The sequence below is a fragment of the Talpa europaea genome (assembly GCF_964194135.1).
Source record: "Talpa europaea genome assembly, chromosome: 10".
NCBI lineage: Eukaryota > Metazoa > Chordata > Mammalia > Eulipotyphla > Talpidae > Talpa > Talpa europaea.
In genome coordinates this window covers 69,465,805-69,536,752 of record NC_140077.1, presented here as the reverse complement: position 1 = coordinate 69,536,752, position 70,948 = coordinate 69,465,805, and the positions used below count along the sequence as shown (strand labels likewise).

At 51.9% G+C, this 70,948-nt stretch overlaps 2 protein-coding genes across 4 annotated transcripts; both read right to left on the bottom strand.

The window, feature by feature from the left end:
- Nucleotides 1–5,695: 5,695 nt before the first annotated feature.
- Nucleotides 5,696–13,411, bottom strand: NEK2 (NIMA related kinase 2; the record flags this gene model as incomplete). 3 transcript variants are annotated; one of them, XM_084244463.1, is made up of 8 exons in its annotated part: nt 5,696–5,958; nt 7,213–7,383; nt 8,515–8,734; nt 9,503–9,629; nt 10,288–10,370; nt 12,432–12,672; nt 12,938–13,155; nt 13,316–13,411. In XM_084244463.1, 8 exons carry the CDS (start codon nt 13,409–13,411, stop codon nt 5,696–5,698), a joined length of 1,419 nt encoding a protein of 472 aa, XP_084100589.1. The 3 variants fall into 3 exon arrangements, with proteins under 3 accessions (XP_084100589.1, XP_084100590.1, XP_084100591.1); XM_084244464.1 differs by having other exon boundaries at nt 5,696–5,922; nt 7,258–7,383; XM_084244465.1 differs by lacking the exon at nt 7,213–7,383 and having other exon boundaries at nt 5,696–5,922.
- A 17,954-nt stretch (nt 13,412–31,365) lies between these two features.
- Nucleotides 31,366–70,561, bottom strand: LPGAT1 (lysophosphatidylglycerol acyltransferase 1; the record flags this gene model as incomplete). Its single annotated transcript, XM_084245028.1, has 7 exons — nt 31,366–31,517; nt 33,647–33,753; nt 42,203–42,329; nt 46,801–47,074; nt 48,405–48,500; nt 50,533–50,651; nt 70,324–70,561. 7 exons carry the CDS (start codon nt 70,559–70,561, stop codon nt 31,366–31,368), a joined length of 1,113 nt encoding a protein of 370 aa, XP_084101154.1.
- Nucleotides 70,562–70,948: the final 387 nt, after the last annotated feature.

Sequence of the window (70,948 nt, the reverse complement as noted above, 5' to 3'; positions counted from 1 at the left end):
AGGAGTTAGGACACGCACAGCCTTCCCAGCCCTCTGATCACCACTCAGAGTGCACCTCCCAGAAAGCCCAGGCTGCCTCGCGAGCCACACCACTGGGCTTAGGGGGCAGTGTTCTGAGGCTGCCCCCCACAAGGAGCTGCCGGCTTGCCCCACAAGGAGCCAGCTCCTGAGCAGCATTTCAGGGGCTCTTTGTGGTGCCACTGAAAATAAACCTACAGATGAGCCCAGTTGTGGCTTCTCTTTCCCGCCACAATCCGGGTCGGGTAAACATCTCCACCTGATAGGCTGATGTGTGGACAAATTTGGGGTAAATAGTGGGTCAATTTAAAATCCAACTCTGATGAGCCTCCGCGGTCCTGCTGGACTCCCTGGGTGATGGGGCTTCAAGAGGTCAGAGTCCAGGGATTTCTCAGGGAAGTAGTGGGTCCCCTACTGGCCTTACACATCTCTGCTCCAGGTGACCATCTGTCTAGCCCATGAGCTCGCCTGGCCATCTATCCCTGGCATCCAGGGCAGGCTTAACCAGTGGTGGTTCTCTTGGCACAAACAACCCATTGGGTACTGCCTCTATTCCCAAAAGGTCTACTGCCTCAAGAGGACTGGTTGGAACCCTACTGGGCCAAGACCCACATGCAGCCCTCCACTCCTGCATTTTTTTTCAGAATACCCTCAGGGACAGGCAGAAAGTGGGTCGATTTCTGTCCCTTCCATGCCACAAGGCAACAAGGCTGGGGGAAGAGGGAGACTGTCAGATCAGACACCTTGCACCCCCGGTGCCATAGCCCCAACACAGGGTTTTTCCTACCCCTGACCCTATAAAAGAGAACTAAGCATTTTCCCCTTTTTGCTTTAGCTACTAGGAAACTTACAGCCAAGTGTGTGGCCTAGCAATGTTAGGCATGTGATGATGTAAAATCCTCACGTTGGAATCATTCCTAGCTCTGCCCACATGCCTTACTTTTACCATATCCATCTTATTAAAACCCACATATTCTTATAAGCCATTTGAAATCTTTCCTAAAGCCGGGTGGATTAAAATCGTGGACAGGTATGAATCCAAGGCCCTGACTGCAACTTATCCCACTTAATCTCCCTGTATTACTGTCCTTTTTCCAGGTGAGAACTCAAGTCCCTGAGGTTAAACCCACAAGCCAAAGAGGATGGCATCTTGGGTGTCTGTGAGGGCCTCCGAGAGGGCTGTGGAGATTGCATCAGCCCTGCACGGAGCCAGGGCTCCCGGAAATCTTGGGGATGCCAGCAGGCCTCAGGCAGTAGATCTTCCTCTGGAGGCTTCTTTGTGAGTGTCCACTCTCCCCATCTGACTGACAGGAGGCCCTGAGGCAGGCAGAGCTGGACGAGGACACTCACCCTGTCCATTTTGACCACACAAAGGTCCACACAGCCAGTTTTACATGGATGTTATTGCTTCATGGCCTAAAGAAGTTCTGCATTTTTGTAATGTAACCAGTAAAGCTGGTGCCGGGAACATGGCCTGTGGCTAAGGGGAGGCCGGTGTGGTCTCAGAGACAGGAGCAGGAGGGTCTGCCTGTGGTTGGGGCTCCAGGGAGTCAGGGGAGGGTACACCCCTGCCTGGGGGCTCAGCAGCTAGAGCAGTGCTGGGCACCCCATAGCCTGGTGCTGTAGGGTCAACACAGGAGGTGCCTTGGGAGAGTGGCCACCGGCTCCTCCCATCCAGCTTGGGACCCAGCCTGCCAGGCACAGCAGCTCTGTGGGGAAGGAGGAGGGCCCGCTTCAACACACAGCTGGCCAGCAGCTCTCTCAGAAGCTGCAGCCATTAGGCCCTGCCCTGAGGTCCAGCCAACATGGTCCCCACTTCTAGCCAGTGAATCAGTGAGAGGAACTCTTCCCCGTGGGACTGGGGATTTGAATCCTGACCCCACACAAAGGCTGGACTCCTCTTCCCTGCCCCACCCTGCTCAGTACCTGCCTGATTGGCCAGTTTTCTTTCTTTTTTTTCTTTTAAGATTTATTTTTATTTATTTATTCATACAAGAACTGGGATGGGGGTAGGTGGGGTGGGAAGGTTGTGTGTGTGTGTGAAAGGATTCGCCAGACTCAGAGTGGGGAGCAGAACAGGCAGATCTACTGAAATCCACTGCTGAGGGGAGCAGTGGGCGAGACAGGAGAAGTCTGCTGCACTAAGTGGTTATAGTGCTGAGACTTAACCCCTGCACCACCAGGGAGGCCATGATTGGATCACTTTCAAGTCTAAGTGACCATTGGGCTATTTTAGGACCAATCAGCTCATTTGGCACCAAATAATTAAAGAATGAGCCAACAAACATGATTGGCTCATTTAGCCTGAACCTCATTAGTCCATGCTAGGCCAAGGCCCAAATATAAAGCTGAGCCCTTTATGCCCTCCCCCAACCCTGCCAGTTCTGACAGCGCAGCCAGCCTGGGGCTGTAGGCCTGGGGCTCAGTCACTGATGCTGCTCAGGGCTCAGCGCCCAAACCCTGGGGCTCCCAGGAGGCGCTGCCCACACTCAGCCTCTCCTGGCAGGTAAGAAACTCACAGCTGCTTTTCCATACTTCCAGAGCCCAGCGGACCATGGGGGAGCCGGTCCTGCTCTGCAGCCCACACCAGGGCCATTTCAGATTCTCCCCTCCTGTTCCAAACAGCAACCTTGGATCCAAACAGTGACCATTGCAGGTCTTCAATGGGACAGCCTAAAAGGAGTGTCTGAGGGCCCTGCTGGCCCCACGTGTCTGCCTGGACTGTGTGTCAGGAGAGGAAGGCCGGGGTGGCTGAGGGGACAGCCGGGTAGCAGGGGGCGGGTGTCCAGGCAGCCACAGGGAAGTGGAGCCACAAGGAGGACTGGGGCCGGGGGTGGCCAGGCAGGTCCCACGGGGGTCTCTAGAAAACTGCCTCTCAGGCCTCCTGACATGACCCCTGTCGGGAGTGGGCAGGGCAGGAAGGCCAGGGGACCCTGACCCCGCTAGCTCAGCATCCGCCCTCCCCCGCCATTCAAATGTCCCGGGTGAAGCCAGAGTGGTCGTCCTTAGCCTGCCCCCAGGACTCTAGGGGATGTGGGGGACAAAGCTCCCTCCTGTGGCGTCACTCTGATGGGAGGTCAAGACTTTGGGTTTCACAGGCTCAGCCGTGCCTCCTCCTGGTTCCCATCTGGGCCTATGTCCCCTGGAAGAGGGGACACGATTCACATTCCCTTCCCCGGGGTGCTGTGAGGACAGGATGGAGTGTGGGCTTATGGCCCCGACTCCCACCTGAGGTGGAGGTTACTGAGGTGACCCTCAGTAAGGGATAGCAATCAGAGCTGTGGCGCCACCTAGTGGCAGCTGGCCTCAGCACCGCGTGAACCCCTCAAATCCAGGGTCCTTTCTTCAATGCTGCATGGGTGATGGTGGAGACATGATGATTAGGATGGTGTTGGTGGTGTGGGGTCAGCCCCCCAAAATGGTCAGACCGATTTCTCAATAGCCCCAGAATGGCCTCTTGTCTCCTGGGAGTGGGTGCCAGAGGTTGACGGAGTCTGGAAAGTCCATTCCCGCTGGGAATCAGGATGTTTTGTGCGAGAGCAGGGAGGGCGCAGAGGGCTGAGGAGAACCCGCCCTTGCCCAGGCCCCTCGCCCTTCCTGATCAAAGATGAGATCAGTGTGTCCTCAGTCTGGCCTTCTTGTAACTGATGAAGCAGCCCCTGCTCCCGTTCTGTGATCTGGAAGAATGTCCTTCAGAGAGGGCCTCACCTAGCTCTGGGCTCGCCCGCGAACATGTCCTTGCTGCAAGAATCTCCTCTGTGCCCTCTCTACTCAGTGTTACCTGTGTCTTTGCATCTGTCTCATGAGCCGAGTCCAATGGGAGGTTGGCACTTGGCGGGGAAGGAGGCCTTCAAGCCCCTGGTCACAGCTGCCACCCACCCCCCCCCCCCCAGCCACACTCCGCTCCAGCAGGGCCTGGGCACAGGCAAGGGCAAGGTCAGGACTGGTGCCTGTGCCCCCAAGCATCTTGGAGCAGTGCAGGGTATGCAGCTTTCCCCCACTGGGCCTGGAGGCCCAGGGAATAGCTGGTGACCACCTGCTGGAGGCCCCTGCCAAGCAGGGCACCCTGATCCTGGTACAAGGTCTGGTTCAGGGGTGTGGTATTTGAGGGTGACCTTTCTGCCACAGGTAAGGGCAGTGAGCCTTTGAAAGGAGATGCTGGGCTCCACTCTCCCAGCCTGGCCATGCAGCATCTGTGGATGGAGGGTGGGGAGCTGAGCCGGCCCGAGCCCCGGGTCTGTCTCTCCTGCCTCCCAAGGCTCAGGAGCCACAGACCAGCAATGAGTGTCGGTGACTCTGCACACGAGCTAAAGCTGTTTGCTCTTACAAGTGGCATTGCACAAAACTAAAGATGAAGAGTCAAATTGTAATTTTCTTTCCAGACAACATGACGTGGCTAACACAATGAGCAGACTGGGTCGCCAGCTGAGGCTTCGCATGCCCCATATGGGTCGGGGCCTGGCGGAGAAACAGAGCCCACTTCCATCTTGTGTGGGACTCTGTGAATGGCACAGTGGGCAAAAGGCAGGCTCACGCTAGAGCATGGGGTCCTGAGCACCTGCCGGGGGCCCAGAGGCAGGCCGGGGAGGGGGCAGCTCCAGACCATGTTTCTAGAGCACCTCGGTCTGGGGACTACATCAGTGTGACAGCCCTGTGATTACACAGCGAGTGAAGGCGCTGAGCCTTCTTCTTCGATGCCCTTCCTAATGTGGCCTAATTTCATTCAACTCAAAGGATGAGCGTTAGCAAGAACACATGAGCAGTGGGTGCCAGGGGAGCCAGTGGGTGCCAGGGGTGCTGTCAAAGTACAAGCCAGGAGCAGCCAGAGTCTAACAAAGCCAACAGGGCTCCTTCAGGGTGGGGCTCACGCCTATGATGTCACTACCGGCGCTGGTGGCAGGGCATCCCGTGTGCTGTAGGAGGCTCAGTGGCATTCCTGGCCTCCCCCCTCGATGCTGGCAATTTAAAATGTCTCCCCATTATGAGGATGCCCCAGCGTCCCAGTTGGGCCGGCGGCTTAGCTGACGGTGTGATGGGGGCACCTTCCGCCCAAGCCCGAGGCCCATATAAACTCTCCCGAGAGACAGAGAGGGAGAAACTGAAGACTTTTTTATTTAGTGAGAAAAAGGCGGGTGACTGACCACTCACATACACAGAATAAGAAACAATAAAAGAATCAGACGTCGCAGTGGTGAATTTCCACAAAAGCTGAGGATTTGCACCCAGAGCGATGGGGTCTCCAGGAGCGAGGTGTCGCTGTATTAGGGACCTACCTGCATTCAATCAGGTTCCCTAAAGGTCAAGAACATTCAAAACCTCAGACTGACACTTTGCACCCACCCAGTGAGCACACGCACTCACTCACAGCGTCCAACCTGCAGGTCAGGGCGCCACAGTAAGTCCTCTTTTCCTCACGTTGTCCGCACACACATACACACACCTAAATGTAACATTTCACGGCATAGGAGTAAACGCACACAGGATTAAAAGCTCAACCAAACAAGAAAATGTCATTTTTTTTCCTATAAAGTGTTCTTTAAAAAAAGATGGAAAAAACTGGAGGCATCATGGACATTCTGTACAAGTGACGCCGAAGATCAGCAAAAGCGATTCCAGAAAATCCTTGTGACTATCCAAAAGGCCCTGGGAGCCCAGAGGAGGCTCGGGCCCACCAGGCCTAGCGCATGCCCAGGATCTGCCTGCTCTTGAGCTGGTAATTCGTCTCCATGTCCGACAGGGCCTGAGCCCGCAGCTGTGCTGCGTGCAGCCTCTTCTTCAGGTCTCTGCACTTGGACTTGGAGCTCAGCGGGCTCTCCGCACTCTCAGTCCTCAGGACGTTCTCTTTGCTCTCCCCACTGAAATGAACTTTTTTCTTAATTATGGAGGACGGGAGGTCAAAAAGTTCTTTAGGGAGAAACAAAGAAAAAGAGTTCAGGGTTACTGACTCCACCTTTCACAGACTCTCCCCAAAACACCTCCTGTTTCAGGGCATGCCTGCAGCTGGCCACCTGTCTCTGCTGGAGGCAGGCAGGGGCACGAGGCGGACAGAAATCAGTCTTTTGATCCCAAGCGCTGAAAAACAGGTTGAGGCACATAGATGTCATGCTCTGAATCAACTTTGAAGCATTAAGGGCTACAAAAGAGACTTCTGGAAATCAACCCTTATTCTCTATTCTAAAAGCACTGCCATTCTGCCGAGAACACATGACTTCCAGAAGCTTTCTTGCAGAGAGCACCTACAGTGTGGTTAAATCTTCAAGAACACTTACTTCAAAAGCAGCTCAATGGATCAGAAACTTGTTTCAGAAAGAACCTGAGCAAATTCTGTGTGGAGAAGGTAAATCAAGTGACAGTGCAGCAAAAGACGTGAACTATGCGTTTTCTATGGAAAAGGAAAAGTGGCAACACTAAGAGCTGCTGACAGAGCCATCTGGGGCTGGGCCTTGCAGGGCTGAACTCCTCTGTGCACTACAGGACATGGGCTCGCACATCCCGCTCTCCCTGGACAGACAAAGGCTCTCTCCCAGTCAGCACGCCTTCATAGCCCACGGGGAGCAGGGCAGGGGGTGGGAGGGGCTGGGTGCTCTGGGAGTAACTCCCGGGAGAGAGAGCGGGTCTGGCATGTCCCAATAAGGCACGTGAGGAGCAAGTAGAACCGCCCAGGCCAAAGACAAGGGCAGGTCCTACCGTGGCAGAGGTGGCAGGGGCCCGCACCGTGGCTTCAGCAGCTTCTCACGCTGCTTCGGTTTCAAGGCAACCTGATCACTTCTAGACCTCAACTCTGCCATCTCAGACCCCTTATTACTATAAACCCCTGAGCATGTGTAAACCCCAGTGTGAACTGTGCGTCTTGCTGAGCTAGTTTTCTAACAAAGTGTTTAGAGAAGGAGCCAGTGGTTCAGTAAGTTGAAGAAAAATAGTAGTTCATTAAATAGACTAGGAATAGATTTTATAAAGTGCTGCTGCTGAGATATACGACGTCTTCCTCATACCTGGGGGTGACCACTGAGACACATAGCATTTTTTTAAACACCTAATATTTCAAAATAAATATTGAATACTGACCACAAAGCACTCCATAAGGTCAATAAAATCGATGTGAAATCATCACGAACATAGTAAGGAAGGCTTTGCTATGACAAAATCCTTATAAATCTTCCTTAAAAGTCAAGGCTTTGTAAATGAAAGGGTCACCAAATACACCTGCAGGGCTTGGGGGCCTGGGATCGAGTCTCATACCTGGACAGTTGGTCAGAGACAGGAGCCTCTGCTCCTTCAGGAGGCTGTAATTCTTCAGCAGGCTGTCTGCCCGCGCCATCTTGTCCTCTGCCAGCCTCTCCCGAACGCAAAGTTCACGTTCCTTCTCTTTATAAAGACATGAAAAAGGAAACTCAAGTGACTTTGGTGTAAAACAACGTGCATGTAGTGATCTCACCTCAGCATTGCCAAGGCTCAGCCTGGCCTGCCCGCCCCCAGGTGATGATGAGGCTTTGGAGGTCGACCCGGTCATTCCCACACTTTAATTCCATGTCTCAGGATGTGGCGTGCTCTTAGGCTTTCTCAAAAGGACAGGTTTAAGCACAAGTACAGTGTTAGCCTCAACCTTTGCCTGTCGCGAAAGAAGTCATTTGACAGCCCCTAAATGAGGGAAAGGCAACTCGGTGAGGGGGCCTCCTTCAGACCAATAACAAAGGTCATTGTTACTTTGTGGCCCAGAATCCAGGAAATACAGCTGAAGTCACAAAACACTGGGGTAAGTTTTAATAAAAAGTTTGGGGATTTAAAAAAATTTTTTTACATAATTCTTTTAACAGAAAAGTAAAAAAAAAAAAAAAAAACACACAAAATGCTTCAGATGGGCGTAGCTGTGCCACCTCTACAGAAAGCACCACCCATCTCTCGGGGGAGAGACGTTAATGCACACACACAGGCTGCTCCTGGGGCACCTCGGGTAAGTCAGGGGTGGCAGGAGGCTCATGTCCTCATCTGTCTCTTCCTGTCAGCACGAGAGCCTCCCCAAGGTTGCGTTGGCACAGGACACGCTTCTGAATTCCTGACAGTACCTCTCACCTTGGTGGCATAGGAGCTTGCCACATCAATTGGGGAATTGGCGCCCAGTCAGTAATGCCCATCAGCGTGTTTCTAAGCCTCACTGGCGCTACCACACTCCACCGAGCCGCTGGCCTGGGCAGCCGCCGGCTGGAGCAGCCATGGCAGTGGTTGAAGTGCTAGTTTAGCATGAGGGAAGGAATGCCGCTTAACTGACACCAGAAAAACTTGAAGGCATCTACCTATGGGCTTCATACAGACATGAAGACAGAGACAAGGTCCACTGTGCTGGGAGCCACCCACGTATTGACCACAAGTCACCTCAGAGGGCTCAACGTGCAGGCCGGGGGCAACCTGCACCACAGTAGCTTGCTTTCTCAAGCACGCATAAGAAAATTTGACAGAACACAAGTGAGATAAGGCCCAGCCCCTGGCCCCCGAACTCACGCTCCAGCCTCGCCTCCCGCTCCTGCAGGGCTCGCTCTCGCTCCTGGAGCTGCATCTCCTTCAGCCTCAGCTCGCTCCAGCCCAGGCTGGACTCAGGGGGCTTGTCGGCATCTCCAGCTCGCCGCCCCCTTCTCTCAGGATTTCGCCTTTGCTCTTCTGCCACCAAGTCTGCAATCAACGGGCTCTCGAGAATTTCTTCAACGGAAGGTCGGTGATAATCCTGGAAGAAAGATTCAGTGGTCCAGTCAGATTCCCTAACAGAATCAGCATCCAGAGAGTGGGTTCACTTCCTCAGGGACGTGTCTCCAGGGCAAAGGGAAGTCTCCTCAGAAAGGCCTGACACACCTGTACAGTCAGCCGCGTGGGGCCTTCAGGCAGGAGGTTCTGTCTCCACTGGGTCGCAGATGTTAACTTACATTTGATCCCCTGGAAGTTTCCTAGGAAGCCCCGGACCTGAGCTGGTGTGGGGCATCACCACGCTCTATCTAGGACAGGCCGCCCTGGTATCTCTCAGCTCCATTCAGCAGGATGCTCTTCCCCCTTTAAGCGCTGCTTTGCTGGAGTCCTCTGTCCCCAGTTTCTCTTCCACCCTCACATCAGCTTGGCCCACCCTGTGGCCCACCCCACAGCCAGCTCTTCCCACATAAGCTCTTTGTTCACGTGAGGCGCCCTCCTCTCCTTTAGTCACCCTCCCCTCACCCCAACAACCCCCCTCTGCTGGGTCTCTAAATCTCCCACAGGAGCTAGGAGCCAAAGAAATGAAGTCTCACCTCGGGCCCCTTTCCTTACCACCTGCCACTGAGTTGGCAAGAACAAAGGGGCCGGGATGGAGGTCCTCCTTGCCATCTGTTAATGAGACTTAGTAAAGGAAACACTTCAAATGCTTCCTCAGTCTCACTGTACGGGGGGGGGGGGGGGATGGGGATGACACTAACTGCACAATTTCACCGCCAGGCAGAACTAGACAAAATGTAAAAGCTTTCTTTACCTTCAAATTTAACATCCTCGTAATAATGTCATTCAGCTCATCAGAGTAACGATAGGGAATTCGCCTGAATTTGCCTTCTCTGATCTTCCCAGCAAGCTCTTTCTGGTTGAAAGCTGTGAATGGAGGCCTTTGGAGAAAAAAATTTTATTTCCATTAGTCAAAAAACAAAAACAGATAATAGGAACCAAATCACAAGCACAGCTTACTCCAGTTTGTATGTATGTTTCTAGTTCTCTTCTGCAGTTTTGTTTCCTACCCTTGGCACCTGGGGTCACAAAATTCTTCGTTGTGGGTGTCCCCACTGCTGTGGCATGTTCTGCAGCACCCTGGCCTCTGTCCTCTAGCTCTCCTCAGTGTGACATCCCAAAAGGTCCCTTGTCCTTGTCAAATGGTGCCTGGGGACAAAGATCACTTCCCCCTCACCGGGTGAAAACCACAGCACTATAGAAAGGTGCAGAAGGAAACAGGGAAAGAGTTGGAGCATTTCCTGGTCCCAAGCCCCTGTGTCCTCCCTAGATCTGGGTTCAGCTATTCCACACCCTCAGGGACCGAGCTGTGCATCCACCTACAGGGAAGTGCCTCAGCAGCGGACACTGCGACGAGTAAGATCCAGTGTCACGGGCTGTGCTGTGACTCTGGATCATTCTGTGTCCTGTCTACAAGTTTCACCCAAGGTAGGATATAATTCTTTGACCTGATGTGCCTGAGAGCTGAAAGGCAACTCAGCAAGAAGGAACAGAGCCCCGAGTGAGGCCCTCAGTCCAGAAACAGCCGCTCACACTTACATTAAGGCGCAGAGTTCGTACAGCAAACACCCCAGCGACCAGATGTCCGATTTCTCATTATAGGACATGCGGCTCATTTGCTCCTTAAGGGGAGAAATGGTGAAGAAAGTAGGATTTAAACTTACTTGTTTTTTATATTTAAATTTAAATGGAATCTTCTAGTTTGTTAATATCCACTCATGAAAAAAAGAGAAAAAATTGATATTACATTTTCATCTGTAACAAAAATTTCAAGCACCGAGGCTGACTGGGCTAATGTCCGCTCTCCCTTCACAACAAGCGCAGGTGGCACCATCTCTACTCCATCTTCGGATTTACAATGGGAGAAAGCAGCAATCTGATCTTAACATGCTTTGTCACACAGTCCACTCACTTATCTTTTATTCACAAATGTTACATGAAGAGCTACCGGAGACAAGGCACTGACAACTCAAACATGGACATGAGACCTCGACTCCATCCTCAAGGAATGCAGAACCTAGAAATTTCATTTTAAAAGTATCAGAGAAAATTCCAGAATAACCAAAATTCCAGAAACACATTTAAATGGATATGGAATAAGTGGCTAATTCAATTATTCGTTTATATATACTTTTCTTAGTACACTGCATAAACCAGAGTAGTAATTAATATTCTCATTTCCTATTTGAATTGTTTACTTTCTTCCACAAATCACACTTCTTATTCTCTACAGAGGGCACAGAGAGCCCCAAAATCTCCAGGAGGCATCTCAGGGCTAAAGTCCAACAGGTGAGTCTGACACCAGCCCCGCCGATCAACACCTTCTGGCAGGCTGGCCAGATCTCATTACAAGGCAGGAGGGGAAAGGAACAAAAGAATCACACAGGTTTCAAGTTTTCCAAGAACCACCTCAGGATAATTTTCCTTTATGTTAAAGAGTTTCTATTAGTAATTTGACCCAATGAGAAAACGATGCTGTTCTCACCATGTCCAATCTTAGTCAAAATAAAATCATTAATTTACAAACTTCTCTATGCCATTGGATCGGTTAACAAAACTGGAGGATTTAGAAAATGCAAATGTGAACTGCTAAAATGAAAAGCCATCTCTGCATGCTTATCTGCTCGGGTTTCATCTACAACACAGGGTGTTCAAGCAAGCCTTTTCAGTCCTTGACAATGCCAGAAACAGTTGGGACCCTTTTACCAGCAACTGTACTTTGAGACCTGGTACCTAGGAAGAGAGGGTAACTCCCACAAAGAGGAGAAAGCTGTGCTCCTTGGGAGGGTAAGAACAGTTGGAAACAAAATATCCAGCAACAGAGGAAACAGAAATAAAGCAGCAGGGGAAGGCAAGAAAACCAGAACAGGGCCTCCCCGGTGGCGCAGCGGTTGAGCGCTGGGTTGCGAAGCTGCGCACGGCCTCTGCGGCGCCAGTTCGATCCCCGGCTGCTCCCCGGCCACCGGAGGAGGGTCCCACATGGCGCGCAGACCTCTCCTGCCGCCCGCTGCTCCCCTCAGCAGTGTACTTCAGTCCTTCTGCCTGCTCTGCTCCCCGCTCTGGCTCTGGTGAATTCTCTCACCCTCCCGCGCTTCTGCCTGTACCCAGTGCATGTATAAACAAAAACAAACAAAAACAAAAACCAGCAAAACAAATAAATAAAGCATGCCTCTATAAAAAAAAAAAAAAAAAAGAAAGAAAACCAGAACAAATACCAAAGTTAACACAGTAAAAAAAAAAACATATTTATGATGGCCAGGGGCAAGAATCACCCAGAGAGGCCATGACAAAGCAAAGTGGGAGTGTGCTGGGGGTGAGAGGAAGGGAGAGCAGAGTCACGGGGTTTGGGGCCCAGGACTCTGCCAACAAGTCCAAGGGGTGTCCATTCTATGGCACTTTGGGAAATGCTGCTCTTGAGGGCAGAGCCCAACCCACTTCATCTTGGAATCCCAGAGCTTAGCACTTGGTGGTGCCGCAACAAAAGCTTGACTTGAACCACTGATATAATGAAGCATAATGGCCCTGTGGTCCACATGGGAAAACATATATTTAAAAGGAAACATTACTATTGCTTCTTGGCTACTGGCTATTACTAGAGAAATAAGCCAAACACTCACTTCCCTGCTTCTGAAGTTTCAGCACTGAGAGGAGTTTAGAAAGTACATCAATGCTGAAATACTTACAGGAGACATGTAGTAAGGTGTGCCAACGAACGTTTTTGCAAAGCTTGTGTCATGGTTTAAGATTCTGGCCAGCCCAAAGTCCCCCAGCTTCACGTTTTGCTTGGCATCCAGGAAAACATTGGCGGGCTTCAGATCCCGATGCAGCACTGTGTGGCCGCCATCGCTCCGCCGGTGACATTCCTTCAGGGCCATGGTCAGCTGCGTCATCACTCGAAGAACAAATTCCTCCTCCAAGTACTGCCTGAAACCAAGCAGGGCCCTTCTGAACAAACACCAGGAGAGCTGGGTGAAGGGGGAATCTCCTTTTCAGAGGGCACCAACAGGAAGTAAGGGATAGTTTTTGGAATACGTGTGGTGATGGCCAGGGATTGTCTAAAGTTCTGTGGGCCCAGCAAACAAATACAAGAAGGTCTTGCACTCACTAACGGGTTCATCGCGGATCCCAAAACAAGACGCTTAACAGACAAAGGAGGCTCCCTTTTGGCTTCCGTGGAGAAGAGACTTACCTTTCCTTGGTCCCCTTTGAAATCACGCTGGCCAGGTCCCCGCCTTCGCAGTACTCCATGACGATGTACAGGGTGGTGTTGGTCCGGTCGATGATCCGATCGTAGTAACGGACGATGTTTGGATGTTTCAGTTCTCGAAGCAAATTCACTTCAGACACGAGCATTTGTTTCTCGGCTTCTGTCATGGAGCCATAGTCCAATTCTTTCCAGACCAGTATCTGAAAGAAGTTCCACGGCCACAGGTCAGCGCAGGGGACAGGACGGCCATTGGGGTGAAGGGACAAGGTGACCCGGCCCGGCTGCCGCGCGCACACCTGGGGGAGGCCGAGGTCCGGGACGCTGCCCTCCCGCCCCGCCAGCCCGGCCTCCCGCGCCCACCCTGCCGTCGCTCTTCCTCCGGATCTTCTGGCAGCGGCCGTAGGAGCCGGTGCCGATGGTGAACAGGACCTCGTAGTCCTCCGCCCGAGCCGGCATGGCCGGGCCGCAGGATCTTGCCCCGCCGCCGGGTTGCAGACGCCCCGCTCCCCGGAAGCCCCACTTTCGGGACGCCCCGCTCTGCGGAAGTCCCGCTCTCCGGAAACCCCACTGTCCCGACGCCCCGAAGTCCCGACGCCCCGCTGTTCCGACGCCCGGACGCCCGCAGCCAGCCGCCTGCGTCTGGTCCCTGTTTAACCGTCGCGGGCCCAGGCCTAGCAGCCGATTGGCTCGCGGTGAGGGCGCTCCGCCTCTCTGATTGGCTAAGAAGAACACAACAGCTAGGCCTCTTGGGAAAAGCGTATCACTAGGCAACCGCGTCGGCGTCCGCGTCAGTTTCAGCCTCAGGGCGGAAACGTCGCGGACGGGCGCCGAGGCCTAAAAGCGTCAGGGTGTCGGCTTCTCGGCCCAGCCGGCTGCGCCCCCAAGGTCTCAAGATCCGCGGACCCGTCCTCAGAGGTCTTCGCGCCCTGCCCTTAGACCCCACCCACCCCTCCTCTCTCCCGTTCCCGCGCTCTCGGCCTGGACTGGGTCCCGACCCGAGTTCCCGCGGGGAGAGCGAGCACAGTTTCTGTCCAACAGCCAGGAAGAGGGGAATCGACGCGAAAACTGGCGCCGTCACGCGGCCAGAGCTCAGCGGCGGAGGGTTCCACTGCAAAGACGGCAAAGTCAGGGGTGATTTCGGGGCACCAAGACCTCGGGGCGCAGCGTTGCAAAGGCCGGAGCAGCGCGGCGGTGCGCACGGAAGACCGCCCTTGGGAGCGCTACTTTGGGAGCACCCTGCAGGGTGTTGCCTCGGATCAACTTGGAGACGCCAACAAGACAAAGCATTACCATTAAAGCATAAGGCATCCGAATAGGGAATCAACAGGACTCTCTGCGAGGGCCTGAGGTCCTCACCCAGGGCTGGGTGCCCAGAGGCTAGTGATAAGCATGGGATTAAAAGGTGCCTGATTTCCTATTAAGTTTTACAAGCCTCTTGATGTTAGAGATGAAATTCCATGCATTGACTAGAACATAATGGGAAGTACAAATCAGGACCTGGCGGTAACATTCAAGGGCACTGTCCTGCCTCGAAGGAATGTTGAGGTTTCAGGGATGGCGGAAGCAGTGACAAGTGGCTGAGCTCGCTGGCATTATATAGCATACATTTTATATATATATAAATATAATATATAATATATTAATATATATTATATATGTCAATATAATATAATGTATATTATATTAATATATAATATATTAATATATATTTCACTAAGATCCACATCCACGGAGTTTTCTGGCTGGCGTGCCAGAAATCCAGGACTGTATCTCATCTTTAAAAGAAACTACTAGGAAGACTATGGGCATCTCCAACGGAACGTGTCCAAAGTCCGTCTCCTCATCTTCTCTCCAAAATGTGTTCTGCTGCCTCCTTGCTTTGGAGTAACAAATGCATATTTTGTTTTGTTCGCTGTTGTGCCTCCAAGCACCTAAAACTGAAAGTTTCCGTTCTCAATCACCGAAGCTTCCTTTTTTGTGTTCCATCCAGGAACCACTAGAGGGCAGCACATCACTTTACAATCAACCAAGGGCGGGGCCAACAGAACCGGCCTGCTTGGAGTAGTCCTTTGAGAAAACCAGACTCCATTTGCATATCGAGGAATTCAAATCTCAGACATTTTGTGTGTCTCCTCACCACAATGACGGGCCATTTCAAACATGGCAATTATGAAAATTCAAGTGCTTAATAAAGACTTCTGGAAAGAAAATGAAAAACCTGGGGCCTCCCTTGTGGCGCAGGGGTTAAGCTTCAGCTCTCAAGCTATCACCAGCCATTTTCGCCTGAATTGGATCGCTGGACATGGAGCTGACCCACAACACATAGCAGACCTCTCCTGTTTCCCCGATGCTCCCCTCAGCAGTGGATTTCGGTAGATCCACCTATTCTGTTCCCCACTCTGTCTCTGGGGAATCCTCTAAACCCCGCAACCCCTGGCCTGCACCCCAGCTCTTGTATGCATAAATAAATAAAAATAAATCTTTGAAAAAGAAAATTAGAAACCTTTGTGCATAACGATCGGAAGCGAAAAAGTGCTAATGAAGGTGCTTGAGGGAGAAAGAATGTGGAGTTGTGGAGACTGGTCCTAATGTCACGCATGGCTTGGCAGAAACAGGACAAGCCGCTCACAGTGAGGCGCTGGCTCTGGGTTTCATGCAGGCGGCAAGGGAGAGTGTGGGCATCTGAGTGCTACCGTCCGTCAGATGGCCCCAGGTGCCCGCCAGAGGCAGCTGCGTCTCTTCCATACATGACACATTTTTAGATAGAGTGGGTCAGTTTTGAACCCCGCCTGGTCCCCTGCTCTCCTGGACATGGCTGCGGCCACAGCGCAGTGGGAGTGTTGACAGATGACCACGGTCAGACTGTGCTCTAGAAAGGTCCCCCTGGCGACGGTGTCGAGAAGGAGAGGGGGGCAGAAAGGTGGCATGGGGGCTCTGGCCACACCCCAGGGGTGTGATATTGCACCACTGAGGCCACGGCCACGAAGGAGATGGTGTGGGAGACAGATTAGTGGGAGTCTGGTTACCTGTGTGGAGGAGAAGGGCAAACCCCTGGCCCAAGTGGCCGGGTGCCCTCCCAGCAGCAGGGAATGTGGGATGGGTGCCCCGTGTTGATGGAGGGCCCTGGCCATGGGGAGTGGCTGCTGGGCAGGTGGATGCAGGCTCAACAATGCCCTGGGGACAGCATTGCGCTGGCATCAGGGTGAGCACGCCCCAAGGTGGTCATGCGGAAGGCTGGGAAGGGACCTTGAGGTTACCCTGGGCAGGAGCAGGAAGAAGAGGCAGCCGTGTAGACAAGGAGATGCTGCGGGGTGTGGGAATGCAGGCACTGCCCCTGTGCTGGGCTCAGGGCCACTAGCAGCCATATCTGGAGCTGGCCTTGGCCCCCAGGAGGAGCTCGCGCCCTTTTCTTTGTCTTCACTGCAGACCCTTTGCCAGGCAGAGGGTGGGGCCCGTGCACCTGCCTTTGCCGGGAGCACACACCAGAGGCAAGGAGCAAAGCCTCAGAGGCCCTTTCTCCCCAGCTGGCCCCTGAGCTCAGCCAGGCCCTGCTGGGGACCTACAGGTTAAATTCCTGACACTGGCAGGGGTGGGGTCCACTGTGACCCCAGGATCTTGGCCATTAGCACATCTTCTTTTGGCGGAGGGCATTAAAATTATCAACAGCAACAACCAAGGTGTAATTCAGGCTGTTGCCATAGCTGCACCAAGGCCTGGTTCCCCTCTGACAAATTCACCCCTCCCGCCTGTGGGGTTGTGGGGGGTCCACGCTCCTCCTGTGGCTGAAGCACACACAAGTGAGGAGACCCCGAGTCCCAGGTACTGCCCCTAAAAAACAGGGGGGCATATGCTTCCTCAGAATTTCATGAGGCTTGAATAAAAATATACAGGCGTGGGGCCTCCTTGGTGATGCAGGGTTTGTCTCAGCACTGTGAAGCTATCCACAGCCACTGTAGAACGAGTCCAATCCCTGGCCAGGGAGCTGACCCACATGGTGTGACAGACCTCTCCTGTCTCTCCACTGCTCCTCTCAGCAGTGGATTTCAGTGGCTCTGCCTGTTCTGTTTCCCACTCTGTCTCTGGTGGGTCCTCTCACATCCCCCCTACACCTCTGGCCTGGCCTGCACCCCAGCTCTTACATGCATGGATAAAACTAATATCCAGGCATGTCTCCGCTGCTGTGGGGGCCTCAGATGCAATAGCTATTATGGTTTTTAGTTAAATCCTCTCTCTGGGTGGAGCCACAGGGGGAAACTAGATACCCCAGACTTGGGGGGGCAGGCTCTGTGGAGGACATTTACATAACCTGGCCACCTGGCCCAGCACCCCTGAGGGCAGCCCCTCCCAAGCCTCCTTCTCATGCCCAGGCGGCACCCTAACCAGGGCCACATCTCAAATCCCATTCAAAGGCATCCCAGCACCCAGTTCTCAGGACCAGGCAGTTTAAATGCACTTCCCCATTGCTGGGCAGTGCAGGCAGCTCCCGAGCGCCCACATCCTCCAAGGCCCTTCCTCCTTCTGGCTGCAGACACCTGCTCAGTGCCTGGAATGCGGCCCAGGTGCAGGCAGCTCAGGTGCAGGCAGCCCAGGTGGAGGTGGCCCTGGCAGACCAGCCCCTCCTCTAGACCTCAGCTCCCAGAACCTGTCTTGTTCAGGTCCAAGACCTCAGGCTTCCTCCTCCTCCTCAGGAAACTTCCAGAACCCCCTCTGGAGCCCTGCCCTAGCCCCTGGTGGCCTCCATGCCCTGAAGACTCTGACGCTGTGATGAGAAACAACTGAGGAGGGCTTGGACCACAGTTGAACGTGCCTCCCCGCTGGGCTAACGGCCAGCGTGGCTCCATTTTGAGCCAGACACAGCCCAGGGCTGCATGGGTGTCTCCTCTGCTTCGTTTCCCTAGAGTGTTTCCGGTGTCTGCCTCTGTCTGGCTTTGCCGCAGGAATCCAGCCTGGTAGAACGTGCAGCCATGAACCGAGGCCTGCGGTGCTATGGGAGAGGCTGCCTGCTCCGCAGCCATCCAAGTTAAGTTTTTGGACAGTCGAATGACACGTGACTTTCACTGTGTGAAACGGGGGTGGTGGCCAGCACCCCTAACCCCCAGGGCTGTTCAAGGGTCAACTGTACGTTTCTCTGGCAAATACACACAACCTGGGCCTCTGCACATTGTCCAGCAGACCCTGCTGTGGGTGGCCCCAGCCCAGGACATTAGGATTCTGCACAGAGGAGTGGGGGTAGGGGGCCCCACACAGGGAGGCAGGGGAAGGGGCCCCACACAGGGTCCCCACACAGAGTCTCTGTCCTGGCACAAACAGCACATGGGACAGGGGTGGGGAGTGGGGGAGTGCAGTGGGCCTCCCTGTGGGAGGCCCCAGCCTCTGGCAGGGCAGCAAGGAACAGCAAGGCCCAGACAGTAGCCACTCGGCCTGGCCAGGAGTTTAGCCTCTGGAGCTGGCCTTCCCTTCTTTAGGCCCATGCTATAAGCACCAGAAAGGGGAGTCAGCACAGTAAGTGGGAGGCCCCGACCTCTGGCCCCCCTTCTGCTCTGGCCTGGGTTGGGTGTGCCAGCCCCCAGCAGCCTTTCCCTGGAGGAGGATGTGACCTGTCCAGGATTCAGCACAATGACAGGGTTGAAGGTCAGGTAGGAGTGGGCCAGGGAGCCAAGGGCGGTAGGCAGCATGGGCTCCACTGGCCCTGAGCCTCAGCACCTGTGTTCTCGATGGGAGGCTGGGCTGGAAAGACCTGGGCACTCTGGAGTCCAGCACTGGCTCCAGCACTGATGTCGCCCAGGCAGGCTGCCATGGGCTGGTCCCCACGGCCTCTCATGAGCCGGTGGAACCACCGTTGCTGCATCTCGGCATCCAAGGACCTGTCTTTCAAGCCCTGTGACTGGAAGCACAATGAGGAGCCACAACTCTGCTCAGGCTGGGGGGGCGCCGGGTGTGGGGGGAACGCTGGGGTTGGGGGGACGCCGGCTATAGGGGGGTGCCAGGGGCAGGGATACGTGGGTGGGGATGGGGGTGACACAGGGGGGAGGTGAGAGGGAGAGACTCCAGGACTGGGGGGACACTGGGGCTGGGGGGACATTGAAGCCCCAAGGCCTGGTGACTTCAAACATGATATTTGGAGATGGGTGGCTGCGATGTCTTTGGTTCGGGCGAGGTCATCTTCAAGGCCGTCACCGGCAGGACTGGGGTCTTCATGAAAGGGGGATTTATAGACACATGGGGCACGCCATGGAAGATGAAGGCAGAGAATGGGGTGAAGCTTCCACAAGCCAAGGGAGCCCCAAGATGGCCAGAAGCCTGAGAGTGCCCTGGGCAGGCCTGAGGAGCCTGGGTTTGGTCACCACGGCTGGGGACAGCAGCTCACAGTGTTCTGGTGCCTCATCTGTGGCGCTGTGCCCCAAGCCCCGGCACACCTGCCACCCACACCTCACACCTGTGGGAGGCAGCTGCTCCCCAGAGGGCAAGCGGAGGCCGTGGCATGTCCCAGCTGGTTTGTCCTGCCACATTATCCCTCCAGCTCCCCCACCTTGCTCGTGTGTTGGTGTCCAGAGGTGAGACGGACAGACAGTCCATCCCCACAACACTTATCACAGCCAGGGCAGGTGTCCACAGATTGATACCATGCAAGTGCCCGGCCCTCCCTCCTGGGGGACATCCCGCCCCTGCCTCCTGGGGGGACAGGGGTACTCAGCTATTTCAGAGCAACAACGTTGTGCATGTGAGCTCAGTGGGGGGACACAGCCCTCTGCTTGGGGAAGATGAGGAGACCTCTGGTGAGCTCACAACAAGGCATTGGGACACCCGAGTGGATGCATTTCCTGGGTGAAGACAGGAGGTGACCACACCAGAGGGGGCAGGAGATGCATGGTCTCCATGGCCCAGGACCACCTGTGGGGCCCGTGAGCTTGGGCATAACCAGGCCCACCCAGACCTAGGCGACCAGTCGTCCAGGGCCCCAGGAGGTGCTGGGAGACCGGGGGCTAAGAGACTCGCGTCAGGGCCCACCTGGCTCTGGGCACACGAGAGTCCTGTCCTGGCCCAGGCCTGTTCCTGGGTCTGTAATGAGGGCGTGGAGATAGCGTGAAGCTTCCAGTTCGGCCATGAAGACGCCGAGTGCCTGCAGCCAGGAGAGTCTGTACCTGGGGCCCTACGGGCTTGTCGCCCCCAGAGCCAGGAAGGCAGCAGCAGCCAGCGGCTGTGTGCTTGGCGTGACATTGCAGCCACAGAACTGGCCGGGCTGGAGTTGAGGCTGGCAGGGTCTGAGTGTTTCCAGGCCTGAGCCAACAATCTGACCTCCACCTGCTCCAGGAAGTGCAGCCCAAGATAAGAAGCTGATGGCAGGGCCTGGCTTGAAAAGCCTGGCTGTGAGGGGTCTAACAGAGCGTGTGCACTGGGGGCAGGAGGGTCAGCAGGAGGACTGCCAGGAGGTGGCGGTGCTGGCCTCCAAGTACTGCCAATTTGACTTAAAGCTCAGCCCCCTAGGGTCCCTCTACCTGTGACCCAGGGAGCAGGAGGCTGTTCAAAGACCTCAGCAAGTTCTGTGCTGGAACCAGCTCTGCGGCCACAGGGATGGGCTGGGAAGGCCCCCAGGCCACACACAGAGCTCCTTCCAGAAAGTGCCTTCCTCCCCGCCCCCCACTGCTCTGCCCAGTTCTTTACCTGGGTGCGGCCTGACGGCCCCTGGCTTCAGACTCCTGGGCCTGGGGCTTGCCTGCCTCCTCCAGCCTCCTGGGACCTGCACACCGCAGCTTTGGAGGACTCCCTGGGGGGCATCCACCCCTGGGCCCTGGGTCCACCATCCTGGACAGGTGCCCCGGTGCAGAATGGGGCCTGGAACTGTGGGAGTCGCCACCTGGGCACACTTGGCATCTGCCTGGTCAGCTCCTGACTCACCCCAGGCTGTGGGGTCCAACCCCTCCCCAGCCCCACAGCCCAGAGCCGCAGGGCTGGTGTGCACTCCAGGCTTCCCCGCTTGGGTTTGCAGAGCAGGACAAGAGCTGACCCCCACTCCAGGCAGAGACAGATCAGAGAGAGGAGAGTGCGTTCCCATCGCCCTGCCCTTCCGGGGTCTTTGCTCTGGTCACCCTGATTTTCGTTTTATTCATACGTCCTTTCATTGTCCACATTCTTGAAATCACCTAAAACTTTATGAAAAAGATGCTTTCAGTGCCCACAAACGCAGCAAATGTGACAACAGGTGTGAAAGGGCAGGGGAGGGAGGAGTCCTGAGCAAACATGGGGGCTGTGGCTGGATTGCAGAAGCCAAAGGAACTGGACCCCAAACCCCACCTTCCTGCCTGGTTCCCCAGAAAGTCACCCGGGACTCACTGCAAGAGGCAAGCCGGACCTGCAGCTCTGCCCCAGAGGAGCCCGTCGTCTGGACGCTCAGAGCAGAGCCAGAGCCACGGGCACCAACCACTCAGGCCTCGGGCACAGCTCCGCCCTGGGGGGGTCCGGGAGCCTTGTCTCTCGTGCCCTCCTCCCTTGGAGCCCTGGGTGGAGGAGCCTGGATGGTGCCCAGCCGCTGTCAGCTACGGTCACGTGTGCCTGCATAGTGTGTGGCTCTCGTCAGTGTAATGTGTGTGCACATGTGTGCACACATTACGCATGCATGCCTGCGTGGTATATGTGTGCAAGTGTGCACATTTGCACATGTGTGCAAGTGTGTATGAGTGTGTGCATGTGCATTCACGCATGTGAGCATTGTGAGCCTACTTGCAGTGTGTTTGCACATGTGTGCACATGTTGCATGGGTGCACGTGCGTGTGTGTGTGTGTGTGTGTGTGCATTCTCGCCCTCTGCCTGAACAGGCTCTCATAGAAGCCATAGTGTCTTCCACAAGGGGTTGAGCATCTCTTAGGGGAGGCTGGGCCTGGCCAGGGCCCCATTCTGCGCCCAGCCAAGGGCCCTGGTGAGAGTGCTTTATGAACTGGGCTTCTACCAGCGGCCAAAGCTCTGTCCCCTACAAATCTTTCAGTATGTGCTGGCAGCACAGCTGGGAGCTTGGGGCCCTGGTGAGTCACCAAAGTTGGGGCGCCGGTCATGGGTAGGCCTGGAGGACAGCTCGATCCCTGAGGCGGCACCCAGGCCCTGCTCTCGGGTTTCTTGGCATCTGACCTGCCGGGAAGTTGTGAACCTGAGGTTTCCTCAATAATTTACATCTGTGTCCTCCCTGGACAGGTTCGCATGGCCGCGGACAAAGCAAACACTCCCCAGGGTACCTGAGCCCAGGGAGAGTATCGCCAAGGCCCTGACCTGGAGGCTGCAGACCAGAGCTTGGCAGCGGCCTGCCGAAAGCACAGGATGACCAAGAGGAAGCTGAGGGCTCTGCGCCCCCCAGGAAGACAATGGGGCTGTGCTGGCTGCCTTCGTGACCTGCGGGCGCCCAATGAGACTGGCCTCTGCCATTGTCTAAGGGGGTGTCTACTAGGTGACGAGTCCCATCCGGCCCCCATGCCCCCACCCAGCCCTCCCATCACGCCAGCCTGGGGACCCGAATGCTTCCCTGAGTCTACACTGTCACACAGGCAGGGGCAAGGCCTTGGGGACACCTGCAGTCCACACCTCCATGTCCCCAGGCCTCTCTGCACGTGTCTGCCTTGCCCCCTGGGGACCTGCTCTCCCAGCTTTGCCGGCAGGACGAGGTGCAGCCCCTGCCACTGTGAAGAGGCTGCAGGGAGTTGTGGGGTGGCTGGGAGGCGCCCCACGGCCCGGCCCGCTCTGTCCCTTCTGCTCTCAAGGCCCAGGTCGCAAAGATCCCGGCCCACCAAGTGCCACCACCGAGCCGAACGCATCCTGCCACCTCCTCCTGACCATCAGGGGCCAGGGACTCTGGGGGGCGAATTGTGGATGGTTCCATGTCTCCACCTGCAAGGAGAAACTGCTTGATAAATTCCACATTTACTAACTCCTCGCTTCCCCAGCTACCTCCTCACAGCAGCCTGGGGTTGCTCTGACACCCCCATGGACCCGGGGCCTGTTCGCCTGGGTTTTCCAGTCCTTCTCCAGGAAACCTGCTCCACCATCTCCGCTATGCCCTTCCTGTCTCTCTCCTCACCTGCTGGTAGCCAACCTCAAAGAAGGTTTGAGAATGGGGAGTGGGGCAGCCTGGGAGACTTCAGGGACCGGAGGATCAGCTGCTGTGGCAGCAGTTTGCCAGAGCTGGGCCTTGGACGCAGGCTGTTATCCCAGCTGATGCTGCCGTGACCCCCAATAACCTCCCTCGATATTGGATCTGTGACCCATTTGGAACTGGAAGACGTGATTCTCAAGATATAAACTTCAGAATCTTTCTAACTGGAAAAGAAGACTTTTCAAAATCACTGTGTCCCCCTCAGTCTGCAGGATGCCCTCAACACAGGCTTCCCTCGTTCAGGTCTTCTGAATTATACAGAAGACTGTGGGCAAATGGACAGCTTCCAGCTCCTAGCAGCCCTGCTCCCCTCCTTTTGATAATTAGTCAAGGTCTTCACCGCAAGTGACATCATGTCTCAGAAGCAAAAACAGGTCCCTATTAAGAGTTGTAACGTCTTCTGTCTGGGAGATCCTATTTCCTCTTTATGTGCGGGTCTCCCCACCTTGCTAATTGGCTCTCCCACTTTAAGGCCTTTTCTTGGTGCTGCCTGGAACCTTTGATAATTAGATGGAGTCTGGGAGGTGAGACCAGGCGCTGGACACGCTGGTTACATTTCCTTCTGCCTTAGAAGTCAAAGGGTCAGGGCTGGGGAGCGGGGCTGTGGGCAGGCAGGCGGGTGAGGGGACAGGGAGCTTGCACCCCACTGGTCGTTCAGACCTCAGCACGGCCAATGCAGGAGCAGCGTAATCCTCCATCTAGTCCCCTCACTGGCCTTCAGGGCCACATACTTCATGTACACAGTCTCGTTCGACACGAGAAAGAACTCGTTGGAAGCCTCCCTTGGAAACGCCAGGCAATGAGGTGCGGGGACTGGACGTGGCAAAGGGCAGCGTGGGATCAAGTTCAAGAAGAGCCCACCCTGGGTCCCAGGCATGTCCTGCCTGCCGAGCCCTGGAACCAGTGGCCACCACCGGTGGTGGGCTGGATACTAGAGGTTGTCCCAGCCCAGGACACATCCCCTGTGCCAGCTCCACCTGGAGCCAAGAGGCGTGGGCTGTTCCACCGTGGGAATCCCCACCCCTGCTCTCAGAGGCTCTTCCTCCAGCGCACAAGCAAAGCACATTCATTTCCTCTGCTTGTCCTGAAGATGAGAGCGTGGTCCTCAGGGACTACCATGTTGGTTTTAAAACTGAGGAAAGAAGTTATGGTAGCTTTCAGAGCCACCACCCCCTGAGGGGTGCTCATTTCCATAGCCCTCTGGTTTACTAAAAATAGGACCCCAGACAGAGGGCGTGTGTCATTTGGGGGGAAATACTGGAATGGAATGAACAGACCTGGTCCTAGTCCCTGTGATTCCCCAAAGTGGCCATTTGCCACCCCGGAAGAAGCCGCCATCAGCAAACAAGCTCATTCCCAGAGTCCCTTGAGCCGGGAAACCACCCAGCCAGTGCCCGGTCAGCACCAACCCTGACATGAAGCTTACCCTCCACAAAACTTCCCTTCTTTTAGATGGGTGTCCCTGTGCTTATTGGACTTACACAAGTGGATCAGCAGATCTAATCCGCTTAAAGTCTTAGGAAACTCAAAAAATTTCCAGCTATTGAAATTAAGGGGAAACTTGTCAAAGTGCCACTCTGCAGGCCTGGTGAGCACTCTGGCCTAGGCAGCCAAGGAGGGCCAGCTTGGGTGGATCTAGGGGGCCAGGGGGCTCACCTTCCAAGGGGGCTCCTAGGAGTCGTCCTGTGAGACCCCTGGCCCCCTAGATCCACCCAGCCCGAGACTCACTCTGTCACCCAGTCCAGGGTTCCCAGGGGCTTCTGCTTTTGCGCTTTTGGGGAGCCCTGAGCTGCCAATACCCAGGCCACAATTAAAGTCCCATGCTTCTTACCAGGGCCTGGCTGTTTGTCTCCAAGGCCACCCACTGCCCTCACGGAAACACACACCGGGGGAAGTTGGACGCCCTCCCGTAGGCTTGAGCGGCCTCATCCACCATTGGTCTGTCCTTTGGCGCTTTCCTGCTGCAGGAGGGCAGAGAACCTCAAGAGCATGTGGGCTCCTCCACAGGTGAGCTAGGGGCGCCCTCAGCACACAGCCTGGGGACAGCGTTGGAGGGGACGTCCATTTCCCGCAACCACTGTGTTTGAACAGGCCCTGGGATCCCCGTCATCAGGATGTTGGCCTGAAGTCTCCTCTCCTTTGCTTCCTTCCCACCCTGCAGCTCTTCCGTACTCCTCTCACTGTCCTCAGTGGATCCTGATGCCATGGCTGCCAATCAAAAGACTGGAGATGAGGCCTGTCTCAGGGAGGATTCATAGCCAAATGAAACAAAAGAATGAAGATGAGCAGTAGGTTAGGCTTCTGTCTGGGTCCCCTCCCAGAGGCCGGCCCGGGATCTCTCTGGAGGTAAACAAAAGGGCCTCACCCACAACCTCTCGTGGGCACCCACCCAACACGCACACAGACAGTGGATGGCGCTGCAGCCTGAGAGCTGCCTGGGCCAGCTGGCAGGTATGTTCAATTTCTTCCTTTGCAAAATGGGTTTAATCAGCCCCGTGGGTCCGTTCCTGACCCAGAGCGGCCTGCCTATTTCCAGCAGCAGCCAGCCACCTCCCCACTGCACTCCCGCAGTCCGGATTCTTGACACTTAAGCGTACGTCTCTCCAGCCTCTGAGAGTTAAGAACAAAGTTCTCCAAGTCCTGAGAGGTAAAAATTTATTGGTTTATATCTCACCAGCATGTGAATGGTGTGGTCACACCTGCTCATACAGCTGACCTTTCCTTATAGCCAAAAGAGGAATTGTTTTCCTTTTAAAAATACATTTTTTTCCAAGCAGGAAGAAACATTTTAAAAACAACATTCTCATATTAAGTGGAAATTAGAAACAATGGCTTTGTTTTTTCCAACTCAGGAGGAACAGGGCTGGTCAGCAGGTCTCTGGTGCCTCGGTGACGCTCTCGGGCCTCTGGGCCCTGCCTGCTCTCGTCATCCACAGAAACCATTTGGGGGGCACTGACCGCCGCACTGAAATACAGCCTAGATCCAGACACACAAAGAAGAGGCATACTGAACAGGGACGGCATTTGGTAGATGGTGTAGTGGTTTTAACGCATTAAGACTTTGTCAGTGGGATCACGTGTATTCTACAGACAGAGAATCTGGACACGCTCAAGATCAAAGCCTCAGCAGCCCTGCCGCACACCTGACTTAGCTTTGAGAAATAGAGCCGGTTTTAAAAAGAGGCGAGTTTCCGTGCACCAGGACAAAATTTGCTTTTGTCCAGTTCTTCCAAACTGAAAGGATCTCGTGGGACGGATGTTAACGCTTTCCCAGGCTTCAAGCCCCAGCTGAGGCCAGTGGTGGGGATTTCCTGAGAGTGGTGAGTAGATGAACTGTGAGAAATGTATTCAGCATTAGCAGCTAAGAAACAAACCAAAAAAACAAAAAAGGAGGGGGCAGTGGTGAACTAGGGACAGTGCCTGTGGCTCCAGGGGGCCACCTGGTTCATGTCAGAATTTTGCCAGAAGTTGTTTTTTTTTTTTAAAAGATTTATTTATTTATTCGTTTATCTATTTTTATTTATTTATTTGTTTATTTATTTATATTATTCTAACTGGGTACAGTTAGAAGCACGGGAGGGTGAGAGAATTCACCAGAGCCAGAACAGGGAGCAGAACAGGCAGACTGACGAAGAAGTACACTGCTGAGGGGAGCAGCAGGCGGCAGGAGAGGTCTGCGCGCCATGTGGGACCCTCACCCGGTGGCTGGGGATAAAACCAGCACTGTAGAGGCTGTGGGCAGCTTTGCAGCCCAGCGCTCAACCCCTGCGCCACCAGGGGAGGCCCCAGAAGTTGTTGAAATAAAATTACATAAGCTTACAACTAAGGCCAAAGCTAAAAGTGGTTTAGTTTAATGGGTGTGATCTGTATGGAAGAAACACACCAGGCTGAAGATGACACATTTGAGAAGCGAGTAGATTTGGGTGTCATTCCATTTTTCAAGTCACGATTGAATCACAATCATAGGTTGGCTACACGAGTTCAGGAAAATCAATCAAAGAATTCTGGTAGAATCGAATGATTATACGGAATTTACACTATTCCATATTGTAATACATAATATTGACACTATTCTATAATATTTTGTCTTTTTTGTTATGCTATACATCTTTGCTATCAGCAAAATTTGTAACAATCTTATGTACACTTGTACACATAGTTTTTTTTTTGTTTGTTTTTGTTTTTTTTTCTGGGTGGAAGACTGTTTGTTAAACGTCTTCCAGTATTCCACTTCAGGGGAGGTGGGGAAAGGAGGGTTGGTCTTAAACCAAAGAAGGAAGTACAGTTTGCCTCTGTTTGGTTTCTCAGTTTGCCCTCAGCATCCACTGGACATAATGTATGCTGAGTACAAGTCTGCAGATGCGAATGCCAAAATATCTCTAGTAAAACACAAACACCCCACCCCATTGCTAAGAATTAAAAGCACTTTACTTGAAAAAAAATCAACTTTATTTTTTCTAAGTTAAAAAAAATAGAACCAGCTATTAATTTCTGTTGAAAAAATGTTTCTTTTGGTGTTCACATCTAAATTTCTGAAAAGGTGATCTGGTTATTAAAATATCCCCAAATGCATTCATAAACCAGATCCACGTGTGACCAGCCCTTTACAAAAAGTAATGACAGTTGCCACAGCCTTTACATTCATCCTCATCATACATCACAACATGCAGATACACAAAGAGCGGTGAACAAGCAGACGTAAACACGGCGTCAGAAAACTATGCTCCATCCATATGAAATAAATATGACATTGCAATAACTGTAAAGAAAATGAAAGCAGTCAATAAAACAATGGCAGTCCAACGAAGCCATTTCATTGCCCAATCATGAAATAAGTTACTGTAAATGCACAGATTCCTTCCATGTAAAAATCTGTGCGTCACAGTTGTGTGTTCAACAGTTTTACACGATAAAAATAAAGCCATTCAAAATGTGTGTGCACGCTTTGCAACTAGAATACACTTAATTTTTTTTTGCCCTTTAAACTGTTTTAAAAAAATATTAAATGTAAAAATCCTCAAATGGAAATTTTGCAGAAAAACCCATATTTTACCTTCTGTATGGCTACAGTCACCCTCCCCCAACAGTTCAGCACCCTCGGCTTATTCCCAGGGTTCAGTTCCTAATTGTTGGGGATCGATGCAAAATGATTACTATAAAGCACCAAGCAGTGACCGCCTCAGAGCCCCCGGCCCCTCAGTGACCCAGAGGGTCAGGCTCATCTCTGCCTCAACCCCCACAACCCACCCAGCCAATGAACGGCTGCCCAGGCTGCCCAGGGCCTGGCCTCGCAACAGGCGGCTGGAGGGGCACTCCACGGCCCAGCACTGAATGGCAAAACTGATCGTTTGTATCCATCCTTTGTGGGAACTCTGGAGGAAAGTCCTGTGTATGAAGAAAATAACTAACTCTTCCTAGTCAGCAGTGCAAATAAAATGTTCTTAAATATCTACAAGAATCCAGTAAGACTATCCACGATTGAAGACACTTTCTAGGATTATAAGCGGTCCCAGTTCGGAAGAGTCTTTGGGGAAGTGATTGTCAGACAATGTTATGGAGACGATTCCACAGGAGGAGGGAAAGGAGAAGAGTGGGAAGCCTGGTCACGGGGCACTCATGCGAACATTCCAGGCCGGCATCCAGGGCCGGGGCTGAACAACACATTCACAGAAAGGCTTGCGAGCAAGTGCGATTCCCAGGACCCACAGGTTATTCGGGGATCCCTTGCCCAGCCAGGGACCGTCTAGGCTTTGGTGTCTGTCTTTCCAAATCTCTTCACTCCTCATTAACACCACCATAAATATAGAGGCAAGTGAAATTAAGAAACCACTCAAACCATTTTTAAACTCGTAAGCATCCCTACAAGAAAAGCAATTTAATGAGAATAAAAATTCACCTCTAAATACAATTTACATTGGTGGTTTGCGATGCCTTATTACTGGATTGGCTATCCAGTAACTTCTCATTTCTTTACCATGGAAAATGAAGTGTTGGGTGTAATATTAAAAACTATTTCATAGTATGACAGGTCAGAGTGCACAGCTGTCTTGTTAAACACAAAAGTCTATTATTTGGATTCTCAACGCATTGGTGTGCTCATCAAACATCCCCTTTCCACTCTGCTGTTTTTCTTTACCTTCCGCCGGCTTCTCCGTGATGTCCATATGTCCTGGCACTGACCACTGTTCCTGAGGGTGGGCGTGGGTGGCTCTGCCCACCAGGGCCAGGTCCACCTGGTTCTTTACCCCCGGCCGGGGAGGCGAGAGGTGCTGAGTCCTGTGGCTGCTGGCCTGTGATGCTGGAGTTTCTCTCTCCGCTGACAAAATGTGCATTTTTCTAAACCCCCTTTCATCTCCCTTTGCGGGAGTTGGAGGCACCAACAGGGGCGAGCCACAGGTGAGAACTGGCTGCATCCCTGGCCCCCAGGCCGCGCCACGCCTGCCACGGAAGCGCCACAGAGCTTCCTACACTCACAGATTTTGCAAACAGAAGAGCAAGAACATGTTGGCAAAGAACCAGGTGGCAAGGCTGAGTGAACACGTCTATTTACAATGCACAGGTCTACTTTCAGGGAAGCCTCAGCCGTGGTGGGTGCAGTGGCCCCCAGGCCATGGTGGTGACTTGGCTGGGCCCACGAGCTCCCCCCGCAACCCTTATCCCTGCACGGGGCCCATGGGCACTTTCCTCTGGGGAACACACAGCTGTGGGCCCGGGTGGCTGACCCTCAGATGCAGTTTAGACACATCCTGCAACCTGGGGTGTTTGCGGGCCTCACGCGGAGGCAGCTTCAGTGTCTTCCATTCCCTCCTGTCAGCGCCGTGCCCCAGACTGAGCCGGGCCAGCTGCTCTGCACCAGGACACACCTGAAGTGGGAAGGCTCTGCTGCGCAGCGCCTCCAGCAACCTCCGCCCATCCCCGCGTGGGCACGGGGATCCCCACGCCCACCCATCCCGGGGCACTCGCCAGTTCTCTCACAGGTGCAATGAGTGACCCACCGACAGAGCCACCTGGATTTGGTGTTGCTTTACCCTTCCCACACTGCCGGGGAAGTTACATCTTTTCAGTGTTTTTGGTTTATTTGACGATGGAGAACACTAGTCCTTGTTTTCACTGTACAGTCTACTTCTCAAATTGTCATATGTACAGTTAGCGACTGATGGGGGGGCTCTAGCCTGCTCCTGTCATAGGAACTACCTCTGGCCTCGGAGGTCACAGCAGGCACAAAGGCCAAAATCCAGTGCCCCCTCTCCACAGCGGCAGCTCCAGGACTCACCAAGGTGGTGCCGGCAGCGTGTGTGAGAAGAGGTGGGGTCTCCTGTGAGCTAAGTCAAATGAACACAGTGACACACACTCACACACCCCACATACACCCCCCACACACCACATACACCCCTCGAACACACACCCCCCCCCGCACCCCACAAACCCTTTCTAGAAATAGACATGACTTTTCCTCTTCAGAAGCAACGTCAGCTCCCAGTGGTGGGACGCAGCCTTGGGCCGTGCGGGAACCACCCGGGCCTGGCTCCCCGCTTAGCATAACCCGGCAGCCGCACCGTGCAGCATGTGTGGGGTTAATGTTCCTAACCACCTGCACATGACACGACGCCTCCAGCGCCTGTGCCCCCCAGGCAAGCTCTGCGCAGGCCGGGGTAGGGGGCGCACAGTCCAGTGGCAGCAAAGCCCCGGCCTGTGGCCTGGTGCGGTCGCAGCTGCTCAGCCATGGACAGGCCTTGGGGCGGAAAGTCCCCTACAGGCCACAGCCTGTGCACCAGGGAACTGGCAGCCCGCTCAGCGTGGGCAAGCAAGTACAGACAGTGCTTCCTGCCCTGCCTGCCCACAGCCTGGGACCAGGGTGCCCCTCTCAGGACACCAATACAGGGCCGGAGGCCACAAGCATTGAGCACCCTGGGGCTGGGGCCGCGGCATCCTGCAGTCTTCTATGGTGGTCTCACAACGTCCTCTTCTCGCTGTGATGTTGGTGTAAATGTGTGTATCTCTTTAAGACATGGAAAGTCCTGATAGCATACTAGCGGGTCGTCATGTTACTGATCCTCATTTAGTAGAGTTTTAAAATATCCCAAAGGGGGATAAATACTAATCCAGCCACTGAATCACCTGTTTTTTATATATATATATAAATATATATATATATATATAAATCAGAATATATATATATATATATATATATATATATTCTGATTTGCACACGTGAAATGATGCTTGTTATGAAGGTTTCGAGCCCGGGGTGACCTTGACAAGTCCAAGTCAGTTCCTAAAAAAGGCAGCGGTAGAAATACCGGGCGATGCTGTACCACATGTAGCCGGACAGGAAGGCGAAGGACTGGATGAGTAGTATCCACAGGTTGCTGAGGGTCATCTCCCTGGCGACGGCTTCCTTCTGGCCCCGGGCGGGCGGGAAGGCCCCTGAAAGACAAGCGGAGACATGCATTTGCAGTGCCCTGTGGTCGGGGTCTGCAACAAAAGTGGAGTCACAAGGTCACTAGCCTTTATCCTGTGCCCACCTCGTGACCTCCCTTCACTCTGGGGACAGGCCTCACCTGGAATGGGCTCCCCAGCGACTACGCTCCACCCCCGGCGCCCGCCCACTGCCTCACTGCCCGCCTGCCTGTCTGTCTGGGCTGCCCGCAGCCTGGAACCATCCCCACCCCCTTCTGCACAGATGTGTTTGGGGGACACGTGCGGCAGCTGCTTGCACCCCTCCCATTGTGGCAGCGCACAGACTGTGAGCCCACACTGGACAACTGGCTTGCCGGACCTCACAGGTGTCCGGCAGCGCCACCAGAAACATGGATGTGCGACACAGGGGTTATTTCCACAGGCAGCACTGCGTGAACTCCATCTAACACCAAACAGGAGAAGCAAAGAGAACTGATGCCCTTCAGGGCCTTTCTTGAGGGCAAAGCTAGACCTTCTCAGAGGACGCCACCTAAGGCTCCCTGACAGTGCCGCAGCTGCCCACGCTCGCCGATTACCCCAGGGCCAGCTGACTCAGGGGGGACTTGCCCCCAGGAGACACTGGGGGAACACTGTCAAGTTCCAAGGTCAACGGTGCTAGCGGCTCGTTCCTGTAGCCAGCACCACAACGCAGAGAAGGGCTGAGGAGGGCTGAGGAGGAGCAACGAGGGCGCCTATGAGGGCCTGGGGCCGCGTCTCCAACAAAACGCTGAGGGGCTGCTCCCGGGGCTCGTGGGGACAGCAAGGCTGTGGCCATGACTTCAGGCTGGGCGACGTGTATGTCTTGAGTCTGAGTCTCTCCTGTCCCAGCTCCCTGGGACCCGCATGACCCCTCCTGTGGTTCTTTGCCAGAAGGTGCCTTAGCCATGTGGCGAGCTGTTTGGCCAGGCGTTTGCCCACGAGGGGATGGGGGAAGTTCTGGAATTTTATTGGGAAACCCTTTCTCCTCTCTCTCTTTCATGCACATCACTTCTATGAAAAAACTATCACATTAAATTTAAAAAAGAAAATGTGAGTGTGAGGCCAAGAGGGGACATCTGGCTGGGAATTCACAGGACACACTGGTGCCCACTCCCGGGCTGCCCAGGGCCAGTGAACAGGCCACACAGTTGACAGTCAGGAGTGCGTGGCCGGGACAGACTGACGTAACATGTGCTTTGACTGCACCAGAAAAGCAAATTGTGACCATGTCTGCCGGACCCGGGTCTTGCTTGGCCACACAGCTGTCGGGCCCAGTGTTGATGGAAGCCAGGTCCCCTTCCTGATGCCCCTTCTCCCTCCCTCTCAACCCCCCTCTTCACAGGGTATCTTTATCTCAGGGCATCTTTACCACGCTGCACTCGCCAGAGGACATGAATAGAAGGAAACGGACCTTAAGGTGAACCGGCCTGTTCTCTTCCCAAGGAGAAAAGGGTGAGATTGCAGGCATGAAGCCTTAAAAAGTGAACTCCATACATAAAGAAAAGAACAAGGATCAGGACTTCCTGGTGGCCTAGGGACTAGACTCAGCGCAATCACCCCTACAGCCTGAGTTTGATCCCTGGCCAGGGAGCTACCCACGTGGCGCAGCAGACCTCTCCTGTCTCCTTGCTGCTCCCCTCAGCAGTGGATTTCAGTGGATCCACCTGTTCTGCTCCCCACTCTGTCTCTGGTGAATCCTCTCACCCCTGTATCTCTGGCCTGCACCCCAGCTCTTGTATGCATAAATAAATAAATCCTTAAAAAAGAGAGAGAGAGAGAAGAACAAGGATCTAAAACCACAGCTAAAGGCCATCTCGGGTGGCTGCGAGATGGCGGCAGTTTTAAAGGCAGCAGAGAGGTGGGCACCACCCACCCCTTGGGAAGACCCCAACCCTCGCAGCCAGGGCCCATCTCACTTGTCACCTGGAGAAGGTAAGGCCAGGCCTGAGCTGGCTAACACCAACTTGCCTCCATGAAAGTTCTAAGCTGAAATTCTTAAATATAGGAATACTCTGATTCCCTCAGGGCATCTGAAGAACTGAAAATGCTCCTTTTCCCTAATGTGCTTCTCAGGTTGAGCAGTAACTGGGACACGTCTCTAAGAGGGGGCTGCGTACCTGTTTTGTAGAAATGGGATAAGAGGTCCTCCTTCTCGATGAAACGCTGGTAGAGCCAGTTGGTGAGGCCCTCCGTCTCCAGGGGAACATCTTTGATGGGGAAGATCCTGGTGAGAGCGGGGGAAAGGGCAAAGGCACTGTAATTCAGCAGGCAGCATCTCAGGAGCCCACGCCCATGTGGGGAGAAGGCCAATGACAGCATGGAGCCTGTCCTGCTCTGGCAAGGGCTGGCCTCAATTTCTCGCGGCACCCTGGCTTCCCTAAATCGTGGATATCAGCAGAGCGGGTCACTGACTCTCACGGGTTCACCTGCCAAGTGCAGGTCTGGGACCAGATACACCGTGACAGTATCTCTCATCTGCAGTTATGGAGAAACAGTCCGTCTCCCCACGGATGCAGGCTGAAGCATGGATGACATTTAGAACAAAAGAAGCTTTAGATTACAGTCACTCCAGGGCCCACTTAACTAGCCAACGCTGGCCACAAGCGCCTTAGCGATGTTCTCTTGGTGGAAGTGTCTGTGAAGCCAACAGATCTGCCTGCACTGGGGCCTATTGCTGATTGTATCAGACTGGCATCACGGCAGAGTGACCCCAGCAAGGGGGGCTGAGGACCCGCAAGCTCCACAGGGGGTGGCAGGAGTGGGTGTGGAGAGGGGATTTGCTGGCGTGAGACCAGGACCAGTGCGGGTAATTCCACGTGTTCGTTGTCCTGAAAAGGTGTTTCTGTGCCTTCTCATTTTCCAGTTAAGTCAGGGGGGTGTCTTTCCTAGTGTCCTTTATTCCAGGCAAGCACCCAGTGACTGAACGGTCTCCTTTCAGACAGGAATGCACCTCCGTGTGCTCCTCCTTGCCTTTGCTGCCTTGCTCTGGGAGTACATGGCATCCCTGCTGAGAGTCCATCCACAGACAGTGGGGCTTTTGTGTTTTTAATGCTTGGAAAGTATTTGCTTTTTAGGCACAACTGGAGCCACTCTGGGGGTGGCAGGGGCAGGCGCCCTAGTGTGGGGGCAGCCGCTGGCTCCAGCCCCGCCCCTGCAACTGTGTGAACTTGGGGACATGTTTGACCTCTGACTTCCTCCCTCATTTGTAAGATGGGGCTAAAAAGTGATTCCCCTTATAAACCTGTTCTCTCTGTAAAGTGTTCAGAGTAGCAGCAGCTGCATTTCAGGACTGCACTCAGGCAGTGTGGCCCTTACATCATGGTGTGAGCATCTCGAGGCCACTGAGGCAGCTGTTGATGTCACCCTGCAGACAGTCAAGTAAAACAAAGGATAATAGGGGTCCCCAAGTGCAACAGGTGAGATCCTGCAGAGGCTTGAGACTCCTCATGCCAACGCTGGCAGAACCCAAGGCGCAAAAGCAAGGAGGGGCCTTTTCCGGGAGGCCCGGAGGTGGCTCCACGGATGTCTTCACCTGCAGCGCTGCGGAGGCAGGCAGCGTCGGGACCCACCTCCACCAGCTGTCAGCTCTGGAAATGGCCTGTCCTCCCTCTCTCCTGCTCTCTGCTGTCTCTCTAGTGCAGGCTGTAGGAGACAGTCACCAAGAGCTCAGGACAGGCTGGCTGTGGCCGCCAAGCAACCTTATAATCTAATTTGCAGGTAGGAAGATGAACTAGCAAGTCACGGCAACCTTGTTTTTGCCTTTTCCACATTTACACACCTGGGGTTGTGCACAGCTCCCTGTCTACCCTGCTCCCCCCTACTTCAACTCTACAACCATCCTTTTGAGTCCAGTCCAAACAGAGCCTCCTCAAAGCTCTCCCTGCTCCAAGGCCAGAAGCTCAGTGGTGGGGCTGGTGGAACAGAGACTCTCCGAGACTGATAAAACACTGAAGCTCCTTGCATAGGATTTTACTGCACAGGATTAGTTTCTGTAAATATAAAATCAGGCCTCGTCAGCAAAGGTGAAGTCAGCAAGACTCACAGGGCTAAAGAGGAAATTGGGGTATGTTTAGACATCACTAAAAGAAAGAAGCGACATTAAAAATGAGGCCAATTGCACTGAGGGGGTCTGGCTTTCCTGCGGAGTTCTGGAAAGTGCGTGGGGCTGGTGGGCAGCCCCCTTCCAGGGGGCGAGGCCTGGCACAGAGACCCTCCGCCCCCCCTCCCCCAGGGCCCTCCACTTCAATTACTCTGCTTGGTCACCACAGGATTAAAATATTAAAACGACTAATCCCCTCACATGGCAAAGCACCAAAGGCACAGGTCCAGCCCCTGTGAGCAAATCAAAGGGTTCTTGTGTAAAATAAACAACAAGGAAAAATGTTCTCAGCACGATGGCAATCCGATAAGAAACTAGTTCCTCACTTTCAGGAATAAAAAATCCCTATTTTCAATGATCCAGAATGTATTCTTACACAGAGTATTCTAGCAAATTCCACAGAATTGGACTGAAGAGCACAAGGCAAATTATAGAAAGGTTTTGAGAACAAGGCGGAAGCAGCAGCCTGGATGAGGCTCCATTGCAGATGCCAGGGCAGTGGACGGCCTGCCCCCGAGCCAGGGGCTGATGCCCAGACCAGCCTGCCTGCCTGAGCCAGAGCCCCACAACATCCTGGTGACCGCTGAGAATTACACTCAGCCGCTGTTCACTTAAAACTCAAATATGGGAACTGTTCTATTAGGGGGATACACTATTTCCAACAAGACTCATCTAGATGAGACACAAAGGCCACAGGGACCAGGTGCACAGCTCGGGCAGCTGGGCTGTCCTGAGCAGGCCACAGCCCCGGACACTGACCATTGGAGAGAGCAGACCTTCAACGTCCTCATGACAAGAAAAAGTGTTTTTTTTTTTTTAAATTAGGAGAAAAGAGTATTTTTTTGAAGAGCAATGACTGCAAAAGGATCCGCAGGGCTGGGGTGGGTGGGGAACGCTTGGATTCTGAAGCTGTTTCCAGGGACTGGTCACTGTCCCCAGATGACAGTGTGTCCAGGTTCACGTCCCGAAAGCAGCTGTGCTTTCATGTGGCCGGTGAGGCCTTGTGCCATGCGACACCTCCCACTGCAGAGAAGCAGCGAGGCCTGTCTCTGTCTTAGCCCCCTGAGGATGCGCCTCCTGCAAATCTCCAGCTTCACCACAGTGAAACAAGGTCCCCCGCATGCTACGCAGGCCTAGCCCCCGCTGGCGCCCCAGCAGCTCGGCCGGGCCACACCAGAGCTTTACGTCCCTAGCGGGCGGGAAGACCTGCTGGCAGATAACAGGAGCCGTGGGTGGTGAGCGCTCATCAGACAGCCAGGCGGAACTAAATGCTCGCGGTCACACTTAATGGGCGACTTTCTGGTTCAGTCTGAGCAGTGGTGGCTGAGCCTCTTACAGGCAGGGTTGGGACCAGAGGCCATAGGGCAGGAGCGGACGAGGAGCACAGTGGGAGGGGCGCAGGGCAGCGAGGCCGCAGGCAGAGACCGCCAGCAACACCCAGAGAGCCCTCGCATTGGAAAATGAGAAACAGGAAACTTTCCTTCCACGGGGGATGCGGGGCTGGGGCGGAAGGGGAGGCCCCTGGTGGGAGCTACATAATTATTCAGTGACTGGGATGCAAAAGGCCCCTGAAATGTGGCCCCTGTGGTGCGGAATGACTGATCTTGCCTACTCGAGTCCAGTCTGCTTTATCCCAGCCTTTCATTCCAGAGCGCAGCATTGCGCAGACTGAAACCTTTTAGTGCTCTGTTATGATAAGCATGTGAAAGTCTAGAATACACAGTTTGAGTATTTCAATATCCTTGATAGAAAGAGGTAATGGCTAATTAATGTCTATTAAATGATATGCATTTTCAATGTGAATTTATTAAGTTCTATAATTACGTGAGGACAAAGGTTTGGTTGCAATTACTCAAATGATGATTGAAGCAAAATTCTAAAGTCTGCCGGCAATTTCTTGTTTTGATTTCCCTTTTAAATTGAAGAATTAAATTCTCTGAGAACTGCTCTAAAAAAAAAAAAAAAACCTCAAGTGGAATTAAGAAGCAAACAAATCCTTTCTACATCATGTGAAACAAAATTGGCTTGAGCCACATGGCTTAATAGTAAGGATCTTCATATATTATGGTTAACTACAGAGGAAAAAAAAATTCATGAATAGTTTTAAAAATCCACCTAGAGGACCTCCCTAGTGGCTCAGCACTGTGAAGCTATCCGCAGCCTCTGCAGCACGAGTTCGATCCCCAGCTGGTCAGGGTGCTACCCACATGGCGCAGCAGACCTCTCCTGCCTTGCCTGCTGCTACCCTCAGCAGTGTATTTCAGTAGATCTGTCTGTTCTGTCTGTTCTGCTCCCCACTCTGTTTCTGGTAAATCCTCTCACCACCCCCCCACACCACTGGCCTGTACCCCAGCTCTTGTATGCATAAATAAATTAATTTAAAAAAAAAGCACGTCCTGATTGGAGATAGCTTTTTTCTGTGCAAAAACTTAAAACTATGACCAAACAGGGCCTCGCCGGTGGCGCAGCGGGTTGAGCACCTCGCTGTGAAGCTGTCCGCAGCCTCTGCAGCGCAGACCTCTCCTGCCTCACCTGCTTGCTCCCCTCAGCAGTGTCTTCAGTCCATCTGCCTATTCTGCTCCAAGCTCTATCCCTGGTGAATTTTCTCACCCTCCTGCGCCTCTGACTTGTACCCCAGTTCTTATATAAAAATCTAAAAAAAAAAAAAAAAGAAAATAACTGCAACTGATATTAAAAAATTATTAAAAAAAAAAACTATAAGCAAATAACCAGAGAATATGAACAAAAGCCAGGCTTTCTGAGAACAGTGAAAACATAAAGGCACCGTAAGGACACCATGCTCCCTCAGGGGGACAGTAATGTCGAAGGGCCTATTGCTGCCAGGAAAAAAGCCAAGATGAGCAATGGCCAGATTTTGGGGGAACTGAGAAAGCTGGGGGTGGAAAAACAGCAGGAACAAGGAGGCAGACCTTACCCACAACACCCCATCTCCTGCCCTCCTCTGGGTATCCTGCTGGCAAGAGGGCAGGGGAGCCCCGCTCCCGGGCTGGGCCCTGGGGCTCAGAGTTCCCTCCCCCATACTGATACCAGGACACTCTGCTCCCCCCATCCAGCTGCACACGATCCGTCCCTGTCCTTGGCCAGACAGCGACCACATGCTGGGAAGAAGAGTGTCTCCTCCCCAGCCCCAAGACCCAGGGCGTGTGTGCGTGTAGTGAGTAAGCAGAACTATCTGTGCTTTGGCTAGTATTTCAGGGTGTGATTCTAAGTCATAATGTAATCTCTGCAAATCTAGCAACTTAAAATTTGCTTTTTTATTTCTGTCTGGTAATAAAGTTTCTAGAAAGAAATATACTCCGCAAAGCTTCTCTTTTACTAGCAAGAGCATTTTTCTATACCAAGGCAGCCATTCTTCCTCCTCTGCCTACTGGTTTTGATCTCTGAGTCAGGGGTCCTTAATCTTTTTTTAATATCTTTAACCTCGACCTTTCTTGGGAATAGAATGAAAGCTACGAAACTTCTCTGCAGAGAACTGCGAAATACACAAAAATTTGCACAGAGATTCAGTTAGAAAACTCTGAGGCCCACCTATGAGACCCTGCGCTAAGAACTTCTGGTGAATTAAAAAGCCCAGGGCCTCCTCTGGTGCAGCAGTGGTTGAACACTGGGCTGAGAAGCTGCCCGCAGCCTCTGCAGTGCAGGTTCAATCCCTGGCCACTGATGAGGGTCCCACATGGCGCGCAGACCTCTCCTGCTGCACCTACTGCTCCCCTCAGCAGTGTACTTCGGTCCTTCTGCCTGCTCTGCTCCCAGCTCTGGCTCTGGTGAATTCTCTCACCCTCCCGCGCTTCTGACTGTACCCAGTGGTTGTATAAATAAATAAATAAATCTTTTAAGGGGGGAAAAAAAAAAAAAGTCTGGTACTTTTCCCTGTTAAAATAATTTTATTAAAAATGGACATTTCAGGGCCTCCCCGGTGGCGCAGCGGTTGAGCGCTGGGTTGCGAAGCTGCCCGCGGCCTCTGAGGCGCAGGTTCGATCTCCGGCTGCTCCCCGGCCACCGGAGGAGGATCCCACATGGTGCGCAGACCTCTCCTGCCACACGCTGCTCCCCTCAGCAGTGTACTTCAGTCCTTCTGCCTGCTCTGCTCCCCTCTCTGGCTCTGGGGAATTCTCTCACCCTCCCACGCTTCTGACTGTACCCAGTGGTTGTATAAATAAATAAATAAATCTTTTAAGGGGGAAAAAAAAAAAAAAAAAGCCTGGTACTTTTCCCTGTTAAAATAATTTTATTAAAAATGGACATTTCAGAATATCATTTGTTTAACATCTCACTGAGTTATCTCCATTATCTTGGTTAGATAGAGGTTTTCTTAGATATCTTTTCCTATAAAATATTTATGGGATTCAATTTTGTAACATTATATTCTAAATCCCTTAGTAAATTTTAGGTAACCAAACTACATATTCTTAAATTAATTTCTTTTTAGAAGAACTGCATTCATTCCAAATTTATTTGAGATCTTTCTTCTCAGGAAAAAAGATTTTGAATCACTAATTAAATTTTTGCATGCTTTTGAGATGTCCTTTTAAACAGATGATGAAATTAATGCAAAGAAATACTTACTGGATCATCAAAGAATTAGGATGGAAATTAGGGGATAGAGATTATTGCCTCCTTTTATTATGCTACAGTTAACATCATATGCAGCATTAAACGTCAGAAGATGGGGCCTCTCTGGTGGCACAGCGGTTAAGTACCATGCTGCGAAGCTGTCCGCAGCCTCTGCAGCACTGGTTTGATTCCCCGCCGGCCAGGGAGAACCCCACATGGCACGGCAGACCTCTCCTGCCTTGCCCGCTGCTCCCCCCAGCAGTGTCTTTGGTCCGTCTGCCTGTTCTGCTCCCAGCTCTGGCTCTGGTGAATTCTCTCACCCTCCCACATTTCTGACCTATACCCCAGTTCTTGTATAAAATAAATAAAATCTTTAAAAAAAAAAGTCAGAAGATGCTTAATTTTATCCGGTGATTATGATAGTGACAAATAATATTCCTATTATCTTTTGGGAAGTTATCTATCTGATCATACCTCAAAACATGATAAGAAAAATTTTTCTGTTACTTAATGTTTAGAATTGCCAAATTGTAGCAGAGACACAATCTGACCTTCAGGGTAGTTTGAAATGTGCCTGCTGTTGCTTTTACTTCACATTTATTAAGTGCCAATGAATATAAGTGAAGATGGTACAATTATTCAAAATAAAAATAAAAAAGGACATTTCTTTTCTAAGCTTTCTTACAACTCCATTCATTTCCCCCCTATAAATGAAAATGTCCCCTATTCATTGGCTTAAAGAAAGGAGGGTGAAAAAAAAAAAAAAAAAAGAAAGGAGGGTGACTCTACCAGAATGCCTCCATCATCTCAGCCAGAATGCCTGCATCACCTCAGCCAGAATGCCTGTATCATCTCAGCTCCCAATTCCAGGTTTTCTGAGTGTGACCTGCTGGGAAGATGCCACCCCTGTGATACGGGTACCCCAGCATCCAACTCCTGCCCCACAGCCTTGCCCTCCCGGGCAGGGCCTTGGAAGGGAGCTTCACTTACAGGTGACCATCTTAGCACCCACTGGAGGCTGATTTGTTTCACAGGCAGGAAAGTTAAACTTCTGTGGGGGAGCCTGCTGCTGCCCAGCCCCGGCCCAGAGCGCTGGGGACTGAGAGATGGCCTCAGACGTGGGAAGTGAGAGTTGCCGCTGCTGCCTCCCGCACGGAGTCCCGCACCTCACCACTCCTTTCAGAGTCACCCCCCACATCAGAAACCCCAACTGTAATATCTACATTTCAAATCATCCCAACCGCTGACGTTTCTAGAGCTCTGGTGGACACACATGAAAACACAATCTCCCCCGTCGGCGGGTGCCATGGAGCAGCTTTCCTCACGCCGAGGGCTTCAGGGCATTTTTCCTCTTCCTTGGGGCCAACACTGCTCATTTTCAATCTCCGTAACTAAGTCACCAGGTTGCGATCTTTGCCCAGGAAACATATGAAGATGAATGACTTCTAAAGTGATCAATTCTACCCAGGCCTTCCCAGAAGTGTGCTTTGACATAAAGGTTTAGACATATTTTCATGAAACTCTGTTTTTCAAAAATCTATTTAAAAAAATCTCCAGAAACTAGCACAGAATAGCCATGAATAGTTTTGCTATTGTTGATGCAGAGTACAAATAATCATGTTAAAATACTTAAACATTAAAGGTGCAAGTCATGGCTAGCTCATCCATCCCATCATTTAGGAAATCTTATACGACGATGATAGAACAAACTCCATTTCTATTAATGCAGACTCTGTAACCCAAAGGCGTGCACTTCTAGCACTGATGTGTGTCCTGCAGGTGAACAGCCTTTACCAGCGGGAATCACAGTGTCTCCAGAATGCCAATTTCAGACTTTCATCACCCAGTGAAATGACTACTTCATGTGTTATTTTCATATTAAAAACAGCATAAAAACTATTCAACTATTTTCACTCTCCGATTAAAAGCTTCATGTTAAAACAGACTTGCTGCCCAGATCAGCCGCGGCCGCCTGCCAAGCACCAGCCTGGAGTCTCACCGGTAGTGGACGTGAGTGACCGTCGGCTTCCTGTAAGCCAGGATCCAGGTCTGTATGTCGATGGGTTCAGCTTTGGGGTAAGCTATGGTTGTATCTATTATCCACTGGAGGCCTTTGGATTTGCTGCCTGAGAGCAAAGGAAAAAAAAAAGACTTAAATGGAAGAAAAAGAATATTACTTACAGTAAGTAAATAACCTGGCGTGGATTACTAGAATGAACAAAGCACACTGCTGTGCCTTTGGCATGAAGAAAACAGGATGGTTTTGGCACTACTGTTCTCCACGACGCACTCAGATAAAATAAAGTATTTCTTATTACAAATGGATGAATTGCCAACAAATTAAGAAATAACAGAGCAGTAGTATTTCCTGGACATGCGTCATTCAATGCCAGCTTGCACTACCGAGGTCTCACACAAAAAACCTGGCCCTGGAAAAGTCAGGTTAAAATAGCACATCATAAAAGTGAAAGTCAGAGCTCAAAACAAAACAAATCTGTTCACTAGACATTCATCCACACGTGGAATAAAGTAGAAGGTTAATCATCTAACCTGTGCATGTGACAGTGAGCTGTGGCTTTTGTTTAAAACAAAACAAAAGCTCCTCAGGTTCTTTGTGCCTGGGGGAGGCTCAGCAGGCAACTTCCCTGGGGCAAGGAGAGGGGTGTTCTGGGCGCTTAGGCCTTTATTTCCAGCATTAGTGCAAAGCCAAGCACAAGCTGAGAGGCAAGTCTTCCCAGACTCACCTGTGACAGTCGACCTTCATCTGAAGCATTTAAGAACTCTCTTAAAAAAATCAAAACTTATTTTCAAGTCTGAATGAATGTTAGGAATCATTTTATATGTCAAATGATGAAACCCTGGCCAGAGATACTTTAAAAAATTTAGAACAGGGCCTCCCCGGTGGTGCAGCGGTTGAGCTCTGGGTTGCGAAGCTGCCCGCAGCCTCTGCAGCACCGGTTCAATCCCCGGCCACCGGGTGAGGGTCCCACATGGCGCGCAGACCTCTCCTGCCACCCGCTGCTCCCCTCAGCAGTGTACTTCGTCACTCTGCCTGTTCTACTCTCTGCTCTGGCTCTGGTGAATTCTCTCATCCTCCCGTGTCTCTGACTGTACCCAGTGCTTGTATAAATAAATAAATAAATCTTTAAAAAAAAATTTAGAACAACATTCAGGGGCAGGGAGGGGAGTAATTTTTTAAAAGAATTAAGTAAAAATATTTTAATTTTGGGCCTCCCCGGTGGCGCAGTGGTTGAGCGCTGGGTTGCGAAGCTGCCCGCGGCCTCTGCAGCGCCGGTTCGATCCCTGGCTGCTCCCCGGCCACCGGAGGAGGGTCCCACATGGCGCGCAGACCTCTCCTGCCGCCCGCTACTCCCCTCAGCAGTGTACTTCGGTCCTTCTGCCTGCCTGCTCCCCGCTCTGGCTCTGGTGAATTCTCTCACCCTCCCGCACTTCTGACTATACCCAGTGCTTGTATAAATAAATAAATAAAAATAAATCTTAAAAAAAAATAAAATAAAAAACAATATTTTAATTTTAAAATGACCATTGTGCTCAAGAAACAGGGTTTATGTGAAGAAACACCTGCGAACCAGCTGCCTTATGCCGTATGTGGCAGGGCCCAGCCCAAGCTACCCCTACACCAGACTCAGGCCACGAGGCCCCTGCGTTCCCGCAGAATGGCTCGTCGAGCTGGGCCACTGGTGGGCACCAGTGCATCCCCGGCCCAGCAGCCCTTCCATCTGTTGGGAAGGTGCCCTCCTGCTGTTCCTCTGCCCTCCTGCCAATAAGCCCCCACTCTGCACAGTGGGTTGGGGCGCCCCTCACTCGCCAGGTGGGTGCTGCCTGACCCCAGCATTCACGGAGGCCTTTGACCTTTAAATTTACCTGCTCACGTTCATTTTCTAACAGATGTGGGTGCACCTAAGGTGTGAACTTCTGCCAGGCCTGGGGGTGGGAAGCGGGGGCTGAAGCCTCCTTAGACTCTGTCTTTTGGGGTGTTTGAGGGCTCTGGGTAGGTTCCCTGAGTGCCCTGAGCTCCACGCTCTGCATCCAGCTCCAGCTTTAGTTGGCTTCCTTGACCAGACCGGGTCTGACTGGCACTCGACTGCGTCCCGTGGGAGGCCTCAGGCAAGCAGGTGAAGGCCTGCGGCTAAGGGGACTCAGAAGCCAAAGCCGTGGGCTTTGTGGGCACAGAGGGAGCATTGTAAGGCCCACCCACGGCCACGGCCAACTGCCACCACCCACCCCCACGGCCCACGCCCCACACCCACCGCCCACGGCTTCTGGGTTGGGACATTCTGGCCCCAGGATGGGTCAGGCTGACACTCGGCCTCCTTCAGCCTCAGGAAAACATCTGCGTCCCTGTGGGTCTTACAACCAACCCCGTATTCTCACCCTCTAATGTGTGGGTTTGGCTTCCAGAGAACCAAAGACTTAGCCAAAAGAACCAATAAATAAGACAATCAAAAATAATAAAAATGGAGGCGTTGGTGGTATAGTGGTGAGCATAGCTGCCTTCCAAAAATAATAAAAATGGGATCCTTGAATTCCAAGGAGGTGGAATCATTCAACACAGTCAATTAGCTCTTTAAAATTTGCTCAGTTGAATTTTGGTTTTCAACATGGTAAACAAAAAATACTAATCCTGTTGAAATTAATCCTTAATTCTGATATATATTTGAGTCGCATGTTAAAATAGCTGCACAGCATGGTTTGTGTTCACATGGACTATACTGGAGATGAGCACTAAAGAAAGTAAAAGACAAAAACCAAAACATATAGAAGAAATTGGTAAAGTTCAGGTAAAACTAACTTTCAGGTATAGAACTTTCTAGAATTTTTTATGCTGTTTCCTAAAAAGCAGAGTAAAAAAATTCTAACTGTGTGACAGATGATGTGGACTTGGTTGGAAACAGAAATTGTTTCTCTCCAGCAGAAGCCCCGTTATACTCCTGGCCTTCAGCGTGACAGGCACCCCGACTCTGAGGCGCAGGATACCCCCGTCCAGAGTCTGCTCTCGGGCCCTGGTCCCATTTGCAGGCCTCGCTGCCAGCCCTGGCTCAGCTGAGTGGCCACAGTGCCTCTCCAGCATGGAGCTATTCAAAACTTTCCTTTTCTATTAAAAGACTCTTTCAATTTGTCTGTTTAATAGAAGATGAAAGATTAAGAGCTTCGACTGCCAAGCAGCTGCTCAGACAAAAAAACAAGTGGAAAAAAAAAACCAAAACAAAACTCAGTGCAACCTCCCAGGCCTTATTTCTAGGGCTGGTCCTAACATCCTTTAAAAACCATATTCCTAGGGCCTCCCCGGTGGCGCAGCGGTTGAGCGCTGGGTTGCGAAGCTGCCCGCGGCCTCTGCTGCGCCGGTTCGATCCCCGGCTGCTCCCCGGCCACCGGAGGAGGATCCCACATGGTGCGCAGACCTCTCCTGCCACCCGCTGCTCCCCTCAGCAGTGTACTTCAGTCCTTCTGCCTGCTCTGCTCCCCACTCTGGCTCTGGTGAATTCTCTCACCCTCCCGCGCTTCTGACTGTACCCAGTGCATGTATAAACAAAACAAACAAACAAATATAATAAATAAATAAATAAACATGCCTCTAAAAAAAAAAAAAAAAAAACCATATTCCTAAAAAAAAAAAAAACCATATTTGCTGAAGGCCAAGCATTTCCATTCTAATTTTATCTTGAGTGTGTGAAAAGCAGCGGCAGCCTGCCCTGGGGAAACAGGCCCCTGAGTTTCTTTCCGCTCATCGAGTCTGCACCCTCCATCTCACTGCCCGTGGCACCAACATCCTGTGTGCATCTTCACAGCTAGCCACACTCTCCCAGGTACAGCTCCTGTGAGTGTGGCCCTGGGCCCTGGGCTGGTGCCCAGAGGCCCAGGCCAGGGTGTAGGACACCGGGGGGCGGCTGCACCAGCATCTGCCAGGCTGGCTGGCTCTGTGGGCAGACATGATAGCGTCCCTCTCTCGACCTGCTGCGATGGATCTGCTGTGACACATGACGCGCAGTGAGCTCAGCGAGTACAGATCATTCCTTTGATAAGTATTATGTGCAGTGGAGTGACTGTGTCATTTATCTGTGCTTTAAGGCTCTGAAGAAATACTACCAATTGCATTCATTCAGTTATTCATTCACTCACTCATTCAGTTTCTATTAAAAAAACTCTCTAAACTTGATCAGTGAATACAATCTATCATTACTGTCCACTCTCACATTAATATAATCTATCATTACTGTCCACGCGCGCATCTATGCTAAGTTCTCAAATCAGTCTTTTCTATTTCTGTATTTTTTTAACCAGCAGCTCCACCCACTGGAGCTACACCTTCCACAAGCAGACCATGGACTTCCCAGCCCAGGGGCAGTGGAGTCAGGGCGGGAGGGAGGCCTCTGGCTCCTGCTCTCCTGCAGCCTCTGAGCCAGTCAGTCAAGCCTGGACTGCTTTCCTAAATGGAAACATTCGAAAATCACATGTTTATCTCCTCACTGTCTATCACTTTCATTGGACAACACCTTGACCTATAAAGAGGGACAACGATATCTTCTGGACTCCATAGACATGATTTCTCTCCCACAGCAGGAGTCACCCTCGTACCACGCTCCTTGGCATCGCCCCCGGCGGGGCTCCCGTTCTCCGGCCGCGCAACCAGCGTGTCCAGGATGACGCTGGTGGCCCCGACGCGTGGCAGGGTAACGTGGGTGAGGAATGGCAAGTTGTTTTTCTTGGCGAAGGCCTGGCTCGTTTCTCGCCTCTTCCTGAGGAAACCCCCTTCTGGAAACAAAACAATCCATTTTCGATCTCGGCTTCTGTAATTATTTTCCAGATGCTTTTTGAGGAGAAGAAGCTGCTGGTCTCGGTGGGACTTCCCCTGGAGGGCAGACACAGGTCCCGTGAATACAGTTGTGCGAGACAAATGCCAAGAAACAAAAGCAGAATGACGGCCTCTACCTCCACCCTGCGCCAGGCCCGACGTGACCCCGTGCTTGCCCTCCCCCAGAGTAGGGGGGGAGGGTCGGCTCTCAGTCTCCCCCACCTGGAGACTCATATCGAGACTCTCCTGCATCAAGAGGGGGCTCAGCCGGCCTTGCTGACCCTGATGGAGGCCCCGAGACATCAGGCGGGTTCCCTAGGAAGCTGCTCCACTCCCTGCTCCCTGTCCCCATTGGGGCCCCCTTGGCCTGGGCACAGAGCACAGTGCTGTCCACCTTTCTGCCCATAGCAGGGACAAGCCAGCCCAGGGCCATGCCCACGGCTGTCTTCCTCCCACGGCCACGTGCTCAGGCTGACAGGGGCTGTCCACCCACTTCGGCCAATTTCTCAACCCACACTTCGCAGAGAGGTCCGAGGCCCATGACTCTGGATGCCCAGGTGTGCGTGTGCCATTGCCCAATGGGGTGGCCGCCTGCATACGGGTGACCGGAGTGAGGCCTTCCCCTACAGCTTTGCACCTCACAGGCCAGAGGCTGGGACAGGTGGCAGCCAGCAGGGTGGGGACAGTGCCCCCTCCAGGCGGGCTTGACCCTCTCTCCCACCCTGACCTGCTCCTGACCTGAGGAACGATTCCCAGCCCACCTTCCTCTGTCGGGCCACCCCAGCCCAGCCTTTCACATTTATAACTTTCTCCAAAGTTTTTCTGGGTTCCCAGAAACCTGATCTATTCACTTTTCTTGCTATGAATTCCCAATACATTTCCTCTTATTTAATGATCTCCCTGCTGCAGTTTAGATACCATCTGCGTCCTCACAGCAACTTGAAAATAAAAATCACAGCAGTGACTCGGAGGAAGACAGCTGGGACCACGAGGGAGCTGCCGGCAAAAGCAGCAGCCCCGGGCCCAGCCCTGACACCGGCCACACACCACCTCCTGGACCCCACCCTGCCCTGATGGCGGGCGAGGGGTGGGGGTGTGCGGGGTTCTCATTTGAGCTTGAGAGGTTAAGGACCTGCCTGGCCTGATTTACGCAGCCAAGAGGCTGGCAGCTGGGCACTGGCCACACAGGGCTTACTAAACGTGTCTGCCCGGGGAGCACACGGGCTGCCAGTGCTTTAATGCTCCTGCATGCACCAACCCAGACCCACATGGTTTAGGGAACAAAGGTTGGCCTGGCTGTCCCTACTCCCTGGCTCTGTTCTGTCTCCTTTATAGTAAAGACTCAGCCTGACCAAATGATGGCTGTACAGCCACACTCAGGACTTACCTGCCGTATAAAGAAGTCTCCGTGAATTAAAGAGACGATTCCAAAGTTTGTGTACTTAAAGATATGATCCATCAACCACATCATCTGAGCAACAACCTAAAACATTCAAAAGTAAGAATGAATTAAATGCCACCTGGAAGAACCATCACTCTACCTCAGCCACTCTCTGTTTTAAATATAACCCTCAAGCATCCTCTTAACTCCCTGCTAATCTGAGGCCTGTGGCTATTCGACACACAGAGCGCAGTTCTGTGGACTCTCCTGAAAACTCCAGGTCTCGAGTCCAGGTCCCAGGCCTGTGCTATGGCTTCACGTCCTGTATCGGGACTCGGCGACTCGCTTCTGCCACCCTGAGCAGGCTCTGGAGATTCTCACATAACTTATATGAAATTATACTGACGCAGCACAACAGCATGACTCTCCAGGACTGACCTTGTCAAACAAGGGCCATGTCTTTAATTAACAAGCACTAAGACTTGATCAAATACGATTTTACCTCAGTAAAATAAATTATCGATACTAAAAGCTACAAAATGAAATACGAATAAATGAGAATATTTTAGGTATAAACGTAAAAATTTATAAACATAAAATAGAATGTCTACCAAAAAAGGGCACTTAAAGATTCACTGACTAGAAGGACTTGCACATTTTATCAAGCTGAGTAGGAAGTTTGTTTGCGTGACGCTGCCAGCTTGAACACACACACGGCTCTGCTCTCAAACACGGAAATGTCAGCGATGGCTGACGAGAGCTGATATTCATGTGGGAAGCAGAAGACTATCCCAAATTAAAAGTGCAAAGGACCCAGTTAGTGAACCTGTTGCTATTCGTCCCTGAGGGAATGGCACTCACGGCCTGAGGTAAAGCAAAAGCACCACCTCAAGCAGGAAGGGAGAGCTCAGCTCCCCTCTGGCTCCTGTGGAAGAGCAGACCCGTTCCCCAAGCCACAGACAGGACTGCAGACCGCCTGCCTCGCTCCTGTGTCCCTGAGCCATGGGGTCGCCACCCACAGCTTTGCTTTTTTTAAAACATATTTATATATATGTATATATATATATATATAATATATATTTTTACATCACTTGCTGCAGATTCCCCACGTCCATTAGATAGGAGAAGAAACCCCACTAGCTCTGCTCTGACCTCATGCTGCTGATTATTTTGCTTAAATAAATTGAGCTTTGTGCTGAATGAATTTTGTTGAATAAGGAATAAGAAAAAAACCCAAATCCCCAGTGCATGGACTCTATAAAATACTTGAATTTTCTATACAGTATGAAGTTTGGCTGCGATTCACCGGGCTCTGGGTCTAAAGTACCAGCACAAAGCTTTTAAGTTCAATCTCACAGCGGCAGTGAAGCACATCTTCAGTTGGCTCACCTAAGAGGAAGAAGCTCAATCTCAGGTGTCTTCTGAGATTTGTATGGATAAATTTGCCTTGGCCGGGTTTGGGCAAGGGGGTTCACTGAGGATGAGCCCCCACCCGCCGCCCTAGGTCTATGCCCATCCGGTCCTTCCTCGTCCACCCAGTCTGCGGCGCCCTCCCCTGAAGCCCTCACAGGCACCTCCGTTCTGTGTGCCATGCCCCCTGTAGCACCCTGAACTGGGGAACTTCAGGAGTAGGGTGCTGTCTTGGAGGGTGCTGATCTCAAGTCGCTGACCATCACTGAAGCCTCTCTCTTTAGGCCCAATACCGACCCCGTTGATTCTGTCCACTTTCTTTCATTTTCCATGAACACGAGTAACCTCTTTAACAAGACTCTCCTAAGGCAACGGTTCTTTTAATGCCAACTGCTGAATGAAATTCAGAATAATATTTACCTTGTCTTCTCCTGGCTAAAGATCCCGAGACCTCCTGGGTCCCAACCCCACCCTGCTGCGACCATAGTTGCACCTCAAGACAGGCCTGGCTCACACCACGGTAACTGCTTCCTCCCAGTTATTTCTTTTGAAAACAGCTTTATGGAGACACAACTAACACCCCGTCGTTGTTGCTTAACATCTCTAAATCCTCCTCCTGACATGACTTAGAATCACATACTTTGTAAATTTGCAGGAAAGCTACACAGCCATGCGCGGTCTCGCGAGCCCGAGGCCCAAGGGCCGCTCGGCGCCCAACACTTACAAGCCCCTTGTCCTGGAGGCACATCATCAGTGTGCACACGTCGCCTGTTGCCTGGTGGTTCACCAGCATCACGGCCTCGTCCTCTGCGATGGCTCTGACATCGTCGCCCCACTCCATCACTGCAGGCGACAAGCAGATAGGCTGTTAGTCACACAAGCCTGATGTGCGAGCCCTGGCCGGACTCCAGGTGCCAGAGCCCAAGTCAAAGCTGTCAACAGCACAACACCTGTCACTGGAGAAACCAGGGGGTCCTCCTTACAGGGACCCCCCAAATAGCCACGAGACCTAAAATGGCCCTAATTTGGATCTAGAAATTCTACTTTGTAGAGTTTATCCTGGAGAAACAATTGTCCAGAGAGGTAAAGACTCCACAGGGCAGGTTCACGGCTACTGAAAGGTTCACGACGGGGGTGGGGAGTGGGAGGTGAGGAAGTGACCAGACAGTGGAAGAGCGAAAGCCATGAAGAGAACGAGGATGTCTCAGAACCCCGAATAGCTGAGTTCCCGAGAACAGGACAAACCACAAGTCCGTCTGTGCAGCGTGAGCTCACCTTTTCAAAGAAGAAACAACATTCTTATTACTTAAAACATGACAAAAAGTCTGCAGGGGCGAACCTGAAACTATCACTACCGCTCCCCAATAAGGATGGTTTCCAGAAGCCTGCACATTCTACTTTACAATAAAATATGAATGCAAACAGAAACACGTACTTTCATTTACAAGTAAGAAAACTAGCAAAGACTGTGTTGATGAAAAATCTCCACATGAAAGCCAGAAGCAGGACCCAGGAAAACTCGACAGTGAGTTGGGGCAGCTATGCCTCATCCTGCCTCCAACCCACTTCCCAGGAGAAAATAAAACTGGGCGTCCCTTTGGACTATCAGCATTCTGCAGAGGGGCCCTCGGACTGCCCAAATGCCTCCCAGAGTCACTGACTACATCAGCATCACCACCTCCCTCTCAGCTCCCAGGGGAGATGGCGCCTGTGTCTGGATGCAATCAGGCTGGGCAGCCTCCAGCCCTGCCCACCTCTCCGCCTCCGTCTGCCTCCGCCCCTCACTGCCACCAGCCAGGGGAGTTCCTCGCAAGGGCTCATCTGAGAATAGTCTCCTCTGTTTCATCCCCTCAAAATCCATCCAAGGCCAAGCATCTCATTCATTGTAAGATGTTAAAATTTTGAATGAAGGAACGGAAATTTTCAGCTAGGGCAGCAGATATCTCAGCGCTATCAAGCTATTGCCAGCCATTGTGGCCTGAGATTAATCCCTGGCCAGGGAGTGACCCACGGGGTGCAGCAGACCTCTCCTGTCTCCCAGCTGCTCCCCTCAGCAGTGGATTTCAGTGGGTCTGCCTGTTCTGCCCCCCACTCTGTCTCTGGTGAGTCCTTTCACCCCCCCACACCTCTGGCCTGTACCCCAGTCCTTGTATGCATAAATAAATAAAAATAAATATTTAAAAACAAATGAATAAATACTTTTTCATCAAAGCAACACTGCATTTTAATATCACCCAAGTCTGGGCAGTGCATCATTTAAACCCACATCTGTACACACCACAGTTAAGTTCCCAGGGAAAGTCCAGCTCTGACCTTGCCACACAGAAGACCCTGCCAACTCACCCTCCCTCCCTTCTCCCCTGCCTCCTCGAGGCCTCTGACCTGGTCCAAGAACCTAAAAGTTCATTTTTGCTTGATTGAGCTCATTCCTTCATTGGCTGAAACATTTAGGCAGCTGATGTAGCACCGTTTCTGGGAGGCCATAAGTCGGCACAGTCCTGCTAGAAATCAACTTGGTAATAGTCATCAAATTAGAAATGTCCCTTTTTACCCAGCACTTTCATTGCCACACCGATTTACAGGTAAAACGAAGCACGTGAGGCCAGAGTCGGCAGTGCCCCAAGAGCAAATGTGAGATGATTAATAAACAGAGAAACCCGCTCAGACTGAGAAATGCATAGAGCAGTGGCCGCCGGGGAAGTGAGACTTGCCAGTTAACAGCTGGAGGTTTCAATCTTACAAGGTAAGAAAGTTCTAGAGATCAGGCCTGTAACAACATGCACAACCTTGCTGAGGCTGAACAGCACCTTTAAAAATGGCTAAGATAGGGCCTCCCCGGTGGCGCAGCGGTTGAGCGCTGGGTTGCGAAGCTGCCCGCAGCCTCTGCAGCGCCAGTTCGATCCCCGGCTGCTCCCCGGCCACCGGAGGAGGGTCCCACATGGCGCGCAGACCTCTCCTGCCGCCCGCTGCTCCCCTCAGCAGTGTCCTTCGGTCCTTCTGCCTGCTCTGCTCCCCGCTCTGGCTCTGGTGAATTCTCTCACCCTCCCGCGCTTCTGACTGTACCCAGTGCTTGTATAAACAAAAACAAACAAACAAACCAGCAAACAAATAAATAAAGAATGCCTCTATAAAAAAAAAAATGGCTAAGATAGTAAATTTATGCTATGTATTTTACCCATGGAAAATAAAAAATGGGGGCCTCCCTGGCACAGCAGGTAGAGCACAACGCTGTGAAGCTGTCCGCAGCCGCTGCAGCGCCAGTTCAATTTCCGGCCAGCCAGGGAGATTCCCACACGGCACGGCAGACCTCTCCTGCCTCACCCGCCACTCCCCTCAGCAGTGTATTTCGGTTCTTCTGCCTGGTCTGCTCCCTGCACCATCTCTGGTGAATTCTCTCACCCTCCCATGTCTCTGGCCTGTACCCCAGTACTTGTATAAACAAACAAACAAACAGACAAATAAATAAATAAATAAGGGACATTGGCTGAACAAATCCTATCCAGAGACAGGATGTTTTGGATCAGTTTCACGCCAGTAGCGGGGACCCACCGTAAGCCAGGAAGGCGTAGTATGGGCAGCAGGACACCTCTTGGCTGGGTTTGTAAAAAGCAAGGAGAAGAATTTATTTATTAAATATCACACCTTTGTTGATAACCCTTCAATGGAGACATACACCACGTTTTACCTGTAAATCGGTGTGGCAGTGAAAGTGCTGGGTAAAAAGGGACATTTCTAATTTGATGACTATTACCAAGTTGACTTCTAGCAGGACTGTGCCGACTTACGGCCTCCCAGAAACGGTGCTACATCAGCTGCCTAAATGTTTCAGCCAATGAAGGAATGAGCTCAATCAAGCAGAAATGAACTTTCAGGCTCTTTCAGGCACACACACACACACACACACACACACCATTTTTCATTAATTCACTCTACTCAATAATCAGCATCAGGCACCGTTAGGTATTGTGGCTATAAAAAATAATAACAAAAGTATTATTTTAATAGCAGTTAAAACACGCATGAAAAGCTAGTTTGGAAATTCTATAAATATTGGGCTATTACGAGGTAATCTGGAAAGTCTCCTGGTTCCACATCTTTATAAATAGCTGTTTCGTCACTAAATATTCTTTTAATGTGATCTCTGCTACCTAAATGGAAAATGCTAGATCTGCATGCAGACACAGAGGGGAAGGAGAGATGTGAACAGCAAAGCAAATTAAAATGTTTTTACATAAAATGTGTCTTATCTGTTTAATTTGTGTAGACAAATCTAGTAAATGTGTTGATTTAAATATCAAAATATAAATTGAATTTGTATGGTCTGAATAGCATCTCCCCCCTAAATCTGTCCATGCAACCTTACTCAGAGACAGGCTCTTGAAAGCAAAATCAAGTTAAGGTGAGGCCACACCGAATGATGATGGGCTAGAAACTAAGTCCATTAAGCCCTGTCTGTCTGAGAAGGAGGAAATGTGGGCCCAGAGCCACTGGGAGGGCAGCAGGTGCCTGAGGGCAGAAGCTAGAGTGATGTGTGTCTAAAGACCAGCACCACCGCAGAGCCCAAGAGAAGCTTGCTGTGACCAGGAGAGCCTTCTGGGCCTTGGAGGGGCAGGGCCCTGCGTCTTGCTGACCCCAGGCATCTGGCACTGGGCTGAAAGAACAGAAGGGTCTGCTGCAGCTTCTTCCCAGCACCCTGGGGGCACCAATGTACCCCATCCTACTCTCCTTGACTTCCCCTTCCTTTCTCTATCCTTTCCATCCTGTTTCCCCGAAAATTACCTTTTTTAATCAAATATACAGAAAAAAAAAAAAAAAAGACAAGACAACTGTGCTGTACTTTAAACCTCCAGAGTACCTTAGCAGACAGCTAACATTTGTATTATAAATGCCCTAAATGCTCATTTCTAAACCTTCCTGGGTGTGATCATTTAGTCAATCCAATACATTCGTCACGTCCTAGCCATGACTCAGCTAAGACTTGTTTTCAAGCCAGTGTCAGTTCCCTGGAGCACGGCCCCCACTAGCAGACGTGGAAGGGCCCTGGGTCAGCTCCCTCTGGAGAAAGGATCCCCCTGCAGCAATATAGCCATGTGGAACTTTGTGACAATCCAAATTTTATTCAACAATAAATTCAATTTTCATTATCTGTGGCATTCTTCTAGGACCATACCATTACATACACGTTCCCTGATAAGGAGTTAGAGACTCATGAAATCAATAGAAAACACGCTTGTGGAGAAAAAGTGTTTATTTCATGTAGGAGGTCACTTTGCTCCCCTTCCAGCTCTCTCTCCTAGAGCTAGTCAGTAGGATGACGGGGCTAATACTGCACCAAAAAATAGGATTCCTTGCATGCTACAGAATAGAAGTTATGGATGCCAGCCAGTTCTTACATTGCACTTGATGAGAAGAACAAAAAATATTTTAACGCTCTGTTCTGTGAAATAAGTTCCCAAAAAAAGAACTGGGTCAGGTCCACCACTCCAAAGGGAGTGAAGGACAACGGGATAGAAACTGGAATCAAGGTTCTGTGGCTGCAATGGAACCTTAAAAATTCTTGTTAAAAACCCAAGTCCGAGACCATCTCTCTCTCTCTCACACACACACACACACACACACACGCACGCACGCACGCACGCACGCACGCACGCACAATCTCATTGACAAACCTCCCCCAACAGGTAGAGACTAGAGCTGATCAGGACACTTTACATCTCAAAAAGAAAATAAAAGCAAAGAGAACACAAACAAATCCCTAAAAAACAGAGACGCCACCACCATCACGCTGCTCACAAAGCAGAGTCGACGTGGGGAGCAGGGGGCTGGATCTGCGGCCACAGGAGCTCCTTCCAAAGGCAAAAGGCAGGGCTGCCTTGCAGCCTCAGGGTTGAGTCTCAGGCTGCAGCTTGAGTTCAGTCCCCAGCCAGGGAGCGACCCACAGGGCACAGCAGACCTCTCCTGTCTCCCTGCTGCTCTCCTCAGCAGTGTGTTTCAGTGGATCCGCCTGTTCTCCACACTCTGTCTCCAGTGAGTCCTCTCACGCACCCACCCCTGCCCCCACATCTCTGTCCTGCACCCCAGCTCTTCTAATATAAACAAATCTTTAAACAGCACTGTCAGGAGGTAAAGCGCAGAGGTGGGCGGGCTGGGCACAAGCCACGTGTAGACACAGGTCTCACCTTTGCTTCATTAGGCTGACTCTGGCTGCCAGCGCCTCCCGCAGGCAGGGGACAGTGACCAGGATGACCAGTGACCCCAGGACAGGCACAAAGAGCTGCGACTGTCTCAGGAAGATGGAGGGAGATGAGGGGCAGACACCTGACGCCACCGCCAACCCACCCCCACCATGGAGTGGGGCACTTGGGACAGGCCCAGGGCGAGCAGGAAGCGCGGGTTGGAGGGCTGGCCAGCTCTGCGTGTACACGTGGGTGTGCTATATGCGTCAGTGCACCGTGGCTGTATCCTCAGGGCCCTGACGTCCTCAGGCCACAAGGTGCCCGTCTCGTCATCACACAGGCCATGACCTCACAGCTGATGGCCGAGGAAGCAGGCGCCAGGACCAAGGACCAGTACAGAGGACAGTGCGCCAGGCCTCCTTGTGTGGCCTTCACAGACTACAGAGCACAGAGACAGCCACCTCGTTTACAAATGAAGATGAAGCAGCAGCTCACAGTCAGGCAGCAGGAAGTGGGGGTGTGTTAACACAGCCCTTCAGGTGCTCTGCGCCATCCCCGGGGCAGGGCCCAGGACAGAGACCCCATGAGGAGCCCACCCGGCTCCCAAAGTCCCACGAGCCCGCCAGGTGGGTGAACAGGCCACCCTGGCATCCTTGACACAGCTGACAGATGTAGGGGTGGGGAGGGGCAGGCAGGGGGGCAGGTGCAGGACACCAGAGAACTGAGCATTTTGGGGTAGTTTACACAACAGCCAAGGCAGCAGGCACCGAAGGAAGGAAGACATCAGTGATCTCTGCACCAGGGTGCAGGCATCTTAAACACAGTCAGCACCCCCACGAAGCCAGCCCCCCACGACCACGCCAGGCTGGCCTTTATCCCTCCTTTCATTGAACCCCCCATGTTCAATGAACATGTCACCTCCAGGCCGAGGACGCTGCCTCCACAATCATCCTACCCCGTCTCTCCCTTACTGTCCCCCCGTCCCCTCCACACCCCCAGCAACTCTCTCTCAGGCTCCTGCAGCAGCCTGGCCTGCACACAGGAAGCTGGGACAAGGGACACTTAACTTCTAGAGAGAGAAGACCAGGCCACACGCCAGGACACGCGTGTGACCAAAGGCCTCCGGCTCTGGCCAGCTCAGGGTCAGGCCTTCAGCAAGGGGAGAAGTGCCTGGCCTGCCTGTGGTGTGAGCTTCTTGTGACCCACCATAGCCACCCCAGGGCTGAGCACAGGGGGACTTGCTGAGGCGAGGTCCTTCTAAAAGAGCTTCTTGTGAACCCCCAAAGGTAAAAGAACTACTACAGCAAAGGATAAGGCAAAACTGTCCATAATCAAAGGAACTGGATTAAACGAAAACAAAACCTACAGAACAGGGAGCCACTTGTGAGTGTGATGTAAAAGCGCAAGCTGTGCTCAGCGTCCAGCCCCAGCTCCATCCATCTCTCGGGGCTCAACCCCATGAGCGAAGCAGCAGATCCCAAATGACTAAATAGTCTGTTGAAGATAAATGCTCCTGACTGCACGTGAGGGGCGGAGATAGGCTCTTCCGGGATGCGGGACTCACCAAGATCAATCCTAAGGTCCCTGAGAATTCAGGTGTGTGGGCACATTTGGGGCCAGAATCAGCCAACTTTTTGTAATGAAAACATTTCAGTGAAAATTTTAGGCTTATGCAGGCCAATATAGAGGCATTTTCCGAACAAATTTTATCCCAACAAATGTCCACAAATATTTTTATTAACAAAATTCAAAATAAAAAATTAATGACCTACATCTTTCTGCATGTGGGTCTGCGGTGGGCAGAGTGGAATTCTTTCTTAGGGGGGTAACCTTACATTAACTAGGGCTCCAAGGGGGTGTCCAGTCGTCAAATGATGGCAACTGTCCACTGGGCTTGACGGGACTTACAGACCCGACAGCAGAGATGGGGCACTCCCGACTCCCCTTTCGGCTCAGGCTTCTCTGAGTCCAGACAATCATGTGCCCCTGCATGCCATGGTCTTTCCTTGAGACCCTGCTCCTTCTCTGGGTTTCCCCGCTCACCCGAAAACTGGCGCACCTGTCCCCTGCCCTTCCTGAACCCTCCCCCCGTCCCTCACCAACCAGTCCCGAAAAGTCTCCTGTGTGGAACTTCTACTCGGCCAAGCAGCCACAGTCTGGCCTGGAGGGTGAGGCTCTTGCAGGCATCCCCTCACCACTAACCTCCCCCCAACTCCCATTCCAATAAAGCGGGCAGAGCACAGGACTAGAAACCCGAACCCCACATCACCCCCTCCCTGAAAAATACTTGAATAGCTTCCTCCTGGGATAAGTTTCAAAGTCTGAGCTGTGCCCAGGAAGTCTAAAGGATTTGGCCCTACCAGCTTCCTGCTCCCCCAACCCCGTCCTCCCCCTCCCTCACTCTGCTGCAGCCACCTGACCCCACGGGCTCCTGGGCCTTGACAAACCTGCTCCTTCCCCTGTGCGGGCATCACGGGTGATTCCTACTCCCCAGCCAGATCACCCTGTCCAGGTACCCAGCCATCTGCCCCCAGATGCCCAGGCTGCTGTGAGGAGCCTGGCGTCCAGGGGCCGTGGGTGCCCTTGCCTCCCCTCCCAGCACTGGCCCGGCAGGTGCCCCAGTATCTGGATTGAGGGAATTCATTAGAAGACAGTTAAACATAAATGGCTTTGAAGCACTCCAGAATTTATAAACATACAATTAGTTAATATTTGAGTTGGACTATGACTTAAATTATTAATGTGAATTATTTTTATTGATTAAAGCAAGAACTCCTGGAGCTCTCCCATTAGCTACGCTTGCATGTCCGCAGCTGGATTTCAAAACTATCCCCACCCCGACTTGGTTCATTGAGACAGGACTTTCCCCAAACAGCTGCTTTCCTAGGCCTGGTCAGGTGACAACAACAGTGATAATAATAAAGGTCACGTTCATCACACGGCACGTCTGTTCACCTCGCATCTGAGTTTCCCAGGAGAGAAGCAGCCCAGCATGTGTGGGGGACAGAGACTGAGACCCCCGAGGTGAGTGACTCGCTCCCAGGGGTGCAGCGAGCAAGCGGGGCAAGACACAGGCGCCAGCGCCGAGTCCAGAGCCTAGGAACACCTCGGCTGCCCCTGGGTCTCTTGAGTTCTCTGCAGGCAAACATCATACATGAAGACTCCCAGGGGCCTGCGAGAGCCATTAGGCTGCATGGGGCTGTCCAGCCCAGCCTCTCACACTCAGAACCAACTCTGCCCCCCACAGAAGCAGCCTGGACACCAGCTGCTGGACCCCCTCCTGGTCCACGCCATCCACACGCTACAAAGTAAAATAAGCTCCCAGTTAATGTTCTTCTCTGCAAGGATCTCAATTAACTTTATAAAATGGAACTGTCAGGGGAAACATGCTTACTGATCTGTTTTTCACAGATGTGTCCTGGACAGGTGGCTCAAAGGAAACTAAACTATCCCCCCAAGCACCTACCAAAATAAGAGCTGTGTGAAAAATCCTTTAGGTGGGGATTAACCTAAAGCACAGGCCCCAGCACAGTATTTTATAAATCCGTACCTTTTGGGCCTCCCTGGTGGCAAAGGGGTTAAAGTCTCAGGGCTATCAAGCTAGCGCCAGCTACTGTGGACTGAGTTCGATCCCCAGCCAGGGAGCTGACCCACACGGTGCAGACCTCTCCTGTCTCCCCGCTGCTCCCCTCAGCAGTGGATTTCATGGATCTGCCTGTTCTGTTCCCCACTCTGTCTCTGGTGAATCCTCTCACCCCCCGCACCTCTGGCCTACACCCCAGTTCTTGTATGCATAAATAAATAAATCTTAAAAAAAAAAATCAGTACCTTTCCTCTCCTGCAGTAGGTGGTCAATAAACATTTGACTGCCTAATCGCACGAGCTCTTCTACAGCTAGTATCCTGGTCTCCTTGAGCAAGCAAACAGCAAACACTGCTATTCCTCCTCACAAAAATACCTTAAGACGATGCCCAATCAGACATGTACCCAGCAAGCATTTCCTCAACATAGGAAGGGGTCACTTAATCCAGTTAAAAATATTAATTCTAGAAAAACATTGTTCTAACTCAGCAAACACTTTAAAATCCAAAACCGCTGTGTGACACGGGGTTTCTGAGAGTGAGCAAGCAGAATACCCAACAGGAAGGGAGGAGAGTTTTAAGGAATTAAAATACAACAAGATGTACTTAACTCAAAACTTACTGCAAAACTATGCTAATAGAGGCCGTGTGGACCTGGCAGGCAGGAGACAGAGTGGAGAGTCCAGAACAGACCCCCAAGCCATGGCCAGGCACCTGTGGACAGTCCTGGCCCTCCAGCACCAGTGCTGGGTCAACCGGTCACCTGAGCAGAGGCCTGACGCTTGGACTCCAACCTCACACCGTAGAGAAAACCAAGTCAAAGGGGATCACAGACCTACCTGAATGTAAAACTAAACTCTCAAAAGAAAAGGCAGCTGTAACCTTGACGAGTTCGGCAGTGGTTCCCAGACGTGACTCCAGAGGCACACGGCCCGTGAGAGACAGAGGGGCTGAGCATGGGACGGAGAAAAACTATTTACAGCACAACAGTAAATGGACAAATAACCCACTTTAAAAAAAGAACTTGAACAGGGCCTCCCCTGGTAGTGCAGCGGTTGAGCGCTGGGCTGCGAGGCTGCCCGCAGCCTCTGCAGCGCCAGTTCGTTCCCCGGCTGCTGGCGAGGGTCCCACAAAAAAAAAAAAAAAGAACTTGAACAAAAGGACCTTCCTCCGAAGAAGATACGCCAGCCAAGGGCGGGAAAGGACATTCGGCAGCACAGACCCCTGGGAAATAAATGTGGATCAGAGCATGATGGGTCTATGGCCATACCACCCTGAACGCGCCCGATCTCGTCTGATCTCGGAAGCTAAGCAGGGTCGGGCCTGGTTAGTACTTGGATGGGAGAGCATGATGGGGCAGCGCTTCCCAGACACGGAGACAGTCAAAGAGCACCCAGAGAAAACCAAAGGTCTTGGTGAGGGCATGGAAATGGTCCCCCTAGTCCTGGGGGAGCCCCTAGGGGAACAAAGTGTTCTCATGGCCCGGCCATTCCGCGCCCAGGCTCACGGGACTAGAGACACATCCCCAGGAAAGCCCAAACGCGGATGCGGACAGCAGCGGCACTCAGCTCCGTTGTCATCAAGAGCAGCAGCGACCAAACGTTCCCCATTGGTGAATGTCCAAGCAAACTGGTGCAGCAGCAAGGAGAACTAGGTTTCGGTCCACACAGGAGGGAGACACCGGCACACACGAGGGGATGGGCCTTGCCAAGGCGCTACTGAGGGGAGGGGGCAGATTGGAAAGGCCCCGCACAACCAGCTTCATGTGGAGTGAGTGTCCAGCACAGGCAGATCCACAGATTTGCTTGGGGCAGGCGGAAACCGGGTAGCCACCTAAAATAAAGGCTGATGGAATGTTCCGAATCAGACAGTGGTGATGGCCGCATGATCTTAGGACTGTGCTAAAAAACCACTTGATTGTGCATTTCTAATTGGTGAATTTCACAGTATATGAAGCCTCAATTTAAATACACCTATGTGTGCACACGTGTGTCTATACACTTAACACTCACGCCACAGTGAATCAGTTTAGTCTTTTGAGAAGTCAGAGACATCTTGATGTATATACATTTACGGATTTTTTTTCCCCTTAAAGTGTCAAACAATGCAAAGTTCTAATAACGGTAGATGCAAAATGTGTCTTATATCCATGACTCATAATGGTCTCTTAAAGTTTAGTGAGTGAAAAAAGGTTAGGGAAAGTGTCTTGCTGGCCAAGTTTGATCAGACAGACTAGACCTTAAGAAAAGCATAACCTCATCACTAAGATGGATGCACGCTTTCCCACAGAGCCTCTCGGTTGTTAGTACTGCACCTGGAAGCAGAACCCAACCAGCCTGTCCCAGTGAGGGTGTGCACAGCAGAGAGAATTAGCTGACATAGGAAGGACAACTCCAGTGGTGGAGCCCGGGGCGGGAAGCAACCTGTCACAGCACAGGAGCTTAGGCACTGGGGCCATGGTTCCCACCTGTCGCTGCTCATTGCTTTCCAGTTTCCGACCTGGGCCCCGCTGCAGGAAGCCAGCAGCTGCGGACACGCACAGGCCTTCCCTTTCTGATGTGGACATTACTCCTCTGCGGGCACATAAAAGCAAAGCAACTCGCAGGCGCCGAACAGAAAGAGCCGCATGGCTGTGACTGGAGATGAACGGTTCAGCCTCTGGAGTTCAGGCAGGTAATGAAAATCAGCAAAATGGGCTGAGGTCAGAGGAGGAAGAGGTGGGTGTGGGCGAGCCGACCTCGGGTCCCAGTGACCGGGGCATCCTCATTTACAGACTTGAAGGAGGCAGTCAGGCTCCTGATCTCTCAAAAGCTGGGAATCTTGATTTTATCGTTTATGATTTGTGAAAGCATCCTAATTTCGAACTGTCAGCAACTAATAATAATAATTTTAAAAAGTTGAAACGTTGCTATGGCCAAAAGAAACATATTTGCATTGAATATGGCCTCTAGTTTGCAAACTCTGAAAAGTCCTGAAATTAGTTTAGAACAAATAAACTGTCTTTTGTGTACATATACTTAATATATTTAATATATATTACTCACACTTAATATGTTTAATATCTGTAATACAGATATCCCATGATTTTCCAGTTTGCATTTACACCACTTTGCTTTTATGAAACACCCACATTAGTACCTGTGTTCACTAAACAGCAGAAATCCAAAGATGACTTTCGCTTTTATGATAAAAGGTGAAAAGCAAGAGTGGTGTTCAATGCTGGGTTTGCAGCAGCTGTGCCAGCGCCGGCACCTCTGCTGGATGTTCATCATAGCATTGTTGGTTTGATGACATCTTGGTGTAATTTTAGTGCCATTTATGTGCCATTTATTATGATTTGGGAGGTTATTTTAGGGGTCTAGGAATGCTTAAAAATTCTTCTATATAAATTAATGGTGATCACTTCTCTGCTTTATGCACTTCTGCTTATAAAATGTGTTTATCAGAACACTCTACATTTGGAGAGTGGGGAAAACTCACATACTTTACATGTATTTATTGAAGTTTGGGGAACATTGATGTGCTTTGATGTTTTCAAGGTTGGCCACAGACCAGACCCTCTCAAGCAGCATCTGTGATATTTCCTTCATACTCCTCACTGACGCGTCAGAGGTAAGTCCCTTCTCCCATTTATTCTGGCGACAATTCTAACTGTAGTGAAACAGACAGAGTGGGATCTTAACTGTCTTCCACTGCTAAATTGTCCAAGAATCAAAACAGTCTGGGAACCATAGGGAGAAAAAAATAAACAGGCCTCAAAGAAGATGAATTAGGTGATAAAATTGGTCTCCATCTCACAGTAATCAGCTAGTGACACAGCAGACTGGTGACAGCCCTCTCCAAATTATGATTACATCACTGAATAACAATCTCGCATAACACTTCTGGTATGAATGTGGTGGAGCTGCTCACCCAACACTTCCGGAAGAGAGACACAGCAACAGGAGGAAGGGAATACACTGCTGCAAACTCCTTGTTCAGCAAAGATATAAAAACTCCAAACTCCATGAGATCAGGTTGGGACCCACAGGGCTGAGGGCAGATAGAATGTGGAGAGCTGGCAGGATGGGTGCGGCAGGGGGAAGGGTGGCAGTGGCCAGAGGCAGGAAGCAAGAGCAAAAATGCACAGCCTTCAGGCCCGGCTTCCCCAGCCCTGGGCAGAGGGAGGGCTGGGAAGCCTAGAATTGGCAGAGGAAGCCTCCAAGGCTGAGTCTGGCTTGGAGAGGCAGAGGATTTGTGGGCACACAGAGAAACACCCCCAGACACCATGTGTGAGGGAGAAATCTGAATCTACCTCACCCCACCCACACCACCTACAAACACCTGGCTGAGGAAAACCCAGGTCATCACTGTAAAGGAGCAGGCAGCGACTGGCACAGCACTGAGACATGCTGGAAAAACAGCAGACAGGCAGTGTGATGTTCTGACTGTTGACTCACCAGAAGAATATTATAATGGGGAAGATAAAAATATGACTAAAATTCAAATTCACGCTTGCATGAATTTAAGAAAATCAAAGAAGTCACCATCCTATGAAGATCACAAGATCTCAAGGAAAAATGTGTAGACAATAGGGACAGGGGAAGTGTGAGCTGACAGAACTCAAGAGAGAAACAGAAGAATAAACATAGCATCACAGATGTGAAGAAGATACTGATAAGAGATAGAAGGTGTCACAAAGACGCAGACACAGCCAAGGCAGAAAACTTGAGAAAGGTTCAAAAGGCTAGAGAGGAAGTAAAAATATAAAGGCAGGCAACGGAGAGCCCATGGGGTCCCCAAAACCATCAAACAGAATTAACTACGTGAAGATATAATCAAAGAAAACTTTCCTGAAATAAACACAGATCTGAATCTACTCTTAAAAAGGCACCCATGTCACAGGAAACAGCAAATCAGTCAATACCAGCCTGTCCCAATAAAGTTACTAGGTATAAGAAAGAAAAAGAGAATCCTTTGGGCACACAGACAGAAAAATAAAGTAATTAATAATGGGGAAAACTTCAAGCTGGCGTCATACAACATCTAAGGCCAGAAGACATTTGCACAACATCTGTGAGATCGCCAGGGAAAGAAAGGGTGAGCTAAGGTTTATTCCCTGCTAAGCCAGCCTGCAGGTGGAAAGCATCAAAAAGAAGTTCTGAAAGTGCTGTAAGCATAATATCCCCATATTGTTTTGTTATTCCTGATGGAGGAACTATCATAGGAAACCAGGGGAAGGTTTTGCAAAAGGACGTAGGAGAGCATTACATGTATGTAACTGAAGAATTACGGAGACAAGTTGATCAAAAATAGAAGATAAATTTTAGAGGTCATCACAAGATAAAGATGCAAATGATAAAAATTCAGAGAAAGGAGAGAGCCAGGGGGAAGTATAACAAGCTTATAGTTACCTCGAAGTACCAGCTGGGAGCCCATGGGCAGTTTGGAAGTTCAGCCTCTAAGGGGCAGAAGCAGAGCCAGGCTCCATGGTATAAATGCAAACACTGCTATAGCTGGGGGTGGGGAGAAAGCAGAGAGGACTGGGCTGGAATTTATCTTTGTTCACAGAAGACAACTAACAGCTACTGCCAACAGAAAACGAACGCTATCCTATGAAGAGCCTAATGACAGACATGCAAGTCTTCCTTAAGATCAGAACAACAAAAAGAGAAGAAAAGCAGACCACACAGTGAAAGACTTAGGGTTTATAGATATGAAAACAGAATGCATAAGAATGGGGCAGACATATCAATAAAAGAAAATGGACTCAACTCATCTGAAAGAGATTTTCAAATTGACTCATAAAGTAAAGCCTAATTCCATTTTGACGACTAAAGACACGTCTAAATCAAAGTAACGTGACAAGCCTGAAAGCCAGAGGGCAGACAAAGACATACACAGCCAGTGAAACAGAAAGAGGAGGAGACTGTCACCAGTTGGTCCCACGCTGCGACCGGGCCAGCACCGCCATCGACCCTCCTGCTCTGGTGAAACTGCACAGGGGACACCTATGTGTGAATCGACCCTTTACAGGCTGTTTGTAAAACTCCCTGAAATAAATACGTCCATTACACACTGTCTTTGAGATAAGACCAGATCTTAGACTTGTGGTCTAAGAGCAACCAACCACACCCACCTTTGGCTGTTTTCCATGTAAAAGTCAAAACACTCAACTGAAAGCCCCTCGCCTGGGTCTATGCCAACCTCCATTAAGGTGTGGCCTTGGGACCAGGTGGTTACTCCCCACACCGGGACAATGTATGTCAAGCGCTCAGGACCTGAGCTGCAGTATTCTCTGGAAAGGCAGAGATGGGCTTGTGGGCTTCTGTGAAATTCACAGCAGCGGCAAAGACTTCCATTGAAGCAACATTTTCTTTCAATCTCCCACAGGAATGTTCTAGGCGCTTGCTTGCAGGGGCTAGAAATGTTCTAGGCACTTGCTTGCAGGGGCTAGAGAGTGGCCAGGTGGGAAAGAGATTTCATGCCCCAAACCAAAAAGACGCAAGGGGGGAATCCCAAATCAAGCCACACTCAGCACACGGAGCTGAGGCCAGCAGTGAGTGGCTCTTCGGAGACCAGGCACCATGCGCAGCGGGGGAGAAGCCGAAACAGGGTAGCTGCCCTGGGCCTCCAGCTCAACGTGAGGACCCCAGAGAGGGTCCCTGCACAGCACGCCACATGGCACTGGGGTGCTCCAGGCTGGCGTGGTGGGAAAAGCAAGTTCATTTCATCACCACAGAGACAAACCCAAACCAGTCAAGGCTTTTGAATCTACGAGTCATTGATGACAGGGCTGGCCCGACAGGGGTGTCAATCATCTCGGGCTCCTGGGCCAGAGCAGCCCACTCTTCTCACCCCCAGAGAGCAGTGCACCCCACAGAGCTGGGGCACCCTCTCCCCACCTAGGCGTGTGCCCCCACAGCCCCCGGCCCACACCTGCGCAGCTCAGGAAGGCGTGCCTGTGCACAGCTGGCATTGCGGGCAGGTGCCAGAAGGCCAGTGTGAGCATGGGTGAGAAACACTCCAGCTGGGGGCCAGCTTGGGGCCTGACTTGTGGCTGTAGCAGCCGGACACCAGGCCTCGGGGAGGTGGGCAGCACCCCACATCCACTCAATACTGTAAGATATCATAAGATCCCCACTCTGTGGGAACCAGCTGACAGCTAGGGGGCTTAGTGCAGGGCAGGGGAGGAGCTCACCCCCAGCAGAGATGCTCAGGTCCAAGCTAATGAAGCTGTGAGCCCCAGAACGCCCCTAAGTCCATGAGGCCTTCTGGACACTAGTGGCTCCCCGAGCGCCCATCTCTGATGCTGCCCGGTGCCGGTACACACACTCCCCAGTGTTTCTAGTTAATTCTCTCCTATTTCACTTTTTTAAATGTTCCTCTTGTTGCAGCAAATTGGTTTATGAGTCAACGGTGGAAAAAAAACTGCTCCATAACACATTTGAAAAGCTTTCTCTAGGACTTAAGGTCAGATACACAATTAATTCTCACACAATGCATCTGGATCCCAGATAAACACTGTCCAATAATCAAATAGCCCAGAAAGACTCGAATGGCTCCACAGCTGGCGCCGGGGAGTAGGGGCTGAGCATGATCGCCATCAGCTTTCCTTGAAGCCACCCAAGTCAACACCCAGGGTGAGCATGTGCCCAGCCTCAGAGCTCTGTGCCAGGCCCCTGGCCCCTCTGCCTCTCCTAGCCAGGCTGACCCGCGAGCCTGGCATTCTGTTTAGAAACTCTGGAAGTTCCACTCACAATGAGTATTTGTTAACAACTCTGTCTACAGAGACAGTGATTAAATGTTTGGGCAGGAATGATATTAAAATAAGTCAATGAAAATCAAAATAAACCATATTAAATACATGTTGCTTAAAAAAAAAAAAACTGTGAAATTGGCCAGTCTTCACTGAATTGGGGGGCTGGGGGGTGGGGTCCTGACTCATGCACGGAAGGCGTGGATGAGCGCTCTGTGGTGATCCCGGCTGTGCTGGCCTCTCCCTGCACCCTTGAAGTGTTTGGGCGGAGGCAGCCCAGCACTGCCCCTCACAGCCCCGCTCAAGGGCGGACGCAGATCGTCACTGCTGAACGAGCCAAGCCCGCGTCCCGGGGCTCTGGCCAGCAGTGAGCATGCAGGTGACAAGCAGGCGGACCCTGGGGGCCCCAGAGAGCCCCCTATCTCCCTGTGCATAGGTGGAGCTCCAGTGCCCAGAAGGCCCAAGGCAGCACCCTTGAGCTTCTGGGCCTGCCACTCAGCACTCCCACCCTGAAGCAGGTCTAGAAAGTAAAGGACTCATTTTGTGGCATTTACCTCCACTTAAGAGACAATTTTATAAAATATTAATAAATCCTTCTCCCTGAGGAAATCTGTTTAGAATGACGTCTAGAAAAATACTCTTTTGATCGAGAGAGCCCTCTCTTAGAGCCCTTGCACTTTTCCCAAGGAAGAGAAGCAAGCCATGCTTCCTGTGTATAAGACCCACCCACAGAATGTTCTAGGACGACACAAGCGTTGGCTTATGTGGGCACTGCCTGGTCCAGCAGCACCAGCCGCCTGGCACCGAGGACTTAAAAGGTGGTTGGTGTGGCCTAGACTGGGTCTAAACATTGCTCCACTCAGTGGGTGTGAAATTAAATGGCCATGAGCAGGCGGGGGTCCCGGAAGACCACAAGGCCTCAGCAGCAGAGCTGAGAAGCCCTGGACTCAGACCCAGGGCACGACTGGATGAAGCTCCACCTCCATATTCGATTTTCAGCTTCCTAATTAATATTTAAGGTTTCCTCAGAAGTGTGTTTTCCACAAAGTCTGGCAATTTTTCTTCTGAAACATGATTAATGGCCAAGTGGAATCCCTCTGGTGGGAATGAACTTCCCACCTGTGAAACTCGGGCATAGGGAGGGGGTAGGGGACCCACCTGCTTCTGATGCAAAAGGGAGACACGAAACACAGGCCCCAGCAAGGCCGTGCATCCCAGGCCCTCTTAGGGCGCACACTCCTGGCCCAGCACGGCCTCCCTGGAAGCCACCAGCCTTAATAGGCCCTCTGGGCTCACGCATGGCACCTGCAGGACAACCGCTGACAACCACACAGCAGAGTCTACATTCAAATGAGACAAACCGGTCGAGTGGTGAAACGGTGTAGACTGAAAAAGAGCAGGTGGTTCAGAGGCACAAAGAGGTGTGGCCTGTGCCATGCTACACCTTGGGCAGAGACACCCCGAAACCCCTCCTCCAGGCCCACTGTGGCTGAGCTGTGGCTGGAGGTAACCAATGGAGCACCAGCAGCACTGCCGCTGCCCCGCACCTTACAATCTCAAGGTCAAGACCAAATTCATTTTGCTCATCACCTCACACGATATACCACACGCACAAATGCAAATGCAGAAACATTTCAGTAATTGCATTGTGTTTAAGTAAAATGGATTTCTGGAATTTGTATCTAAAAATACCAAGAGATCATTTATTTATTTCTTTAGGAGTGCGTTTAAAGCAAGCCGAGCTCAGTACACTGCAGGAAAAGGAGCGCTCCAAGTCCTGTTCGGCGCATCGCAAGCTGACCCCACGCCCACCATGCACCTCAGGTGACAACACAGAGCCCCAAACTAGAGGCTCACCTTTCCTCTGTCACTGCCGCTGCCACGAGCAGGGCCTCAGATAGCATACTCACCTACCGTGTCCAGAGAGCACAGGGATGTCAATGAGACAAGGGGCACTGCCCCAGAGGCTCCGGGCCTTGCGGGTAACAAATGGCTCTGCGGAAGGAGGCAGGGCTGCGTGGGGGGCAGCGAGGGCACATGGGTTCGAGGGTCTGGCCCCTCCGTGAGAGTGGGGGCTGCCAGCACTGGGCTGGTGCACTGTACCCAGTGCACATGTGGCCTGGGCAGGAAGGAGAGCTCAGACCTCCGAATGGGAACTGCTGTGCTGTGGGGGTGCCCAGCTCACTCTCCAAACACCGACCTGGCCCTGGCGACCGCAGCTTCTGTGACTTCATCACAAAGGAGTCAACCTAACAGTTATGAAATCCTACTATAAAAGCCTCAAAAATCCAAGATAACCGCTAGAAACCTCCATGCTTTCTTCACTATGCAAATCTTAGGAAGCCAAAAGTCAAATAAATATGGTCCAGAATCTCACAGGAGGCAGGGTGCAAAGCTCACAGGTTCAGCCACGCACCGTTTCCCACTCAGCTCTTGAAGAGTCTGCTTCAGAGTCACAGGGTGCCTGCTTCCCAGCAAGGGAGAGGCAGTGCTAGAACCCCACTTAGAGTTAGGTGCAAGATAAATGAGCTTAGCCTGGGCAAAACTTATTTTTTTTTTTGGCAGTTAATAGTGAAAGACAGATTTATGAGCTACAACACCGATGCTGGCAAACAAAAGAAACCTATGCAACAGCAGAGTGAGCCATCTTTCTGCTGGGCTTAAAATATGAACACGGTAGGACACACTCCGGCAAAGAACCAAACCCCCTCCCCCAACAAAGGAAGCCCCATCCTTTGCAGCGCTGCCTCCTGGGCTGAAGCTGCAGCCTGTTCCCTGCAGGAAGCCCTCAGGGGCTCCAGGCTCAGCCACCATACAGCCACTGCAGAGCCATCTGAAGAAATGTCAATCATGTGAAAAATGTATTTGAGGATTTCATCAGTGTGTGATTATGAAATTAACTTCTGCAGATAACTGGGATGGAAAGGGAGGAAATCAATACAAATGTTTTCCATGTATCTGTTCAACCCTCTAAGCATCTTCAGCCCTAGGGGTGACCTCCAAGGTGCCAGCGCTCTTACCTGTGTATCCCGCGTACCAGCCCCACGAGGCCACCATGCCCAGCAGCCACTTGTACATGAGCCCCTCCAGGTGCCAGAAGAGCTTGGCATCCAGCACGCGCAGGGGCTGCAGCAGCAGCACGTAGCAGATGTAGGAGGAAATCGCCACCAGGTTGTTGGCCACCATGAAAGCGAACCGCAGCAGGGCTCTCAGCACGGTCCAGCCCAGCCGCGGGGCAGCGTCCACGGTCACGGCCATGCTCACCTCGGGGTCCGCGCCGGCTTTCTGGGGCGAAAGGAAAATTCATTGAGAGAGAAAACTGGGCCAGCCGCCTGGAAACACGCGCCCACGCGGACAGACAGCCGGGCCTGCGGGCTGCAGGGTTGGTCCCGGCGAGGGGCGCAGGCGCCGGCACAGTCTCCCCTCCCCGCGGCCCGCACACCCGGTTCGGCGACCGAGTCCTGGCGCCCGGGCTCCGGGTGCAGGTCCCTCTGCTCACCAGGCCGGGCCCAGAGGGCAGCGGGTGACAGTGACCGGCGGGGGAGGGAGATCGGGGGAGGGCCGAGGACCGCGGGGGTGGGGGGGGGGCGCCAGCTGACAGCGGGCTGGGTCGGCGGTAAAGGGTTCCCTGGGTTTGGCGGGAGC